Source organism: Bos indicus, chromosome 9 (assembly GCF_029378745.1).
Source record: "Bos indicus isolate NIAB-ARS_2022 breed Sahiwal x Tharparkar chromosome 9, NIAB-ARS_B.indTharparkar_mat_pri_1.0, whole genome shotgun sequence".
NCBI lineage: Eukaryota > Metazoa > Chordata > Mammalia > Artiodactyla > Bovidae > Bos > Bos indicus.
This window is the reverse complement of record NC_091768.1, coordinates 87,933-148,880: the sequence shown is the minus strand read 5'-3', so window position 1 is coordinate 148,880 and position 60,948 is coordinate 87,933. Positions and strand designations below refer to the sequence as shown.

The following is a 60,948-nucleotide window of genomic DNA, read 5'->3' as shown; positions in this document are numbered from 1 at the left end:
TGGATAGCCACAAGAAAGACCAAAAACTAAGAAACAGAAACTTATTATATCACACTAGGCAAAAATGAACTAAAACTTGATCATGGCTTCAAATGTAAGAAACAACCTTTAAAATTTCTCAGAGAAACATAGGAGAAAATCATGATCTCTTAGCTATAACATCAAAAGTATGAGTTATATAAGAAAAAATTAGTAAATTAGACTTGATTAAATTAAACATTTTTGCTCTTCAAAAGCCACTGTTAAAAGACAAGCCACAGCCTTGGAGAAAATATGGCAAATCACATATTTGAAAAAGAATGAAATCTTACCATTTGTGCCAACATGCATGGACCTAGAGAACATTATGTGCTCTGTTCTGTGCTAAGTCACTTCGGTCATGTCTGACTCTTTGCAGTCTGTGGACTGTAGCCCTCCAGTCTCCTCTGTCCATGAAATTCTCCAGGCAGGAATACTGGAGTGGGTTGCCATGCCCTCCTCCAAGGAATCTTTTCCCAACCCAGAGATTGAACTTTTGTTTCTTAAGTCTCCTGCATAGAAAGGCGGGTTCTTTACCACTAGCGCCACCTGGGAAGCCCAGAGAGTATTATGCTAAAGTGAAATAAGTCAGACAAAGACAAGCATTGTATGATGACACTTATATGTGAAATCTAAAAAATAAATGAACAAACATAGAACATAAGCAGAGTTATAGACACAGAGAACAAACAAGTCGTTACCAGAAGAAAGAGGATTGAGGGGGAAGAAAGCAAAAGCTGAGGGAGATTGAAGTTCCAGCTGTAAGAGTTCCATGGTGCTCCAGTGATTAAGAATCTGCCTGCCAATGCAGGGGACATGTGTTCAATTCCTAGTCTAGGAAGATAACACATGCTGTGGGGCAACTAAGCCCGTGTTCCTCAATTGCTAAAGCCTCCATACCCTAGAAAAAGTGCTCCACAAGAGAAGCCACCATATGAGAAGCACCACACCACAACAAAGAGTACCCCCTGCTCTCCACAACTAGACAAATCCCTTGTGGAGCAACAGAGACCCAGCGCAGTCAAAAAGAATAAATAAATAAATGGTATTTATATAGTTGAAAATAAATGAGTATGAAATGGGTAAGAAATGTACAGTGTGGGGAATATAGTCAATAACTATGTAATGTCTTTGTATGTAATGTATCGTAACTAACTTATCATTTTGAAATGTGTACAAATATCACAATCACTATGTTGTGCAACAGGAACTAACATAACATTGTAGGTCAAGTATACTTCAAAAACACATGCATAGAAAGAGATAGATTAAACTAGTGGTTACACGAGGCCAGGAAGTAGGAATTGGATAGCTACAGTCAAAGACATACATTCCCAGTTACAAGGTAAATAAGTACTAGGAAAATAAAATTCCCAGTTTTAAGATACATAAGTACTAGGAATGTAATATACAGCATGATAAATATAATTAATACAGCTCTATGTTATACATGAAAGTTGATAGAGTAAATCCTGGGTTCTAATCACTGGGAAATACATTGTTTTCCCAATTTCTTTCATTTTGTACCTATGTGGTTTCATTAAATTTATTGTGATGACCATTTCATGATGCATGTAAGGCAAATCACTACACTATGCACCTCAAACTTAAACTGAAGGAAAAAAAAAAAGAATGGACTAAGGTTAACATCAATGTATCAGTATTGGCTCACTAGTTATGATAAATGTACTGTAGTAATACAAGATCTCAACATTAGGGGAAACGGGGTGAGGGGGATATTGGAAGTCTGTATTATCTTTGCAGCATTTTCATAAACCTAAAATTATTCTAAAGTAAAAGGTTTATGTAAATATAAATATATATATATATATTTTAATTTCCTGAAAATCACTGAACTGTCTTTTGTAATAAGTGAACATCATGGTATACACATTTTATTGAAGTAGAGTTGTTTAAAAAGTTACTAAGAGGATGAGAGTGGGATTGGAGTTAGTCTGGGGCGGGGCCAGAGCAGGGTGAGCTCAGACTGGGGTCAGTAACCCTGGCAACGGACAGAGAGGCGGGGATCCCCCAAGGTCTAGGCCAGCCCGCAGCTGGCTGCTGCTGCTGACCGTGGCCACCCTGGAGCTGCGAGGTTCCCCAGCCGGACTGCAGGCGATCGGGGAGCGTTGAGGGGCGGAGCTCCGACTTGGCGACCACGGCGGTTGGCTCCTGGAGCTATAGGTTCGTTGGGGCCTCCATTCGGGCCAAGATCCCCTAGCCTACAGGGCCTGAGGGCAGGCGGCTGTGACCAGGGCCTGTGTGTCCTGAGCCACTAAGCCTCATCTTTTCTCTGCCCTTCCCTCCTACCAGACAGCCCAGAGATACCCCCCACACAGGTGGGTCAGGCCCTCCACTGTGAGGCTTCTGGGTGGGAAAAGACCCAATCCCTTTGTGGGGCTGTGGGAGTGGGGACTAGCAGGGTCTGGCCCAGAGGTTGGAGGCTGGGTGAAGGAAAGTTCTAGGACTACTGAGTAAATAGGCCTGAGTCCAGGGACCAGGGGTCTCATTCTCCTCACTGAGGCCCTGGTAGCCCCGGCCTTAGACCAGGATGCCCGGGCTCAGGGGGCCTGGGCACACTCCTGCCCTCCCAGGTGTGAGTCCCAGAACTAGGGCAATCCTCATTAGCCCCCTCCTTCTTCTTTTAGAAACGGAGACTCCTGCAGAGTCTGAGAGGGGAGTGAATTGCCCCAGATCACACACCACCACAACTTCTGCCTGCAAGTCTTCCTCCCTAAGACATGGGGTAAAGTGGAGGTGCACAGGCCCTTAGAAGCCATGGTCTTGAGAAAGTAATGTTGGCAACTTCTGAGACCTTTGGTTCTTTGATCTACAAGACAAGGCATTGAGGTGTGCTAGGTGAGGGAAATGAGGTCTGTGTCATGCCCAGCACTTGGCAACCTTGCTCAAGGACGTCCATCTGCCTGGAGATGTTCCTGTGAGCTGGTCCCCCCAGACCCCTGGGTCCTTATCCTCACAGGGCTTGATGTGTTGTGCTCTGCTGTCCAGTCCTCAGTGGCAGCCAGCGAAGGCAGAGTCCAAGTAGCCCTGTCATTTTGGCTAGGCTGCTGGAGGCCTGGCCTTGATTTTCCCATATGTGAAACAGGGAGGCTTTCCTGGTTGCAACATTTGGAGTACCACCAGTGTCTCTATTATAGGCGGCAGGGGAGTCTCCATAGTGTGCGGGAAATCCAAGGAGATGGGAAGGATCTATGGTGGCCGGGACATGGAGGCTGTGGTCCCAGGGCTTGCATGTCTGTGGAGCTATCCTCATTAACTCCAGCTGGCTCCTTTCCACCACCTATTGCTTTCTCAAGTAAGTCTCCTTCCTAGGCTGCCAGCACAGGTGCTTGCAGGGGAGGAGGATGCGGGGGAAGACGAAAAAAGTGGGATGGTGTCCCACGTTAGCTCCTCTGGGCTTTCCTCTGGGCAGTCTGTGGCCTTCCAAGGTGTGTTGTTCCTGCCTTTGGCCTGTGTACCCTCCACCTGGACTGTCCTCCCTGCTCACCTGCCCAGATCCTCCTCATGCTCTGCCCTCGGCCCCTGTGTCCGTCCCCCAACACAGGCGTGCCTCAGGAGAGTGGCAGTGTCAGTCCTCGCTGCCATTTGGTGTGAACCCATCTCAGATCACACCTTCTTCTCAGTGCCCCCTTATTGCCAGGTGTCAGACTCTAGATGGAGGCCTGGGACCGCATGTGTGGCCGGCAGCTGAATGATTCTTCTTATTACTCCTGCAAAACTGTGTGCCCAGGAGGAGTCATGGTCACTGGTGTGCATGCAGGAAGCCATGGTGCCAGGCTGCATAAGGGGGAGGTGGGCTCCTTGGGAGAGTGACAGGGCTGCCCAGGAGTCTGATTCACCTAGCCAGGTGGGGCTGGCTCAGTGACTGGCTTCTTAACGGATGAGGAGGGCTCACCAAGGAGTTCAGGCATCACAGCCCAGGTCTGGGCCCTGGAGCCCTGAGGGCTCAGAGTCCATTGGCACCCACTCTGTGCCATGCTCTGTGCAAGGCCTTCAGTGGCATCAGGGGTGGTGAATCCTTCCTCACCATGTCTCCATCCGGTCAGGAGAGAAAGCCCAGCATGGGTGAAAAGGGCAGAGCACATGGGGTGGGGGGTCAGGAGAAGATGTGTGGAGAGGGAGGGCTTGCTGGAGGGGAAGGGTTGGGTGAGGGAACTTGAGAGAGGGCCTCCACGTAGATGAGCTGTGAAGACCGTGAGGGAGGGGGGAAGTCTCAGCACCTGTGTTGGGGGAACAGGGCAAGGTTCTGTTTCGTGCCTTCATTTGCTCATTTATTTACCGAATCTTTTTCAAGTCCTTGTAACTCAGTGGAGAAGCAAGCTTTCGGCAGGTAGATGTTGAAAAGAGGGGATGGTCAGGAAGAGTGTGGGGCCAGAAGGTGGGTTGTATGGAGTCTCGGGAAGGGTAAAGTTAGAGCTGGGACTGAGTCAGAATGCCTGCCATGGACAATCAAAAGGCCTTCATTTGATGACCCCACAGAGTTTTCCAGAACAAGGATTCAGTGCTTCTCCAATTCTAGTATGTGATGGAGAAGCCAGCCATATGTTTGAAACTATAAGTAGGATATCAATTAGCCTCAAGAAAGAAGGCCTCCTGAGCAATAGAAATGGGGAGACAGAAGCTGTCTGGCATCCCATGGAGTGGAGGGGCCCAGAGGGGTGTGGGCAGTTAGATGAGGATGCAGGGAAAGAGCTAGTTCCCACTTGGAGATGATGGTGACAGTGTGCCTTTCCTCCTCCAGGAATTCCAAAGCCCCAGGGAACTACAGGGTTCTGTTAGGAAGCACCCAGCTGTACCAGCATGCCCAGGAGGTGTCTGTGATCCAGATTATCACACACCCAGACTTTGAGAGGTTACATCCCTTTGGGAGTGACATCGCCATGTTGCAGCTGCTCTTTCCTGTGAACTTCACCTCCTACATCATCCCTGCCTGCCTCCCAGTCCCTGGCATGAAGCTTCCCAGTGACTCATCCTGCTGCAAAACTGGCTGGGGGATGCTCAACGAGGAAAGTGAGGGGGTGTGGGTTAGTTGGGGGGGATGAGAATGGGGAGGAGGAGGAAGGGGAGAAGGACAGAGGAGCAAAGAAGGGAGGTATGTCTCCACTTGACGTGTTGCCAGGCAAAGGTCCCCTTGGCCCACTATGCTTCATTTCCAGAGGACAGGCCCATTCTAGTTCTAGTTCTGAAAGTGTGTGATTCTAAGGCTTTGGTGTTCCCTAAGTGTAAAGCTCTGAAGTCTGGGAATCTTTGACTTTGCAATCAAGAATCTGAGTTCTCGAAGTCTTTCTGGTTCTTGATTCCAAGGTTTAAATCAACCATAGATCTGAATGACTTGATCCAACTCAAAGATCATGGTTGAGACCTGACTCCTTCCAAGTCATTGACAAACTCTCTGATTTCCCAGTACCATAGGAGGCACTTGGGAAAAATGGGAAAAAAAAAAAAAACTCAAGTATGACCTCTGACCTCTGAGGCTGCCTGATCAATTCCAAACCTCGCTTTGCTCTTCTCCCAAACCAGTTCAGTCATCTACTTTGTAGGCTCATTAGGTGAACTGAATGACACAGGAAAAAAACTGTGTTTCTTAAGTTTGAAAGTGGACACATGTAGGCAAAAACTTATGAGCAAAAGTTTTATTAAAGAAAAACTTTAATGATTGGGTGAAATGCTTATGATGCAAAATTAGGGAGGGAAAGAGTACTTATTTGTAATTATTAAGTTGGGTCATAATTTGATATGGTGTTTCTCTACAGAGGTACTACAGGCATTTTGAACTGATGCTGTTTTCATTGGGTGGTATGTTCCAGCATCTCTGGTCCCTGCCTATTAGTATGTCACTAACACGTCCTAATCATAGGACAAACAACCAGGTCTGCAGCACTCTCATACCACACACACACACTTCACACACACACACACAATACACAGACACACACACAAACAACACATGTATACCACGCTTCACACATACACACAGGCACAATACAGAGACACACAACACATGCATTTCACACACATACAGACACACATACAGAACATGTATACACACTTTACACACACACACGCACACACGCACAGACTGGTTCCTCCTTGAGGACAGGGACCCTGTCTTTCTTGTTTCGATATCCCAGTCCATGCCTCAGGCAGGGCCTGGCACCTGGTAGGTATCCCACTGCTGCCCCCGGGTCCTTCTTCCCTGGACCTCCAGACTGATCTCAGGTCCCATCCTGTGTGCTTTATGTTACTCTCCTGATAGCTATCTGAGTATTTGCTTTAGAGCAGGAGTCATGCCAGTTCCCTGCTCATGACCCCCAGTGCCTTCTCATTTCTACTTAAAATAAGGTCACAACTCCCTGCCTTGAATCTCAGGCCCCATTCCTCTCTTTCATCTCCTACTGTGTCCCTCACCCACACCACCCCAGCCAGCAGGCCTCCTTCCTGCCTTGACTATGTCAAGGCCATTCCCACATCATATCTCCACCTTGACTATCTCCCTGGACTCGTTTGCTGTCCTGACTGACCTTGCCATGAGTCGTTTCTTTACCTATGCAATTCAGCTGTTCCTCTGAAGAGTTTCACTTGATCACGTGAGCTAAAACAGGCCAACCCTAATAGCACATCTTCCTGTTTTGTTTCCTTTACACCACTTATCATGTCTAAAATAATGCTCCTTATTTATTCCATTTACGCTGTCTGTCCCAACTAAAAACTGTCCCCTGTATCATTAGTTAAAAGATACTTAACATGAGGACAGACGAATAAATGAGTAAACTGAATGGAGAATAAATGAGTGTCATGATGAGAGGATGGATGGGGGAAGCTGCAGGACGAGTGGGTGGCAGGGAAGATGGGTGGAAGGGAAGGATGGTGTGCAGAGAGATGGAGTGAGTGGGTCCATTGATGGAGGGGAGAATGGAGAGATGGATGAAAAGATGAGTGGGCAAATGGGACATGAGGAAAAGTAGGTAGGTGAATGGAGGAACAGGTGGATGGAAAGCAATGTTAGTGATAGACAAAAGGTGAGTGGATGGGATGGTTTGTTAAAGGATAGATAGGTTGGTGAATGGTTGCTAAGCACCAGTGAGTGGCAGATGTTGGTAGGATTTGCCTTTTTCCTTTGTGGAATAGGAGTATGGCCTATTGCTATGAAAGAGGTTGAGGGAATAGGATGAATTAGGAAAAGTTTGAGAAACAGGGGAGGGCATATTAGGCATAGATAGAAGACTGAAACAAGGATGAAAGCTGTGCTGTGCAGAGAAAACCCCATGTTGGGGGCACTGCTGACTGGTGAGACAGAGCTCTGTAGCTAGGCTACAGCATCCTTCCCTGATTTCCTCCTTATCCTCACAGCACCTCTGCTCGAATCCTTCCATCTCCAGTAGGGTAAGGTGAGCTTCATTAAGAACAAGTTCTATAAACTGTTATATGGAGATAGAAAAGGCAAGACTGCTCTGTCCATGTGAACATGCTGTGTGCTGGGGACTTCTCGACAGGAATGTCCATCTGCCAAGTGAATAATCTGCCTTTCTGTTTTTCCCTCACCTGTTCTCAGGGCTTCAGTTTCTCTCGGGGAGGGACTGTGTTGCCTCTGCTCTCTTTGTGGAGCCCCTGGGACTTCCCATTTCTTCCCTCTATGAGTCTTCCTGGACTCCATCCCTTGGCAGTGTCCCCCAGGCCAACTCCCCTTCCTAAGTTCCTTGCACATGAAAGCATCTACAGCATCTATTCTTGAGGCATATATTAAAGTTTTTACTGAAGCATAACATACATACAAAAGAATATATCCATGCTCTTTTCATAAGCTGGATGAATTTTCACATAGTGAGGCCACATGTGATCAATACCCCAGAGGCCCAACTCACACTTCCTTCCTGTCACCAACACCCAACAGAAACCACCATCTTCACCTTTAATACTTTGGATTAGATTCTGAATGTTCTGTAAGTAGAATTTATTTCCAGTTGGCAGTCTTAACATTAGATTTGTGAAATTCATACATGCTGTTACCTGTTCAGTCTCCTTACTCTACAGGACTCTACTGTGTGCATTGAATTTGATGATCAATTACACTCTTAATGGATATTTTACTACTTTCCAAGTTTTTCATTTTATTTCACTTCCAAATGTTTTACCTTCTATTTCACAGAAACCCTTGAGTAGAATTGTTGGAGTAAAAGGTATGCGTATATTCAGCTTTGGCAAATATTACTGAACATCTCCAAAGTGGTTCACCATTTCCACTCATTCAAGCAGTAGATTAGAGTTTATATTCTCACCAATACTTAGCATTTTCCATCTTTTCTCATTTTAATAGACTGTTGTGGTTTGCATTTTCCCAATGACCAATTAAATATACTTTCACATATTTATTATTATTGGATATCTGTTTTATGTAACGTTTCCTTTCAAGATTTTTCCCCCCTCTTATTTTTCTGTTGGGTTCTCTGTCTCTTCTTTTAGGGGCTCTTTATATATTTTATATATTCCAGATATATGTCCATTGTTGGCTATTTGCGTTTTCATGTATGTTTTTGCTTTTGTGTTTTTTCTGTTTGTTTGTTTTACTTTGCCTGTGTTGGATCTTAGCTGTGGCACACAGGCTCTTCATTGCAGAGTGTGGGCCTCTCTCAGTTGTCACATGCGATCTCCAGAGCGCATGGGCTCAGTAGTTGCAGCATGTAGACTTGGTTGTCCCGTGGCATGTGGAATATTAGTTCCCTGACCAGGGATGGAACCCATGTCCTCTGCAAGGAGGGAAGATTTTTAACCACTGGACCACCAAGGAAGATTCCTTGTTGGATATTTTAATTGTGAACCTTTACACTCTGTGTAGTGCCTTGTTTTATAGATGAGAAAACAGGCCTGAAGAGGACAAGTGGCTACCCTAAAATAAGGCAGCACAGCATGGGCCCCTGTGTTTTCACTCGAAGCCTAATGTGACCTCCACCGCATCGCCCTCAGGGCTGAGCCTCCCAAGCTGGCTTCATGTGCCAAGCTCTTCCATGGCCCTTTGTCTGCTTGCCTGCTGGATATCCATAGTGCCAACTCTTCATCTCATTTCTCCTCAGGATGAGGACACCACTGAGATGGACCCTGAAGAGCCAAGGCAGCATATAACCCCCACCCCACTCCTGCCTCTTTTAGCCTTTCAGTCCCCACAACCTTCCTGAGAGACTCCATCTAGATTCATTTCTGCCATATTACCTGCTCTGGCTCCCATCCTCCAACCCAGGCCCCTCTTCTCTCCCTGAAAGTGCCTTCCCCCTGGCACAGGGCATCCAGAAACAGGTCTGAGTAGAGACAGACCACAGGGGCCCTCAGCGCTTAGACTGTGGGGCAGAAAAGACATGGTTCCTGTATTCAGTCTGTCATTTCCTGGGATTGTGACCTTAGCTGAGTTTCCTCACCCATGAAATAGATTTGCTAAAGCTTCCTCTTAATAAGGTCCCTGTAGGAAATTTAGTACTGTACTGGCATTCAGGAGGTACTTAGCAAGTCTTGGCTTTCAATCTTCTGGCCTGGCCTGTCTCCATCTACCCGGATTGTACCTACTCTTCTGGACCTGTCTTAGACCTATCCTCTCACCCAATGTGGAATTCACTGCCCTGGCTCCACTCAGCACACACAACACCCACACACCCACACACCCACACACCCACACACCCACACACCCACACTCAGTTTACTCTGTCTTTTCAGTAGTGCTAAGCACAGCTCACTTTCCATGGGATATACTAGTGGTGGGGCTTCCTCTGCCTTCTGAGAACTCCTGTGGGGTCAGGAGGCTACTGGAGCCCTTCCCATCTTCCTCATACTAGTCCAGAATCCACCATAATATCAGCAACCACAAGGCTCATCTGCATGAATCCCTGAGGCCTGGAGTGTACAGGGGCCTGGCCTTCCCCGGCCTTAAAAGAGTGCAGTATGGGTGCACTGTGGGGAGGGCCGAGGGCACCCCAGATAGAGACCCCAGGGGAGAAGAGCTGAGGTGATGATGGCACATTCTCAATGTCCAAGAAGCCCTGGTGTGACTTTCTTGGTGCTTTGGTGACATCACCTTAAATTGGTGGCTCAGACAACAGAATGTATTCTCTTACATTTCTAGACATCCGAGTCTAAAGGCAAGGTGTTGGCCTGGCTGCTCCCTTCTGGAGGCTCTAGGAGAAAATGTTTTCTTGCTTTTTCTTTTTTTTTCACTATAAATTTATTTATTTTATTTTTTTGTTTCAAACCAAAGAACAATTTTATTTTATTTTATTTCTTATATGATATTATACATGTTTTAATGCCATTTTCCCAAATCATTACCCCCTCCCTGTCCCACAGAGTCCAAAAGACTGTTCTGTACATCTGTGTCTCTTTTGCTGTCTTGAATACAGGGTTGTCATTACCATCTTTCTAAATTCCATGTATATGCATTAATATACTGTATTGGTGTTTTTCTTTCTGACTTCACTCTGTATAATAGGCTCCAGTTTCATCCACCTCATTAGAACTGATTCAAATGTATTCTTTTTAATGGCTGAGTAATACTCCATTGTGTATATGTACCACCGCTTTCTTATCCATTCATCTGCTGATGGACATCTAGGTTGCTTCCATGCCCTGGCTATTATAAACAGTGCTGCAGTGAACGTTACAATATTGTATTGGTTTTGCCATACATCAACATGAATCCACCACGGGTGTACACATGTTCCTCATCCTGAACCCCCTCCCACCTCCCTCCCCATACCACCCCTCTTGGCCATCCCACTGCACCAGCCCCAAGCACCCTGTATCTTGCGTCGAACCTGGACTGGTGATTCGTTTCATATATGATATTATACATGTTTAAATGCCATTCTTCCAGATCATCCCACCTTCTCCCTCTCCCACAGAGTCCAACAGACCGTTCTATACATCTGTGTCTCTTTTGCTGTCTCACATTCAGGGTTATCATTACCATCTTTCTAAATTCCATATATATGTGTTAGTATACTGGTGTTTTTCTTTCTGGCTTACTTCACTCTGTATAATAGGCTCCGGTTTCATCCACCTCATTAGAACTGATTTAAATGTATTCTTTTTAATGGCTGATTAATACTCCATTGTGTATATGTACCACCGCTTTCTTATCCATTCATCTGCTGATGGACATCTAGGTTGCTTCCATGTCCTGGCTATTATAAACAGTGCTGTGATGAACATTAGGCTACACGTGTCTCTTTCCCTTCTGGTTTCCTTGGTGTGTATGCCCAGCAGTGGGATTTCTGGGTAATACGGCAGTTCTATTTCCAGTTTTTTAAGGAATCTCCACACTGTTCTCCATAGTGGCTCTACTAGTTTGCATTCCCACCAGCAATGTAAGAGGGTTCCCTTTTCTCCACACCTTCCCCAGCATTTATTGCTTATAGACTTTTGGATCATAGCCATTCTTACTGGCGTGAAATGGTACCTACCTCATTGTGGTTTTGATTTGCATAATGAGTGATGTTGAGCATCTTTTCATGTGTTTGTTAGCCATCTCTATGTCTTTTTAGAGGTCCCCAGCATTCCTTGGCTCATGGCCCCTTCCTCTGTCTCCAAAGCACATCACTCCTCCTTCTGCTCCTGTCTTCACATCTCCTCCTCAGACTCTGACCCCCTACCTCCCTCTTTCCCCATGAGGACCTTTGTGATTATGTTGGGTCCAACCAGATAATCCAGGATAATCTTCCTATTCCCTGATCCTCTGCTCCATCACAGCTGCAGAGTCCCTTTTGCCATGTAAGGTAACTTAACCACAGTTCTGATGATGAGAATGGCCATTTTTGGGGGTGATTTTTGGCCAGCCACACCATGTACCCTTCTCTTTCCTTCAAGTTGCCACTTCCCCACCCCTCCCTTTCAGCTGGAGAGCTTCCTTCCTGTTTCACTGAGAATATCAAAGCACTCAGACTAGACCCCGTTCATCTTCCCAGCCCACTTCTTCTCACCCCAAGAAAGCATCTTCTATCTCTCTTGAGCCTCCTGGCCCATCCTAGTCAGTCCCTCCTGGAGCTCTGGGTACCCAGAGTCTCCCTTGCTCCATGTCTTCCGTGAGCCCTTTCATGGCTCCTGTGTGAATGTTCAGGGCAATCTCCCTCCTGCTACTGCCCAGTTTCTCTGCCTCCTTTTCCCCAAAGACTCCTCATAACAGCCCTGAATCTAACCCACTCTGGACATGAGTGTCCCCAGTGCCACCAGAGCCACATGGCCAGTGTCTCCAAGAGCCTGTCTTGCCAGAGCTACCCTTGGACCTGAGTCCTTCTCTCATTCAGCACTTGAGCAAGTCTCACTGCCATTTCCTGGGCACCAGGACCAGCCAGCCACTCCACTCTGCACTGGTCCCCTCCCTTCCCACATCTAAATGCTGGAGACCCCAGGGCTCTGTGCTCAGCCTGCTCCTCCCCCTCTGTGCTTCTTCCTTGTTTGGTGAAATAGGCTCAACTTTGACTGGTCCTGTTGCCTCTTTCAACATATTGTCCCAAATTTGACTGTTTCTTACCGCCCTGACCCCTCCCCACCCATAATCTCTCATTTCTCTCCTGTAGCTGCCTCCAAACCAATTAATTCTCCACACAGCACCAGAGCAATCCAGGTGCTAGACTTGACCTAACAGTTCTCCATGGGCATCAATTCCAACCCCCACCATAAAGGCCCTGGGAACCTGATTCCCGTCTACCCGCCTTGCTTCCCACTTGTCATTGCTCTTCCTCCCACCCACCTGGCCATCCTTCCTCTCTTCGTCTGCACTCACTGCTCCCTCTGCTCCAGCATCAGAAAGTTGGGTTGTCCTATTTGGAATCTCAGCTCGTGAAAGCTGCATGCTTCCACCCTATGAAACGTCCTTCCCTTCCTGTCCTGTCCCTTCCATGGTTTGCTTCCACATGTCAAGTCTGACAATGGCAGTCTAGTTAGATTCTTTGCAAAAGCTTCATGAGAAAGGAACTTTGTCATTTCACCCCTGTGCTCAAGGGCATAAGCTGCTCTGAATGCTGTATGTGTGTTTTGGACTGGTGCTTGAAGAGGACCAAGCACAGCCATGGCCCATGCTCCTCTACATACCTCCAATGATGAAACCTTCCATTTGGCTAATAAAGTGAGGGAGTTTCCACCCAGATGGTCCTGTCCTGACAGCATTTCAGGACTCCAATAACTCTCAGAGGCTTTCAAGAGATCCTCAGCTGCTCCCTGAGCAATACAGGCTGCCTCCACCAGGCCTGGGTATGAGCAATTTCTGAAGAAACTCAGCCAATAAGTTGAGAGAAAACTAAAGCCCAGACTAAATGAATGAAAAAGGAGGATGACTCAGGTGGGGATGTGCTGCTTCAGCTCAGAGTTTGCAAAAGCCGGGTCTTCAGCAGCTTCAGCTGGCCAGTTTCCACACACAGACCAGCTCTCTTGGGTTCAAATCCTGAAGCTGCCCCTTCTTGGCCTTGGAGAGTGCTTTCTCCTGGACCACCATGCCCTTCCTGGGCACAGCCTCCATATTGATGGATTTACATTTGTGATTATTCTGAAGGTCAATCAGGAACTTCCTGAGGCATGATTCCAGTGCTTACCTGCATGACTTAATCAAGCTGGTCTGAGTGGGTTGCTGCTATCTGGAATTTCACAGTGGTCCACCCAAGTGAGGCTGGAGGGCAGAGGCTCATAAGCCCCACTTTGCTACCTGGTCTTCTCAGACCTGGCTCAGTAACCCATCTGAACTCCCATTTCTTTCCTAGAGTGATTCTGGGGGGGGGGGGGCCTGGTCTGTGACTTCACTAGTTTTGGGTTTTGAAGGGGCTGGCCAGCTGGGGCTTTGCAGCCAACACCCCATCTACCCTAGCATCTTCATCAACGTCACCAACTGGATTGATGAGATCCAGAGGCTCACATCCCTCCCTGAGCCCATGCCTGATCTCCTCCACAGACCCAGTTTCCACAATAGCCTCCTCGCTAGAACCTTCCTCCCTCCCCTCCCTCAGCCTCATCAGCTCTCAGTGGTCCCGTCTTGGCTTTCTTGTCCACCAGCTGTGACCCCCACAAACCAAGCTTGAAAAACCAAATACAAACAAATAAAAGACTCATCCTGACCCTGTCTTTGGGCCCTATTGCTCCTCCTGATCCTCAGTACTCACCCTTCACTTGAGGTTTGTCATCTGACTCCCCGGACAAGGGAACAGCAACTGGCAGGAGCATTAGAGCGGGGGGTTGGGGAGGGTGGCAGGGGTGAGGACACTGGAGTCCAGCGGGGGAGAGAGAAGGGCGTCTCCACTTGCATGCACCACTCCTGCTGTGGAAGTGCACAGACTTCGGAGGAAGTACATCAGTTAGCTCCAGCTGCCATAACAAATATTACAAGCAATGTGGCTTAGACAACAGGAACCTTCCTGGCCCTCAACCCCACATGACAGCTCCCTTCTGGCCAGGGGCCCAGGTCAGCCTCCCAAGGTATCCACACACCTTCAGCAGTAGAAGCCTAGTGTCTCCTTTCTGCTTAGCTGGCTCAGGACTCAGTGACCCTGCCTATAAGCCTTGAAGCAATTCTCTCATCATCCTTCCTGCTAGTCTGCCTGTCAGAGAGTCTTTCTGTAGCCAGTAGGATCCCGGGAAGCCTCACAATGCACTTGCCCCAGCCTTCAGAATCCCTGATAATCTGGTAAAGTTCCCCTTTAGCACATATCCAATATGGACTAGATGCTATTCAAAAGATTCAGGCCAAATTCTTTCCAATCCTGGCATTGCCCACATGTCCTGGATTCTCACTGGCAGATGAGCACAAATGGACTCACATGGACTCTCACACGGGTACCACTTGCTGGAGCCAGGAACTTGCACAGGAACTCTCTCCCCTAGATGAGCTTGGAAGGCCTCAAGAAAGTGTCTTCCCAGCATCCACACATTTCCTCAGTCCCTGCCTCTGGCTGGAGTTCTACCACTGAGGTACCACCATGCTTAGCCGTGTGTCCACCACCAGCATCAGCCCTTAAGAGCCCAGCAGTCTCTGGAAGGGGGAAGACTAGCATTCCCTCTCTTGGTGGTGAACTCAGTTATGGATCCTCAGGCAAGACTGCGCAGGGCCCTGGAGTCAGTGAGCTACTACCACACCATGAGGTCCACACACATTCTCCAGAAGATCAGGGGAGCTCAGGCAGTTCAGCTGCACTAGTAGCCACTCCACTGCTCCTAAGTTCTTATTTTCCTCCCAACCCCAGCAGCCCCAGGCTGTCTGTGCCCTGGGGCCTGGCCATCATACACCTCATTTCTGGAGTTAGGTGGTTCTCTGTCCCTCCTGGTTGTCCTTAGACCTCTAACCGGGGAATCCCAACACATACCTCTTCCTCGTAACAGATGGACCAAATGTCAACTCCAGCCCAGCCAGTTCCCATTGCCTGAAACTGACTCAGTGTTCAGCATTATCTTGGTCTACCTGCTTTTTCAAGATAAACGGAAGCCTAGCAGGGTTAAGTAGTTTTTCATACATGACATAGGTAAAAATTAGTGGGAACAGGAATTCAAATCTTGATCTTTCTTACAGAACTTGAATATCATTGTTCTTTGTACTCCTGCAGACTGTACCCAGATGCCTGTTACCCTGTGTTCATTTTCCTGGAGTAAATAGCCAGAAATGCAATTGCTGGACTACATGGTAAGTATATATTTAGTTTTTTTTTTTTTTTTTTTAAGAAACAGACAAGCTGCTTTCCAGAGTGACTTTATGATTTTACAGTTCCTTTAGTAACACTATGAGAAATCCAATCTCATGGCATACTCAACTAACAAGTTAATTTTCATTTTAGCTGTTCTAAATCAACATGTGATTATTCTCATTGTGTTCCTAATTTGAGTTTCTTTAATGACCAGGAGTTTTGAACATCTATTCATGATTTACTTGCCAAACACATGTCCTCTTTGGTGAAATGTCTCTTCATATCTTTCCCCATTTTCTAATTGAATTGTTCCTCTTTTTACTGAGTTTTAATCGTTTTTTATACACTCTAGACAAAAAACTTTTCTCAGATGTGTGACTTGCAAATAATTTCTCCAAACTTATAGCTTCTTCTCGTCCTTAACAGAGTTTTTCATGTAGGAAAATACCGAATTTTAGTAAAATCCAAATTTCTCTTTTTTTATGAGTAATGTTTTTGCTCTCATGTGTAAAAACTCTTCACCAAGCCCTAGGACCCAAAGATTTTCCCCTCCTTTTCTTATAAAAGTTTCAAAATTTAAAATTTTGTATTTAAATCATATTGAAAAAGAAAGAGAATTGGGAATCCAGAGCTCAGGTTTCTTTCCTCTTCTTTGTTACAACTGTGTAGGAAATTTGTCCTTAACTCCTGCCTAATATTCTCACAATTTCTAACGTTTTTCCCAACTTTAAATCTGAAAGATTTCAATGATATATATATTGGATAGTTTCAGAGTTTTACCAGTCACTTGAAGGGAATGATGTGTCCATCTAGATATTTCCCAGGCCTCTAGTACTCTTCAGTACAAAAATATCTTCTTATATGCATGTAACTTTTATTTTTTATTCTCTGGTTAACTACTCTGTGCCCTCTCCCTTGACCTTAGTTGAGAAGATGAGGTGAGATCAATTTAAAGAAAATCACAGTAAACTTAATTAAAAAAAAAATTAAGGGTTGAAGAAATTAACAACTTGGAGACATTTCTCACTATTTGAGCTTTTCTCATGGGAAAATATGATATTATTTTTAACCAGTAACTTCAAACTAGAGGAATGGGGATGTAAAATATTGTACCCTGGCACTCCAGAAAGGCAGGCTTTCTTGCTGATTCTTCCCCTTGTCCTGTCAATCAGTTGTTAAAAGAGTCTCATTCATGCCTCTGAGTAGAGTTTGAATGAGCCCTTCCCAGGGCCACTGACATACAAATGGAATTGTGAAAAAAATTAACCCACCTCATGTCTACAATCATTTTGTACTCTGTGAAAATCTTAGACCACAGAGGCAGATATAATTAAATCAGTCCAAAAGTAATTTGGGGAGACAGGCAACAGAAGGGAGTAACTAGAAATCATTTTACCATGATCTCCGACTATTCATGCAGAAAGGTGGGGGCAGGTAAAGTTTGCTGAGGAAAAAAAAAAAAATCTCTGGGTATGGATCACAGACTTCAGATGACCGATCATATTCTACTGAAGCATGGAACATTAGAAGTACAGTGGGATCCCATGCTTATGTCTTGTAGAGTTTTCAATCTGTGTGCTAGGAGGCTCTCAGTATTGTTAAATACCAGGGGTTTTAAGAGATATCCTGTGAAGTAAAAATGTTACTTATCTTACAACTGATCACTAAGAGAATATGATGCTTGAATCTTCTTTCAAAAGTATTACCAATCCAAGTCAATAAGTTGATTCTGCTACTATTTGTTTTTTTTAGGTTTGACAGCTAAAATTCTCAAATAAAAATGACAGGGAGCATAAAATTATTCCCATGCTACTCAACTGAAACTGACCCACATTTTCAAGTCCTGATCAAAGTTATTGGTAACAAAAACCTGCAAGGAAACATCTGAGAATCAACATTTATTGAAGCACCTCCATGTAGTAAATAAATACAGTAAGAAAAAATATTCTAGTAAACTGAATGCATTTGGATAGTCTAGGAATGGAGTCAGCAGACAGTATCTCAAAGTGTTCCCAGGTCTGAAATTCTTTGTTAAGATTGTTCTTTAGTGAAAACTTTTGGCCTAGTAGGGAAAAGAACCTACTGTTTTTTGACAGACATAAATAAGAACCAAGGAACTGCAGTCCAAGTGCATGAAAAGGCATGAAAACACTTTTCCAAGTTAAGGATATTGTGCTTAGGGTGGAGTTCTCCAAAACTCTTGTACCTAAATGCATGGATTTCACGTGTGCAATGTAAAAGTCACCAGTATGCATCTCACAAGAGCTAGTTTTAAGAAAATAATGCTACGAAGATTCCCGGTGAGAATCCATGGATAGAGAACCTCCCCAGCGTGCCCAGACCCTCCACTTCTCTCCTCTCCCGCAGCAACCTTATGGGACAGTTGCCTGTGTGCCGCGTGTCTGCACGCATGTGCACGCCCACTGTGGGCAGGCTGATGGCCGTTATCCAACAGCTGCTCCCAGCGTCTGTTCAGGTTGTCCCCTCAGGAAGACAGGAGCTCTCGCTGCAATAAGAGGGCGGAGCCCCAACAGCTATCCTGGCTTGGGCGGAGGCGGGCCGTCATGGCAGCCTCTAGAATCAATTACAGGAACTTTGAGGTATTTGAGGTAAGGGAGACACACATTCTTCAACGCTCAGGTGTTCCCTTTCACCCTGGGGGTTACTTGTGCCCTTGTCGGTGTAGGGAGACTCCCCTAAAGAGTCTCCTTTTGAATATGAAAAGAAGGAACGTGAAAAAGAGGTAGCACAAGTCATTGGAAAATCAGTGAAAGTGAGTGAAGATCTAAAGTACATTCTCATAGTTTCACAGGTGACTTCCTTTTTCCGGTGAAAACATCAGTCAACACGTATGTTCAAACTGTACTCTTGTACCTGATGAGAGGAACTTTGCCAAATGTAGTAAAAGACATTGATTTGTAGTCTGATATCAAATCATGATTGACTGGCAAGCTTTGATGGGGTTTGTACGTATTTCATTGGTTGGTATGATAGATAGTCCAATGTGTGGGTTGGTTTTGTCTGTGGCTATTTGTGTTTGAGTTCATGCCTCTATTTTTGTGACAGGGTGTGAGGTTGGGTGTTGTATTTGGAGGGTGTTGAGATTGTAACACAGGCATCAAGGAGTTAGTGATTAGGTGTTTGTAGTTTGGTATTTGAGAACTATTTTTCATGTGCTTTTTTCACCCATGAATTTGGGGATTTGTATGTGTTGAATGGTAGATTTTTCATATGTGCAAGGGCAATGTTAGGAAAAGTACTGTTGTGTATTAGTTTGGGTGTACAGTCTATTTTATGTATTTGAGGAATGTCGAATGATCATTTGTGTACTGAGGGTATCATTTGTGTCTAGTGCTTGTTGTATGGGTCTGTGGTTTCTGTGTGTGTGGATTTCCAGAAGCTATGTATATTTTGCTATATAGGGGGAAAGTCTGTGGCTATTTTATAGGGCTGGTAGAGGTTGTTTATAGTAGTGTTTAGATGATTCTATATTCTGCAAGATGGAAAAAATAATTCTATGTGAGAATTTGGGAATGTGGGTAAGCATATACAGGTAGTGTGGGTAGTGTGTTTGAAACAAAGAGTATATATAATTATATGTTTGCATATTTGTAGTGTAATGGGTAATTGTGGTTATATTTGGGGCTTATGGAGAGTTGTGTGTATAGTGAATTTATGTGTGTATTCAAGAAGCACGGCCATTTGGAGAACTATTTGCTAGTGCTATGGATTTCTGTTTTTCAGTAGGGGCCTCCTAGGCTTATATAGTTTGAGAAGTAAGTATGTGTGTATCTGATGAGAAGGTGAGGTTCCAGGTTTACACAGGGGATTTAGTAAATTTCATTTAAGTGTATTAGAAATATGTGATACGCTCATTTGTTAGTATATGCAGATGTATGAGCCAGCTCCTACTAGCCAGGGATCATTTGGTATATGGAAGTTAATTCATAAATGGTTTCCTGGAGATATTTCTATGTGTCTTACTTGTGTGTACTGGTTTGTATGTGTCTATCATCAGATGCATGAATTATGAAAGTATTCATAATGTGTGGAGTGTTAGGAGTATCCAAGTGTATTTCTTTGGAGACTGCTAAGGTGTTTATACATGTGTGTTGTAGTAGGTAATAGGTAATATATTTGTATATTCATTGAAGATATATATACATGTATAGTGTCTTTCTATTTATATGTTGGTAGAGAGGTGAGGAGTTTGTGTTCTGGAGAGATAGTATAGTGTATCTACAGCATTCTTGCCTGGAGTATCCCTATGGACAGAGGAGCCTGCCAGGCTATAGTCCATGGGGTCACAAAGAGTCTGACATGACTGAGCAACTAAGCACAACACAGCACGGCACAGCCTTTTATTCTTTATATTGACTAAGAATAGTGTTTCTTTCTTAATATCTTTTTTTTGGGGTTGTTCATTGCTTTTATATAATGACTTCTATATGCTGATTTTATATCCTGCAACTTTGCTAAATTCATTGATGAGTTCTAATGGTTTCTGTTGCTGTTGTCACTATTGTTTTGGAAACTTTAGGATTTTCTACATATATGATCATGTCATCTGCAAACGAAGGTAATGTTACTTCTTCCTTTCTGATTTTAATGCTTTTAATTTCTTCATCTTGCCTAAGTCCTCTGGCTAGGACTTTCAGTGCTATGTTGAATAAAAGTGGTGGGTGTGGGCATTTTTGCCTTCTTTCTGATGTTAGAGTGAAAGCTTTCAGTTTTTCACTGTTGAGTAATATGTTTGCTATGGTTTTTTCATATATGCCTTTCTTGTGTTGAGGTATAATCCTTCTATACCTAATTAACTGAGAGTTTTTATCATGAAAGAATATTGAATTTTGTCAGATCATTTTCCACGTCTATTGACATGACCATATGAGTTTTTCTTTTTTTCTCTTTTTTTTTAATTTTTATTTTATTTTTAAACTTTACAAATTGTATTAGTTTTGCCAAATATCAAAATGAATCCGCCACAGGTATTACATGTGTTCCCCTTCATTTTGTTAATGTAGGGTATTATGTTGATTGATTTGTGTATTTTGAACCATCCTTGCATCCCATGAATAAATCACACTTAATCATGGGGTATGACCCTTCTAATTTATTCTTGAATTAGCTTTGCTAATATTTTGTGGGGGATTGTTGAGTCTGTGCTCATTCCAGATATTGACCTATAATCTTCTTGTAATGTCTTCATCTGCTTTTGGTATCAAGGTAATGTTGGCCTTGTAAACTTAATTTGAAAGTGTTCCCTTCTCTCCAGTTTATTTGGTTGAGATTGAAAAGGATTGGTATTAATTATTTAAATTCTTGGTAAGATTCACCAGTGAAGCCATATGGTCCTGGATTTTCTATATTTTTATATGATTGATTCAATCTCCTTTGTTATTGGTCTGTTCAAGCTTTCTGTTTTGTCTTGGTTCAGTGTTGATAGGTTGTATGTTTATAGGAATTTATCTGTTTCTTCTAGGTTATCTACTTTGTTGACATAATTGTTTATAATAGACTCTAATGATTCTTTTATTTCTGAGACATCATTTGTATTGCCTCCTCTTTCATTTCTGACTTCATTGATTTGTCTTCACTCTTTTATTTTAGTTAATCTGGCTAACAGTTGGTCAAATTTATGATTAAAAAAAACACCACTTTTTAAAATTTCTATTATTTTTCTATTCTCTAATTCCTTCTGCTAAATGTGAGATTAGTGTTTTAATTTTCTATAGTTCCTTGAAGCCTAAAATTAAATTGTTTGAAGTTTTTCTTACCTTTTAATGTATGTATTTACCACTAGGAACATCTCCTGTAGTATTGCTTTTGTTTCATCCTATAAGTCTTGGTGTTGTGTTCCATTTTAGTTTGTCTCAATGTACTTTCTAATTTTCCCTTGGTTTTTGTCTTTGACTCAATATTTTTTTTAAAAAGTGTCATACAGTATTATAAATATAATTGAAATTGGTGTGTTTTATATATGATAGTTAAGAAAATAAATCCTAAGAGTTTTCATCACAACAGAAACACTTCTTTTTTTTTTTTTTTTTTATCCGTATGAGATGATGTTCACTAACTCTCTTGTGGTAATCATTTCATGATGTATGTAAGCCAAATAATCACACTATATGTCTTAAAATTATGCAGTGGTCAATGTCAATTTACCTCAATAAAACCAGAATGGGGGAAAAGAATGTACTGTTTACTTTCCACATATTTGTCAATTTTCCTATTTTCTTACTCTTATGGGATTTCTTGTTTCATCCTACTGTGGTCAGAAAAGATAACCTGAAATTATTGCAGTCTTTTAAAATTTTTGCTGTATGACCAGAAGTGGTATTCCTGGATCACATGGTATTCTAATTTTATTTTTTTGAAGAATGTCCATACTATTTTAATATTGGTTGTACCAATTTACATTCCAAACAGCAGTGCACATGCTTTGTTAAGTGATATCAGATGTACACTCTGATTCTAAAGAACGTCTGTGAGGTCTATGTGGGGGTCTCTGTATGATGATCTGAAAGAACTCTGGGTGAGATTGCTCCATGTGGGTTTGTGAGGGGGTCCTGTGTGTCATTAGGGTGGGTAAATGTGTGTCTGTCAGAGGGCTTTGTGTGGGGTCAGTGTGGATTTGTGGGAGATTCCCGAATAAGGTTAGTGGAGTCCCTGTATGGGGTTAGTGTGGGTCTGTCAGAGGTCTCTGTATGGGCTCAGTGTGGGTCTGTGCAAGGGTTCCTGTGCAGGGTCGCTGTGGGTCTGTGGGAGATCCCTATGCAGAGTCAGTGTGGGTCAGTGGGAGGTCCCTCTCTGGAGTGAGTGTGGGTCTCTGGGAGGGCCCTGTGCAAGGTCAGTGTGGGTGTGTGGGAGGTTTCTGTTTGGGGACACTGTGGGTCTGTCAAGGGTCACTCTCTGGGATCAGTGTGGATCTGTCTAGGTCTCTGTGTGGGGTTTCTGGGGGCCCTGTGCTGGATCAGTGCGGGTATATGATTGATCCCTATCTGGGGTCAGTGTGGGTCTGACCCACTCTTTGAGGGGGACCCTCCATTGCTGTCCTTTCTGTACCTCACGGCAGGAGAAGGGCAAGGGCCTCTCCACATCTGGTTCCTTGCTGTTCTCTCAGTGTCCCTTCTGTGTCGTTGCTCCAGACAGGCACCTTAGTTCCAGCTCCCCCGACTCAGCACTCACCTCTTGGCGCCTCTGAGAGGACCTGGCATGAGGTGGGCTCAGGATCCATTCTCTGTGCTCCCCTCTCCTGAACTCTGGGGGGCACTCGATGCCTAGGATGCAACCCCTTCCCTCAGATCCTGGCTGAGCCGCCATGCTGACCATGGAGGATGCGGTGCAGAGGCAGGACTAGTCTCCAGGGAGAAAACACAACACAAGCAGGCCCTTGTCCTCTGTCCCCACAGCCCCAGGCCTGGTCCCACATGTGGGGGTCCTGACAGGCATGGAGGCAGGGCCATTCCCGCTGGCTCCTGGATCAGGGACCCCCTCCAGGAGCAGGTCTCTCCACCATGGGAGTGACTGTGACATAGAGCCCCCAGTTGTTCTAGGGGATTGCTCTTGTCTCCCTACTTTCCTGTGTGGGTGGGCCCTGGGAGGAAAGCTGACAGCACCCTTTTCCTCCACAGGTGACTTCCTGCTCGGTGACACATCCTGTCTGCTGGTCTCTTCCCTCTCCAGGTTCTGGGTTGAGTGAGGCTGAGAGCAGGTGAGACTTGCTATGACCCCTGCACATCCCTGGGCCTGTTGAGCCCCTCACCTGTCCCTTGGGAGCCTCCTTGGGCCACACGTGCAGATAGAAATCACATACCACGAGTCTGTCCTGGGCTCCCCGTCCTGTGAAATCTGATTATTTACATTGTGGAGAAGTGCAGCTTCCCTTCTTGGAGGCTCCATTGCCTCTGGCAGCCTGGCCCTCTGTGGAGGAGCTCTAGGAGTTCTCCCTCTGTCTGAGCTCTGGGAGCAGCGTAGAGGGGAGGCCTGTTTGAGGTGGGGCCACCAGGAGCCACCGGGCCCCTAACTTCTTTCCTCTGGCCTGTAGATGGTGGTTGGACACCACGGGCTTTTGGTCACTGCACCGTCTATGGACACCTCTGCCCCCTGCCTCCTTCCCTGCATCCCACCCTAGGGGCACAGCGTCCTGCCCTCAGACCATGACGTGATGCCACACACAGCCAAGAACCCGGCTCATTTACCCAGGGGAGGTGGGTGCTCTGAGCAGGGCTGTCCTCTCCTCTAGGACAGGGATGGAATGGCCCTTGGGGGCCTTCATGATCGCCACCACCCAGTCTCAGACTGGGAGTGTGTGGTCCTCAACCTTGCCTCTGCTCAAGAGCACGAGAAACACAGAGGTAGGGTGACAGGCCTGGTGCATCTCATTCCAGCTCCTTCTGGAAGAGGAGGGGCTTCCAGGGCAGTTTCATCTATCCCACCATGACATGAGGACAAGGTTTCTCCTACCTCAAGGGGCCAGCACTCCCTGCAAATGTCCCTCCTTATTCTGACATGTGAGTTTGTCTCTGACACTTTCTGAGCCTGAGGGGTATTTCATCCTCTGAATACCATTCCCCTACAGCCCCACAATTTCCAGGTAGAGAGAGAGCAGAAGACAGAGCCAAATCCTGAAAAGGGGGAGATCTTTAGATTTAGTTCACCTTGATATGTTTTAAATGCTATTGATTGTTTCTGTAATGCTGAGATGATGGAAACAGAAGTTGCAGCGAAGGAATTGGGGTGAAGGTAAGTCTCCACTCTGGGGTCGACCTCCCTCCATGGCCTCATCCCACCTGGAAGCCAAAGCAGGCACCTGGAAAGAGTGGACCATTATCCATTGCCTTTCCCCCAGCAGGGCACAGACAGAGGCCACCAGATCTCATAAGAAAAAACATTTCAGGAACCAAAAAAAAGAAAAAGTGTGGTAACAGGAAGCTATTAGCACACACAGTATGCACTGATATGAGGGGGAAAAAAGGGTCTCTGCAAGATAAGCATTTTTTCCTTGGAGAAGTTTTGCTACCAGGGATACTGTGAAAAACATGTTCTGATTGAACAAAAGAGGCATATTTCTGAAGAAGACAATGCCTTGGAGAGTGGAGGGGACAGCCTGGGACACTTGTTACTCGAGCCATGCTGGCAGGCTCTGCCTGGAAGGGGACCTGGCTCCCTGGGTGGGAGGCCTACTTGCTATCCCTGGAACTGGCCCACTTATTATCTTTTGGAGAGCTATGGCCCATGGGGGTAACTGGGTAATCACAGGCTATATCTCTTCTCACTCTTGTGTGTTCTTGGGTGGAGAGAAAACTTTGGTTGCAGTAATGGGGACCCAATGGGTCCCAGAGTTCTGTTTTGTACCAATTTAACTCCAAGGCATGAGGTCCATAGTGAAGCACCATCTTCTCCTTTAGGATCTGTCCAACAGCTGTCATGAGAGTTGGAGCTCAATAGCCCTGCTGTCCATGGTCGATGTGTTTTTGACTGCCTCTTGGCTCTGGGCTGTGGCTGTTTCAGGTTTGCCTTTTTGCTGTGGCTCTTCTAGTCCTTTGCATTTACTGGGGGAAATCCACTGCAGAAGGAGATCAATCCTTTTTTTTGAAACAGCTTTCTGAAAGAACCTGTCCCTTCTTCAGCATTAAATGTCGAAACTTGCTTCTTAGGGACTCTGCTGATTCCTTTTTCTGGCCAGAGCGACTAATCCCTCTGACCTGGTAGCCATTCATTCTGCCAATCTTTTTTGTTGCTGCCCTACTTTGGGACTTCTATATGTCTCTCACCCTTCAGTGGGGACACACTTCTGGCTCTTATATTTGGGCTTCCATCTCAGGGCCAGCTGCTGCCCCTGGCTGCTCCCTCCACACGATGTAACATCATAGAGCATCTGAGAATTGGACGTGGATGTGTCTTCTCTGGACAAGGTTTGGGAACAAGACAGAGATTCCTGAGAAGCCAAGATGTTTGCAGCAAGGAACATATCTGAGTGACAGTCTTCAAGAAGTGTATCCATGGTACTGTCTTGAAGGAGCAGCCTGGTGGCCCAGATTCAATTCTGATTCTGCTGGTCTGTGAACCTTGAAACTCAAGCTTATGAAAATGTGCTTCAAATTTTAGATGTTCTGAACTTGAGGCAAGAGACTTTGTATTCAGTGAAGGGTTTCTACTGGACCTTGGAGATCGTGGACTCTTCAAATTCATATTAATGAGTAGGGATTTGACCCACACACTAGGTTCCAAAGTACCTTTTCCAGCAGGGTCTCCTTCCACAGACTCTTATTCCCTGGAAGATGTGGAACATTCATCAAGGTCCACTAATGTCATGATAGAGTAAGATTCTGGGGAGGCTCGTCCCCCAACTTCCTACTGTGGTTCATTGCTGGCCATTGCTGAACTACAGCTGGGCTCCAAGTTGCCTTTGTCAGCCCCCATGACAGCACTGTGCCAAATTCTGATCCCTAAACTGTATGCTGCGGCATGAGAAGTTGGTTTGCTTTCCTGTGCATTCAGAGGGATCTCTGAGGGCTTACGAATGTCACCAGCTGTGGGTCCTCCCAGAGCCCCTGGGCTTCCTCACTCACCTGTGAAGGAGTGGGGAGCAGCCTCTCCAGGGAGGGATTGGCCCCTCTCATTACTACTTTCTTTCTTTCATGGGGCTAAGGAGCTTTTCCCAACCCTTTGGTTAATAGGGCTATTGAGGGGTCCCCAGATTCACAGGTGGCCTTCAAGGTGGACCCTTGAGCCTTTTTCACCTTCAAGCTAACTATGAGTTTGAGGACCTTGAAGCGTAGGTCCCACCTGTGTCTCACCCTCAACTTTACTACATGTGTTTCCAGCTTCTGTTGCATATCAGGACTGACCACAATAGACTCAAGGGAGGTGTTCATGGAGGCTTCCCCATCCTGAAAGCAGTGTGGATTTTCTATCTCCGTGGGAGCATGCATCTCTCTCAGAGTGTCTAAAAGAAGGTTGTCAGCAAATCTTGAAATATAGACATTCAACAGGGATCTCACTCTCGTGGATCTCCTGTGCCTTCCTCCTTATAAAGACTCCTGAGACTTCTGGATGCTTCCTGCCTACTCTCAACTCTCTTACTCAGGTTTCACTCTTGGATTGTTCACTGGAGGGTTGGCTGAGATCAGGTACAGATCTTTGAGGATCCTCCTCATACTCTGCCCTACATCATAGTGTCCCTCTCTCCCTGGCGGGATTTGTGCTGGGCACTCGGACCTCATCTTCTCTGTGTCCCAGCTGATTTTGCCTAACCTGTGGAGGGCCTTGATGGCCCCTCCCTGCACCTGACAAGGCCTTGTGGATTGATCCTGAGGCTGCATCAGTTTCTCAGATGCTTGCATTCTGCAGGGCAGGCCAGTCTCTTGGTGCACCAACCTTTAAGAAAACTGATGTCACAGTACCTCCAAAATATCAGGTCTGATCCTTTCCCTAGGAAGGATGGAGGCAGAGCTGTGTGCCTGGCAATACCTATTTTCCTGGGAAAGGTTGAGAGTGACCTGGATAAAGACTTGCTGAGATTTCTTAACTAAAGAGGGGGAAGTTCAGCCACTTTTTCCAAAAGTGACATTCCAGGTTTTCAATTGCATTTGAGATGAAAGATGTGCCTCATTTGGGACTGTAGGGAAGATGTTTCATAGGACCCAATCTGGTATTGAGAAGATGGTCAGACTTGGAGAGAGGGTGATTGATGGACAGTGTTCTCTAACTATGCCTGAGGTCATGCTTGACACATTCAGAGTAAAGGGTTTGGGTTGGGCCTGAATCTCCATGTGAGCCTAAGGAGGTGGCTGACAGTGAGGTAAGGTTGGAGTCAAATGTTGGGGTTGGGCCTGGGTCTCCATGTGAGCCTGAGATGCTAGTGGTTGACATGGGGACATGGTTAGAGTCAAGGGTAGGAGATGGCTGGGGTCCGTATGAGAGGCCGAGGTGGTTGTGGTTGATATTGGGCCATGGTTGTTTTCAAGTGTACAGGTCGTACGTGCATATTCATGTGAGCCCAAGGTGGTGGTTGAAACTGGGGCATGGTTGTAGAAAAGAGTAGGGATTTGGCCTGGGATTCTATGGAAGCTTCAAGTGGTGATTGACATTGAAGCAAGGTTTCAGACCAGGGTAAGGGTTGGACCTGTATCTCTATGCAAGCCCAAGGTTCTGGTTGAAACTGGGCCATGGCTGTAGTCCAAATTTGGGGTCAGTATTGGGTCTCCGTATGAGTCTGAGGTGGTGGTTGAAACTACTGCATGACTGGAGTCAAGGCTTGGGGTCGAGCCTGGGTCTCCAAGTGAGCCCGATGTGGTGGCTCAAAGTGAGGCATGGTTGGAGCCAAGAGTTGGAGGCGGGTGTGAGTCTCCATGTGATCCTAGAGGTGACCTAGAGATGACGGTTGCACCTGGGGCATGGATGGAATCTTGTTTTGAGGTTTAACCTGGGCTACAGGTAAGTCAAGGGCTGGAACAATGACAGTTGTGAAGTTAATTTATCTTGAATTTGGAATAGTTCGGCCTTAGAATGTTCACTGAATAAAACAGGGCATAACTCAAGAGGGGGCCCAGGTACTGTGACAGTGGCCACCAGGCTCTCACTGTGCAGAAAGAGGAGACCCCAAAGGAGCTGGCTGCATGTCTTCTGTAGATGATCCCTCAAAGTGTCAGGATATCAGGGCTTCTTGGGACCATGTATCTGTTCTCGTTTGCTTTTTATGCTCCATAAGTTTTGGTGACCCAAGGTATCCTGCTTGTCACCGAGTGACTTGATCCTCTTTCCAAGTGAAGTTACCTGGTAGCCTGCCTCGTCCTCTTTTTCTTTATTCTTCCAAATCTTCAGTTCTACTCTATTGGTGATTAGTATCTCCAGCATCTTCTCGACATCCACACTGACAAAAGAGAGGCTACCTGCCTGCTTGTGGGGTCTCCCAAAATGAGGCCTCAGGTGGATAGAGGGGAAGGAGTTCTTGCTGGAACTCTAAGTGTGTCAAGGTGGAGAAGTCCATGGTTTTGTTGTCTCCTGCCACCAGGCCAGGTTGATACAGAATTGCTTGAATGGACAAGGCCGTGATGGCTTGTCTCCAAGGGGAGTGTGGAGATGACCTGTGTCACATGGTGCCCAGTGTGAGTGCCGTGGAGTCACCCTGACTGAGACTCACCTTGGAGCCTGATGGAGGTGGGGCAAAGGAGGGTGTCGGATGTGGAGGGCAGGCTCTCACATAAGGGGGGCTTGGTGGGGAAGGGGAAAGTATAAGTGGCCAGGTTGAAAGGCTTTCCAGGGGGAAAAAAGGCTCTGGTGTTGGAGAGGTACTCAGGGATGAGCATGAGGGAATGGAAACTGAGGTCATTGAACCTGGAGAAATGGTAGAAGCCCAAGGTAGGGGCTGCTTGGTCAGAGGAGCTGGATAGATGGTGGGAGCTGCCTCTTCCCTGCATGGTTGATGGGCTCTAGCAGGTGCTGATTTGCAAACCTCACCAGGTGAATCTTGACATTAGACCTGATGATAGCCACCCTTGTCAGGGAACCTCCCCAGGTGTCTTCAGGGGACATGAGGAACAAGCTGTAGCCAGGAGCTGCCAGGCCTGGAAGGCTGGGTGGGCCAGGCTGGGGTGGGCACCTGCACCCCACAGCCTGCACGGTTCCAGTGCTGACTTCACAGTGCTCCTGGTTTTGCTCACCTCAGGACGTTGGCCTTAACCCGCCCCAGGGAAGACTCCTCTCAGCTCAGCCCCAGGCTGCCAGTATCCCTGGGGTCACACCAAAGGCTCTAGAAGGAAGAACCACCTAGAAAAGAAGGGGAAGATTCTCTACCTTTCCATAAGTGAAGTCAGGTCTGGAACCACTTCCAGTGTTTCCAGGCAATCTCTTCAAGCTGGAAATCAGCAGATGGGTCATGATGGTGAACATGGGAGCCTAGGGGTCTTACAGGAAGTTGAGTGCACTGTCTCTTTAAGGGGACACCATTGAGAGATTGGAGCCCAAGCATGAGTGTCCAAGGCCACATGACCCCTGACAGTGATGGTGAAGCTCTGAAAACGTTTATCATTTACAAAGTGTTTCCATATCCATTACCCCTTGCTGCCCTCACAACCTGCCTGTGGAGAGAATGGGCAGGCATCACTTTGCAGTTGAATCTGAGCAAAGTAAAACCATGTGTCCTACGTGTACTGGGGGGCTCACCTCCCAATCCAGGCCCTATTGGTCCAATGCAGCCCACATGCCATTTTGGATAGCTTCATTCTACACATGGAATCTGGGAAGAATCTGGATTCTGGTCTCATTCCCAGAAGCCTCTCTTGGAGTTCATTTCACAAGGGAGAAGTCATGCCACAGACCCCCTCAGAGTCTGTGGAACTGGGTTCTCATGGCCAGAGAGGTGGGGACTAACACTTGGGCCACTCATGGATGGATGTCAGAGCTCACTTTCAAATTTCAAAGTTACATTTCTCCTGATGCTCCTGCTTCTTCCCCTTCTTTTTGTTGGATGCTGAGAGAGAGAAAATGAGGACTAAAGACCCAAATCTCAGTCTTCCCTCTCGAGACAAGCATCAGACACTAGTGTCCATACATAATATGACTTTCTACATTTCACTAACAGAGTTCTGTGATTTTTCTTTCCTTTCACTCATTTTTAAAAGGGATAAAATATTTTGTTTTCCTTCTTTGAAGAACATAATGAAATATTTTCAATGTGAGATTCACTCTGGACTTCTTTCATCACTGTTCCTCTGCTCAAGAAACACACATATACTCAGATCTATGGGTGCATCTGAGCTCCATAAGGTAGGTCTCTGCTTTTTGATACCAGGCCCCCAGCCCTCCAACCCCTGCTCTGAGGCTCTTAGGGCTTCAGCACTGCCAGAAGATCAGTCCTGTCTGAGACACTGTTCACGGCTGCTGAACTGATGCTCAGGAGTCTGTCCTCTGGCTGAGATTCAACTCAGGATCCAGTCATTGGCCTCTGGTCACTGTGTTTGGGACTTGCCTTGGAGCCATCTACCGACCTGGATACATGGGTTGAGATCTTTAAATAGAAATCCTAGTGTTCACTGTATCCCTCCTCAGCCTGATTTGTCCCTAGAGAGATATTCATCTATTCTTCCTTGAGTATAGATGTCCTGTTCTTTTCTATCTCAAGGGTCTTATTAGTTGACTCAGAACAGTAAAAATAATAATACAAAAGAACAGAGAAATATGTGCCTGTGACTCTGGGCCAAGAGTTCCTTACATTCCTGATGTTTCCATGTTTCTTAGTGAAAGGTTGTTGCTGAATGAAAACCTGGCTGGGGTTCTTGGCCTCAGGAGGAGAAGAATTCAATCCGGGGCCAGAGATGAGGCTTGATCGCTCAGAGCTTTGTGTAATAAAGTTTTATTAAAGTATAAAGGAGATAGAGAAAGCTTCTGACATAGGCATCAGAAGGGGGCAGAAAGAGTGCCCCCTGCTAGTCTTCAGCTGGATGTTATATAGTCACCAGCAGTCTGTTAATGAAAGAAAGGAATGTCTTAAAACTCAGAATGGCACCAGGCCCCTCACCCATAAGATGCATTTTGGGATAATCTTGGCACCAAATGGTTCATCCTGGGCCATAAAATGATTAACTTGAATCTTGTAGAAAGACAGATTACCATACAAATAGTTTCATTTACATAGATTAGGGGAACAATATCTGAGTATAAAATGCTGGTTTGTCAAGTAGGTTCTGAGCCAAGAGGTGGAACTGACTTGAAGACAGAGTTTAGGGTAAATGTACAGTACATTAGCATAGCTTAAGACAAACATTTCCATAAGGGAAATGCATTGGTTATCTCAAGGTTTGAGAATAGCTAACTTCAGGTGAAACCAAATGTCATTATGGCAACACAGTGTTTTAAGAGAAACCTCCTTTTAAATTTGTATAGAGAAGGAAAAATTTATCGCTAGTTTGTTTCCTCTTGCTGCTTAAGAGAGATAAAAATGTCTGACACTTGCAGGCTATTTCTTCCGTTTGGAGACTCCTGGCCTTCCTACTTGTTACCCTCTCATTAGGAGGTGGAAAGGATGACTTATTCTTGAGGTAGGGAATGATCAGGAAAAAGAGCCCCAGTCCTCACAGAAAGGTGATTCGGGTAATGACTACCCAGGCAGTGAAACTGGAGTTCAGCCAAATATCAAAAGTGCTTTTCAGAGAAAAGAGCAGATTCTCCATCATCTGAATCATACTGCTGCCCTCAGGCAACTGAGCACAGGATGTGGACTTGGGGACTAAAGTATTCGGCCCACCTCATAGAGCTGTGGTCTGGTCACAAAGGGCTCTTGGGGGTAAGAGGGAGTAGCAGAGGAGGAGGCTGGACTATAGCCCCTCCTTAACCATCCAACTCCTCAGCTTCATGCATCTCCCTTCCTCTGAGCCTTCCCATCTGACCTTCAGTTCAGTTCAGTTGAGTTCAGTTGCTCAGTCATGTCCGACTCTTTGCGACCCCATGAATTGCAGCACGGCAGACCTCCCTGTCCGTCACCAACCCCTGGAGTTTACTCAAACTCACGTCCATCGAATCAGTGATTCCACCAGCCATCTCATCCTCTGTCGTCCCCTTCTCCTCCTGCCCCCAATCCCTCCCAGCATCAGAGTCTTTTCCAATGAGTCAACTCTTCGTATGACATGGCCAAAATACTGGAGTTTCAGCTTTAGAACCATTCCTTCCAAAGAAATGCCAGGGCTGATCTCCTTCAGAATGGACTGGTTGCATCTCCTTGCAGTCCAAGGGACTCTCAAGAGTCTTCTCCAACACCACATTTCAAAAGCATCAATTCTTCAGCACTCAGCTTTCTTCACACTCCAACTCTCACATCCATACATGACTACTGGAAAAACCATAGCCTTGACTAGACAGACTTTTGTTGGCAAAGTAATGTCTCTGTTTTTAAATATGCTATCTAGGTTGGTCATAACTTTCCTTCCAAGGAGTAAGTGTCTTTTAATATCATGGCTGCAATCACCATCTGCAGTGATTTTGGAGCCCCCCAAAATAAAGTCTGACATTGTTTCCATGGTTTCCCTATCTATTTACCATGAAGTGATGAGACCAGATGCCATGGTCTTAAGTTTCTGAATGTTGAGCTTTAAGCCAACTTTTTCACTCTCCTCTTTCAATCATTCTACCTTATCATCTGTTATATAGAGACATTAGTCAAGTGTCGATTCATTCCACCTAGAACTCAAGAGAATTCCTGATTACTTTAATATAACTGCTTGAGCTTCATCAATACTTTTAAAAATCTGGAGTTCTAACTTTGGTTAATCGTATGTATTTTTACTCTTATGATACTAAATTAAAAAAAATCAGTTAATCTTTACTATATTCAAATACAGGGAATTAAAAATTAGATTAAAAATGATTTGAAATTTACAAGGCCACAAAATATAAAGCAAATTGAAATAGTTAAGCCTTCAGGGTAAATTTTTCATAAGTTGCCAGCATCTTTCATAAGTTGCAGCAAAGTGTTAAGTCAATGAGCTTGAGGTCCCTCAAGCCCTTCACATTCCAGAGTGACCATTGACCTTTCGATCCTTGAAGATAACTTTTGAGTCCTGGGAATAGCCTGCTTGATAAGATCATATTTGTGTAAATGAGACCTTGGTCTTGCCAAATAGTTTATGGAAATGATGTGACTTACAGGGTACACTTGTTTTAAGTTGACATGGAGGCCTGGCAAGGCTGTATCAGTCTGATCTCAGGGAGGAGTACTAATGACTAAGTAACTAAGGTCAAGTATATGGGCTCTTCATCCCTATGTGACCTCAGTTTAGTTCAGTTCAGTCACTTAGTCATGTCCGACTCTTTGTGACCCCAAGAATCGCAGCACGCCAGGCCTCCCTGTCCATCACCAACTCCTGGAGTTCACTCAAACTAACATCCATCGAGTTGGTGATGCCATCCAGCCATCTCATCCTCTGCTGTCCCCTTCTCCTCCTGCCTCCAATCCCTCCCAGCATCAGGGTCTTTTCCAGTGAGTCAACTCTTCGCATGAGATGGCCAAAGTATTGGAGTTTCAGCGTTAGCATCAGTCCTTCCAATGAACACCCAGGGCTGATCTCCTTCAGAATGGACTGGTTGGATCTTCTTGAAGTCCAAGGGACTCTCAAGAGTCTTCTCCAACACCACAGTTCAAAAGCATCAATTCTTTGGCGCTCAGCTTTCTTCACAGTCCAACTTTCACATCCATACATGTGGAAAAACCACTGGAAAAACCATAGCCTTGACTAGATGGACCTTTGTTGACAAAGTAATGTCTCTGCTTTTGAATATGCTGTCTAGGTTGGTCATAACTTTCCTTCCAAGGTGTAAGCATCTTTTAATTTCATGGCTGCAATCACGATCTGCAGTGATTTTGGAGCCCCAAAAAATAAGTCAGCCACTGTTTCCACCCCCCAATAAAAACCCTGGACATTCAAGGCTTGATGATGGTTGACACTACTCTGCACATGCTGTCACACTGTTTGCTGAGAGAACTAAGCACTGTCTGTAGAGCCCCACTAGGCCAGACAACTGGAAGATTGCATATGGCTCCCTGTATCTTTTTTTTTTTTTTTTGGCTAGCTCTGATCTATATTCTTTTGCTGGTTTTAATCTGTATCCTGCTGATATAAACCATAGTAAGTGCAAGAATTGTGAGTTCCAGGTGGAATGAACTGAAACTTGACTAATGTCTCTGCCTAACAGGATGAGTGCAGAAGGCGATGGCACCCCACTCCAGTACTCTTGCCTGGAAAATCCTATGGACAGAGGAGCCTGATAGGCTGAAGAGTTGGACATGACTGAGCGACTTCACTTTCACTTTTCACTTTCATGCATTGGAGAAGGAAATGGCAACCCACTCCAGTGTTCTTGCCTGGAGAATCCCAGGGATGGGGGAGCCTGATGGGCTGCCACCTATGGGGTCGCACAGAGTTGGACATGACTAAAGTGACTTAGAAGCAGTAGCAGCAGCAGCAACAGGATGAGAGGGCAGGATGGGAGGTCAGAGAAGGGAGATGAATGGAACTGCAGGGCTGAATGGCTGAGGAGGGGCCATGTTTCAGCCTCCTCTTCTACTACTCCCTCCTCACCCTCAGGAGTCAAATGTGACCAGACCACAGCTCTAAGATGTTGGTCTAGTACTTTAGTTCCCAAGTACATATGCTGTTTGCAGTTGCCTAAGGGCAGCAGTCTGATGCAGGCAATGGAGAATCCTCTCTTTTATCTGAGAAGCACTTTTGATATTTGGCTGAACTCCAGTTCCATTTCCTGGGCGATTGATACCATTCTCGCCTTTCTGTGTGGACTAGAGTTCATTTTCCTGGTTCTTCCCTACCTCGAGAATAACCCATCCTTTCCTCCTCCTAGGAAATGTGGAAGCATCAGGAAGGGAAGGAAACCTTGGCAGAGATCCACAAGTATGAGATCCTCATTTCTTTTCTATTATTATTTCTACTTTTCTGAATCATCTAGAGAGATCCCTGAGAAGGGAAAGAATAGGACATCTATTCTCATGAAAGAATAAAATGTCACCCTCAGGGGACAACCAGGCTGGGCAGAGTGACCATTTCTCTCCAAAGATCTCAGGTATCAGTTGTCCACATCTGTTTGAGGGCTCCAGGGTATGTCCCAAACACAGTGACCAGGGCCCGAGGACTGGATACTGAGTTCAATCTCAAATACAGCACAGGCGTGCGAGCACTGCTTCACCAGCCATGAAAAGGTATCTTGGACGAGGACTGATCTGAGGACAGTGCTGAGGTCTTGAGCGTCTTGGAGTGGGGCCCTGGACTTGGGAAACAGAGACCCACCTGACAGAAGGCACTGTTCTGCCGCTGTTCTGACAATGTGTGCATTTTTGAGCAGAGGAACAATGGCAAAATATCCAGGTGAATCTCACTTCAGAATCCTTATGTTCTTCAAAAAATGAAAACAGAAAATCTTTTTATCCACCTTAAAAATGCGTGAAAAGAAAGAAAAACCACAGAGCTCTGTTAGTGAAATGCAGACAATCATATTATGTATGGACACTGAGTGTCTGATGCTAGTTCTTGAGAGGGGAGCCTGAAACTTGGGTCTCAAGCCCTCATATGTTTGGGTGGGTCTCAGCATCAAGTGGAGCCAAAGGGGGAGGCGGGAGTAGGGATGGAAATGGAGCTTTGAAAGGCACGTTTTGAAAGGCCATTCAGCAACGTGTGTCCCTGGTGTTAGCCCCATCTCTCCAGCCCTGAGGGCCCAGGACCACCGGCTCAGAAGAGGCAGTGGCAGGGCCCGTCCCTTGGGAAACAGAAACCTCAGGGAAGCTCCTGGAAGAAGAGCAGAACCCAGATACTACCCAGATTCCAAAGGTGTGGCCCAGCAGGTGCCTGTGGGCTGCACTGAGCCAATAGCACCTGGATTGGGAGGTGGGACTCCAGGTCCAACTGTGGACACATTTTTTGTTTTAATTAATTTATTTTAACAGGAGGATAATTAGTTTTGCACATCATTTAACTTCTCTCATATTCGTCTATGTGGTGACTGCTGTCTATTCTTCCCCACAGAGGGGTTGGTGAGGGCATCAAGGGGTAATGGATATGAAAGCACTTTGTTAATGTAAACCCTATCATAAGCTTCACCATCACTGAAGGGATCATGTGGCCTTGGACCCTGATACTTGGATTCCAATCTCCCAGTTGTGTCCCCTTAAAGGGACACAGCAATCAGCCTCCTATAGTACCCCTATGCCCTGGCTTCTTCACCATGACCTAGTCTGCTGATTTCCAGCTTGCAGAGGTTGCCTGGAAGCACTGGAAGAGGTCTGGGACCTATCACTTCTGCAAAGGCAGAGACTCTTCCTCTTCTCTCCTTGGTGGTTCTTCTTCCCAGAGCCTATGGTGTGACCCTAGGGCTGTAGGTAGGCTGGGGTTGAGCTGGGAAAGGGAGTCCTGGGGGTGGGTTATGGCTAAAATCCTGGGGTGAGGAACAGCAGGAGCATTGTAAAGTCAGTATGGGGGGGGGGGCGTGCAGGGCTGTGGGCTGTAGATGCCCACCCTGGCCAACCTGCCCATCTCTCCTGGCCCAGTAGCTCCTGGCTGCAGCTTGCTCCTCAAGTCTCCTGCAGACACCTGGGAAGGTTCCCTGACAAGGGTGACTTTCATCAGGTCTTCTCTCAAGATACTCCTGGGAGGCATGCAAAGCAACACCTACTGGAGCCCAACAGCAGGCTCCAGGGAAGAGCTTGCTCCCACCATGTCTCCTTGGCCCAAACAACCTCTGCCTTGAGCCTCCACCTTTTCTCCAGGCTCAGTTCCCTCCTTCATTTCCACTCACTCAAATTCATCCTTGAGTGCCTCTCAACATCAGAGCCTTTCCTTCCCCTGGACAGTCTTTCACCAAGGCCACTTGCTGTTTCCCCTTCCCCACCATGTCATCTTGATGAAGGGACCTGCCCTCCACCTCTGACACCCTCCTCCACCTCACCACCATCAGGATCCATGCTGAGTCTCACTTAGGCTAACTCCATGGCACTCCCACTAGGCACCATCCCACAAAGGTCATCTCCATGCTCCCCTTGGAGCTTGTCCATTCAAGCTTGTCTCAGGGCTTGTCCATTCAAGCTGTCCTCTTTAAAACTTGTCTTGTTGGTAGGGGACTGCCAGAGCATGGAGCTTCTACACCTTGACACATTTGGAGTCCCAGCAAGAACACCTTCACTGCCACCCACCAGAAACAGACACCCCAGAAACAGACAGGTAGAGGCTGGTAGCTTCTCTTGTCAACCTGTATGTCCAGAAGCTGCTAGAGATATGAATTACCAAGAGAGTGGAACTGAAGATTTGGAAGGAGAAATAAAAAGAGGAGGAGGCAGGCTACCATCTGACTTCACTGGGGATGAGAATTAAGTCACTGAGTTACAAGCAGGACACCTTGGGTCACCAAAACTTCTGGAACATAAAAGACAAACCAGAACAGCTGCTTGGTCCCCAAAAGACCTGATATCCTGACACTTTGGGGAACCATCTACAGAAGACATGCAGGCACCTCTTCTGGGGTCTCCCCTTTCTGCAAATGAGTCTCTGGTGGCTACTGACACAGTACCTGGGTCCCCTCTAGAGTAACACCCTATCTTATTCAATAAATGCTCTAAGGCTGAACAATTCCAAATTCAAGCTAAATTAACTTCACAGCTGTCATTGGTCCAGCCGTTACCCACGCTGTAGCCCAGGCTCAGCCTCAGTCCTTGACTCCAACTATGTCCCAGTTGCAACTATCACCTCTGGGTCACATGGAGACCCAGGCCAGACCCCTACCCTTAACTCTAACCATGCCCCAGATTCAATCACCACATTTGGGCTGACATGAAGACTCAGGCTAGACGACAACTCTTGACTCCAACCATGCCTCAGTGTCAACCACCACCTCAGGTTCAAGTGGAGACTCAGATCCAATCAAAACACTTGACTCCAACCATGACTCACTTTCAACAACCACCTCCAGCTTATGTGGACACATATGCTCAACCACAACCTTTGACACCAACCACAGCTCACTTTCACTGACCACTACCTCAGGCTCACATGGGGACCCAGACTGACCCAGTCGCTGACTCCAATAAAACCTTAGTCTCAACCACAACCTCGAGCTCACATGGGAACCCAGGTCCAACCCCAACCCTTGACTCCAACCATATCTCACTCACGGCCACAAACTCGGGCTGACATAAAGACTCAGGCCAACTCCTATCCTTGACTCCACTCAAGCCTCACTCACAACAACAACTTCAGGCTCACATAGAGAACCCAGCCCAACTGCAACTTTTGACTCTAACCAAGCCTCACTCTCAACCACAATTTGGGGCTCATATGACAATCCAGGCCTGATTCCAACTCTTGACTCTAACCATGCCCCAAGATCAAGGACCACTTTGGGCTCAGTTAGAGACCACTGCCCATCTCACACTGTATTTCCCAATCCAACCATCTCCCTATCAACTGTAGACTAGGTACTATGAAGTCTTGCCCTATAATCCAAAATAAGCCACAATCTTTGATCCCCAATGCAATTCAAATCCTGGAATATCATTTTTTAAAAAAAGCAACTAAAAAGTGGGAGAACTTTATCCTCTTTGGTTAAAAAATCTCAGCAAGTCTTTAGCCAGGTCACCCCCAATCTTCCCCAGGGGGAACAGGTCTTCTCAGGCCCAAACCTCTGTTTCCATCACTCCTAGGTATTTGATCAGCCCTGAGGTTTGGGAGAAACTGGAGTATCATCTTTCTGAAAGGTTCATGCAACAAGAGAGAGCCCTGCCCTGCAAAATCCAAGAGTCTCAGAAAGTGATGCAGATTCAGGGCGATTCCCTAAGGCCTTGTCAGGCACTGGAAAAGAAGGGGCCCTCAAGTCCCTCTGGAGGTCTAAGCAAAAGCAATCCAGATGCACAAAAGATGAGGTCCTGGTACCCAGCAAGGATCCCACAAGGGAAGCACCTGTGCCAGGATGTAAAGCAGAGCATGGGGAGGATCCTAAAAGATCTGTACATGATCTCAGCCAACCCTCCAGTGAAGGTTTCAAGTGCAAAACCTAAGTTAGAAAGAGTTGAGCCCAGGCAGGAAGCATCCAGAAGTCCTGGTGGTCCTTATAAGCAGGAAGGGACAGCAGATGTATGAGTGACGGATACCTGTCAGTGTCTGTTATTCAAGGCTTACTGCCAACCACTTCTTAGACCTTCCTGGAGAGTCAAATGCTCCTTCGGGTACAGAAAATGCAGGTTCCTCTCAGGATAGGAAAGCCTCCATGATACTTCCCATGAAGTCTCTTGTCCTCAGTCCTTATATTCAATAGGAGCTGGAAGTGCATATGACAAGGTTTTGCATCAGGCACAGATGGGTCCTACTACCCAAGGTCCTCAAGATCACATTTAGCTTGAATTTGAAAAGTACTCACTGTATATTCCTTCCAAGGTCCACCTTGAAGGCCACTCTGGGGACCACCCAAAAGCCCAGTTACCAGAGGGCTTGTGAAAACATTCTCATCCTCATCCAGGAGAGAAATTGATAACAATGTAGGCAGTGCCCACCCTGGACAGTCCCCTCCCTGCCCCCTAATGTGTGACTGAGGAAACCCCGGGGGGCTCTGGAAGGAACCTCAACTGGCAAGCATCCGGAGGCCCTCAGAGGCCCCTCTGACTGGACAGGAAGACAAGCCACCTTCTTAGGCCCCCACATAGAACAGAATTTGGCACAATGAGTCTGTTGTGGAGGCTGACAAAGGCAGCCTGGAGCCCAGTCCAAATCCAGCATTGTTCATGAATGAGCCACAGGAGGAATCTGGAGGACGGGCCTCCCCAGAAACTTGCTCTAGTGAGAGAGTCATGGACCTCGATGAATATTCCCAATCTTCCGGAGAACAAGAGGCAATGGGCAGAGACACTACTTGGAAAGGTACTTTTGAACCTGGTCTCTTAATCAAACACCAAATAATTAATGTAGATATGAGGAAATCATGGTATCCAAGGCCCCATAAAAATCCCTCCTCAAACACAAAATCTGTTGCCACAAATCCAGAAGATGTATCCTTTGATGAACAGTTTCAAAAGCTTAAGTTCCAAGGGTTCACAGACTGGCAGAAACAGGCTCAGGGCAGGCCACTTGCCTGCTCCTTCAAGACTATGCCACTGAGAGGCTTCTCAAAGACTGCCATTTGGATATAATCATTGCCATAAACACCTTGGCTTCTCAGGGGTCTCTGTGCTGTTTTGAGACCTTGTCCAGTGGAGACACGTCCGATTCCCTCACATGTGATGTTACATCGAGTGGGGGGAGCAGCCAGGGACAGCAGGAGGCCCTGATAAGGCAGCCTCAACATCAGAGTCAGCACAGGAAGTTCATTTCCACTGATGTGAGAGAGACTAATAGGAATCCGAAACTGCGACAGCATAGAAAGTGATTGGCAGTACGGAAGTCCTACCAGGCCTGCAGGATGAGCCACCCTGGCCAGAAAAAGGAATCAGCAGAGTACCTACAAAGCAAGTCTCACAAGATAATCCTGAAGAAGGGACACATTTCTTCAGAAAACCACTTCAGAGAAAGGATTAAGCACTTTCTGCAGTGGATTTTCTCCAATAAATCAAAAGACCAGAATAGCCCCTGCAAAAAGTCAAGCCTGCACCAGACACTGCCCAGAGCCAGGGAACAGTCCAAAGAAGTCTGATTATGGACATTAAGACTGTTGAGGATCAGGCTGTCATGACAGCTGTTGGACAGATCTTAGAGGAGAAGATGGAGCTTCACCATGGACCTCAGCTTCAGAGTTTCATTGATACAAAGGAGAACTCCAGGACCCATAGGTCCATACTTACTGCTACCATAAGTTTCTCTCCAACAAAGAGCAAAAGAGAGTGATGGAAAAACAGGGGGGACAAATTGGGGACAAACAGTGTGCTACCCCCATGGGCCACAGCTGCCCTACAAAGAGTAAGTGGACTAGTCCCAGGGACTGTATGTGGACCTTCCCTCCCAGGGAGTCAGGTCCCCTTCCAGGCAGAGCCTGTCAGCATGGATCAAGAGTGACAAGTGTCCCAGGCCATCCCCTCCACTGTCCAAGACACTGTCTTCTTCAGAAATACACCTCTTGTGGTCAATCAAAACATGCTTGTCACAGCTTTCCTGAAAGGAAAACTCTTCTCCAAAAAAAAATGCATACCATGCATATGAAAACATTGTTCTCTCATGTTAGAACATCCTCTGTGTTCTAAAAGCTTCTTCCTACCACACAGTTAGTTTCCTGAAATATTTTTTTTTTTCTGCCCTGCTGGCTGGAAGAAAATGGATCAGGGTCCACTCTTCCCAGGTACCTGCTTTGACTTCCATATGGGACAAGGTCATGGAAGGAAAGTGAACCCCAGCATGGATACTCATCCATACCCTAATTCCCTCCCTGCACCTCAGTGTCCGCAATACCAGCATTACAGAAACAAGCAACAGCATTCAGGATATGTCACATGAACTAAACCTAAAGATCTCCTTCTTCTCAGGATTTAGCTCTGTCATCTCCACTTCTCTCTCTACCTTGAAATTGTGAGGCTGTAGGGGAGGAGTTTGCAGAAGCTGAAATTCCGCTCAGGCTCAGAAAGTGTCAGAGACAATTCACATGTCAGAACAAGGAGGGGACTTTGGGGCAGTGCTGGCCCGGAGTCCAGGGTGAGAGAACGTCCCCGTGTAATGGTGGGATTAGATGGCTCTGTCCTGGAATGGCTCTGTCCTCTTCTGGATGGAGCTGTAGTGAGATGGACCAGGCCTGTCACCCTTCCTCTGTGTTTCTCATGTGCTGGAGCAGTGGCGAGGATGAGGACCACACACTCTCAGCTCTAAGGGTGTGTGGTGTGGAGCATGGAGGCCTCCAAAGGCCAGTCCACCTCCACCCTGGAGAAGAGGACAGCCTGCTCATAGTACCCGCCTCTGCCAGGGTACGGACATGGACACGGACCCTGGGCACGGACATGTCTTTGTGTGCAGTCCCCTCACTGTCTGGGAGTGGGACACTGTGCCCCTAATTTCGGATGCAGGGAAAGGTGGCAGGGGGCAGAGTCACTTCATCCCATCAGTGAAACATGAAACTGAGTTGAGCTTCCGACTGCTAGAAGAATCCTAAGTCTTCACAAAAGAGCAGAGAGCACGTCTAAAGGCTTTGGGAACATCAGAGCCATATCTCCTCATAGTGGGACTCCTCAGTCTCTCCAGTTCTCTGACCTTAACTCCCTCTCAGGGACACAACTTCCCCACTGTTAGGGAAATTAAATAAATAGTCTTTTCCAGGCTTCAGAGACAGGGCAGAGCAGACCTCTGACCTAGCTTCTAACTTGACTGCTTCTAACTGGACACTGCTCTAACACTGAGCACCCTGATTGCCTATTGTGAGTGCAAGGCTGGTGGCACCATATGTAAGATAGGGGACGAGTCTTGAAATTGCTGAGCCCTGGGGGGAACACTTTTTGCATTTCTTTTTCTTGGGGATGGTCTTGAGGATGACAGAATGGCTTCTGTGGAGGCCTTACAAACAGCTGAGAAAAGAAGGGAAGGGAAGGCTCAGAGAGAAGGAACGACACACCCATCTGAATGCAGAGTTCCAGAGAAGAGCAAGGAGAGAGAAGAAAGCCTTCCTCAGCGATCAGTGCAAAGAGATAGAGGAAAATAATAGAATGGGAAAGACTAGAGATCTCTTCAAGAAAACTAGAGATACCAAGGGAACATTTCCTGCAAAGACAGGCACAACAAAGGACAGAAATGGTATGGACCTAACAGAAGCAGAAGATATTAAGAAGAGATGGCAAGAATACATGGAAGAACTATACAAAAAAGATCTTCATGACCCAGATAATCACAATGGTGTGATCACTCACTAGAGCCACACATCCTGGAGCGTGAAGTCAAGTAGGCCTTAGGAAGCATCACTATGAACAAAGCTAGTGGAGGTGATGAGATTTAGCTGCACTATTTCAAGTCCTAAAAGATGATGCTGGGAAAGTGCTGCACTCAATAGGCCAGCAAATTTAGAAAACAGCAGTGGCCACAGGACTGGAAAAGGTCAGTTTTCATTCCAATCGCAAATAAGGCAAGGCCAAAGAGTGTTCAAACTACTGCACAAATGCACTCATGTCACATGCTAACAAAGTAATGCTCAAAATTCTCCATGTGTGTTTTCAATAGTTTGTGAACTGTGAACTTCCATATGTACAAGCTGGATTTAGAAAAGGCAGAGGAACCAGAGATCAAATTGCCAACATCCTTTGGATCATGGAAAAAGTGAGAGAGTTCCAGAGAAACACCTACTTCTGCTTCATTGACTGACTATGCTAAGGCCCTTGACTATGTGGACCACAACAAACTCTGGAAAATTTTGAAAGAGATGGGAATGCCAGACCACCTTACCTGCCTCCTGAGAAATCTGTATGCAGGTCAAGAAGCAACAGTTAGAACTGAACATGGATCAACGGACCTGTTCCAAATTGGAAAAGGAGTAGGTGAAGGCTGTATATTGTCATCGTGCTTATTTAACTTACATGCAGAGAACATCATGTGACATGCTGGGCTGGACAAAGCACAAGCTGGAATCAAGATTGCTGGGAGAAATATCAATGACCTTATATATGCAGATGACACCACCCTTATGGCAGAAAGTAAAGAGGAGCTGAAGAGCCTCTTGATGAAAGTGAAAGAGGAGAATGAAAAAGCTAGCTTAAAACTCAACATTCAAAAAATTAAGATTATGGCCTTAGAACCCATCACTTCATGGCGAATAGAAGGGGAAACAATGGCAACAATGGCTGACTTTATTTCTTAGGCTCCAAAATCTCTGCAGCTGGTGACTGCAGTCATGATACTGAGATGCTTGCTCCTTGGAAGAAAAGCTATGACAAACCTAGACATCATATTAAAAAGCTGAGACATTACTTTGCCAACAAAGGGCCATCTAGTCAAAGCTATGGTTTTTCCAGTAGTCATGTATGGACGTGAGAGTTGGACCATAAAGAAAGCTGAGTGACATAGAATTGATGCTTTTGGTAGCTTGATAGGGATTGCATTGAATCTATAAATTGCTTTGGGTAGTATACTCATTTTCACTATATTGATTCTTCCAATCCATGAACATGGTATATTTCTCCATCTATTAGTGTCCTCTTTGATTTCTTTCACCAGTGTTTTATAGTTTTCTATATACAGGTCTTTAGTTTCTTTAGGTAGATATATTCCTAAATATTTTATTCTTTCCATTGCAATGGTGAATGGAATTGTTTCCTTAATTTCTCTTTCTGTTTTCTCATTATTAGTGTATAGGAATGCAAGGGATTTCTGTGTGTTGATTTTATATCTTGCAACTTTACTATAGTCATTGATTAGTTCTAGTAATTTTCTGGTGGCGTCTTTAGGGTTTTCTATGTAGAGGATCATGTCATCTGCAAATAGTGAGAGTTTTACTTCTTCTTTTCCAATTTGGATTCCTTTTATTTCTTTTTCTGCTCTGATTGCTGTGGCCAAAACTTCCAAAACTATGTTGAATAGTAATGGTGAAAGTGGGCACCCTTGTTTTGTTCCTGACTTTAGAGGAAATGCTTTCAATTTTTCACCACTGAGGATAATGTTTGCTGTGGGTTTGTCATATATAGCTTTTATTATGTTGAGGTATGTTCCTTCTATTCCTGCTTTCTGGAGAGTTTTTATCATAAATGGGTGTTGAATTTTGTCAAAGGCTTTCTCTGCATCTATTGAGATAATCATATGGTTTTTATTTTTCAATTTGTTAATGTGGTGTATTACATTGATTGATTTGCGGATATTGAAGAATCCTTTCAAGCTACCAACAGTATTCTTCACAGAGCTAGAACAAATAATTTCACAATTTGTATGGAAATACAAAAAACCTCGAATAGCCAAAGCGATCCTGAGAAAGAAGAATGGAACTGGAGGAATCAACCTACCTGACTTCAGGCTCTACTACAAAGCCACAGTTATCAAGACAGTATGGTACTGGCACAAAGAGAGAAATATAGATCAATGGAACAAAATAGAAAGCCCAGAGATAAATCCACGCACATATGGACACCTTATCTTTGACAAAGGAGGCAAGAATATACAATGGATTAAAGACAATCTCTTTAACAAGTGGTGCTGGGAAAACTGGTCAACCACTTGTAAAAGAATGAAACTAGAACACTTTCTAACACCATACACCAAAATAAACTCAAAATGGATTAAAGATCTAAACATAAGACCAGAAACTATAAAACTCCTAGAGGAGAACATAGGCAAAACACTCTCCGACATACATCACAGCAGGATCCTCTGTGACCCACCTCCCAGAATATTGGAAATAAAAGCAAAAATAAACAAATGGGACCTAATTAAACTTAAAAGCTTCTGCACATCAAAGGAAACTATTAGCAAGGTGAAAAGACAGCCTTCAGAATGGGAGAAAATAATAGCAAATGAAGCAACTGACAAATAACTAATCTCAAAAATATACAAGCAACTCCTACAGCTCAACTCCAGAAAAATAAATGACCCAATCAAAAAATGGGCCAAAGAACTAAATAGACATTTCTCCAAAGAAGACATACAGATGGCTAACAAACACATGAAAAGATGCTCAGCGTCACTCATTATCAGAGAAATGCAAATCAAAACCACTATGAGGTACCATTTTCACACCAGTCAGAATGGCTGCGATCCAAAAGTCTACAAATAATAAATGCTGGAGAGGGTGTGGAGAAAAGGGAACCCTCTTACACTGTTGGTGGGAATGCAAACTAGTACAGCCACTATGGAGAACAGTGTGGAGATTCCTTAAAAAACTGGAAATAGAACTGCCTTATGATCCAGCAATCCCACTGCTGGGCATTCACACTGAGGAAACCAGAAGGGAAAGAGACATGTGTACCCCAATGTTCATCGCAGCACTGTTTATAATAGCCAGGACATGGAAGCAACCTAGATGTCCATCAGCAGATGAATGGATAAGAAAGCTGTGGTACATATACACAATGGAGTATTATTCAGCCATTAAAAAGAATACATTTGAATCAGTTCTAATGAGGTGGATGAAACTGGAGCCTATTATACAGAGTGAAGTAAGCCAGAAGGAAAAACACCAATATAGTATACTAACACATATATATGGAATTTAGAAAGAGGGTAACAATAACCCTGTGTACGAGACAGCAAAAGAGACACTGATGTATAGAACAGTCTTATGGACTCTGTGGGAGAGGGAGAGGGTGGGAAGATTTGGGAGAATGGCATTGAAACATGTAAAATATCATGTATGAAACGAGATGCCAGTCCAGGTTCGATGCACGACACTGGATGCTTGGGGCTAGTGCACTGGGACGACCGAAAGGGATGGTATGGGGAGGGAGGAGGGAGGAGGGTTCAGGATGGGGAACACATGTATACCTGTGGTGGATTCATTTTGATATTGGCAAAACTAATACAATTATGTAAAGTTTAAGAATAAAACAAAATTAAAAATTAAAAAAAAAAAAAAAAAAAAAACAGAATTGATGCTTTTGAACTGCGGTGTTGCAGAAGACTCTTGAGAGTCCCTTGGACTGCAAGAATATCCATCCAGTCCATCCTGAAGGAGATCAGTGCTGAATGTTCATTGGAACGACTGACATTGAAGCTGAAACTCCAATACTTTGGCCACCTGATGTGAGGAACTGACTCATTGGAAAAGACCCTCGTACTGGGAAAGATTAAAGGCAGGAGGAGAAGCAGGCAACAGAGGATGAGGTGGTTGGATAGCATCACCAGCTCTATGGACATGAGTTTGAGTAAGCTATGGGAGTTGGTGATGGACAGGGAACCCTGGAGTGCTGCAGTCCATGGGGTCCCAAAGAGTCAGACAAGACTGAGCAACTGAACTGAACTGGAGGGTCCCTGGCCAACAAAGTCCCAGGTTTAACAACATTCCAGTTTTGCATGTCAAACAAACAGCATTAATATGAAACCAGGGCTGCAGTTTGTTCACAGATTGATGATGGTATCAGTTTGAGTTCTTGGATTATAAACTGGTATCCCAAATTGTAACATTTGAAATCTCACTCATGGAGTGCACGCATTGCCTGGAAACTTCTTCCAACTGGGACTCCAGATATGTGATGTCATGCGACTTCCCAGTACTATTTATGTCTGAGTGTTGGTCAAAACCCATCCAATTTGTTAATAAATTCTTTGAATCTGAGACAAAAGTGAAAACTTTCTGCAAAACACCCACCTTCATCCTTGTCAGTTCACTGATTCCCAGAGGTCCTATGTATCCCTGGGATGTTAGGCTTCCACACATCTAAGCTGGTTGAAGGGCTTCCCTCGTGCCTTACTCGTAAGGAATCCACCTACAATGTGGATTGATCCCTGGGTCCCTGAGTTCGATCCCTTGGTGAGGAAGATACCCAGAAGGAGGAAATGGCAACCCACTCCAGTATTCTTGCCTGGGAAAACCCATGGACAGAGGAGCCTGGCAGGCTATAGTCCATGAGGCCGTAAAGAGTCAGATATGACTGAGCGCACACACACAGGTTAGTTGAGACCTAGTAATACAGATGATACTGTATCACTGTGATACAGATGGCTACTCCATAGTGCCCATGGCATCCTGGGGCAGCTGTGTTTAGGCACACATGACTTTGTAGACTTACACCACCTGGACCCACTATGGAGTTGTCCTTGCCCATCAGCTGTCCCACAGAAGAGCCAGCACCACCTGGCGATGTCCCACCAAACTGCAGGGGCTTTTCCTGAGAGAGCACTTGGTTATTTGACCTCTTACCCAGGAAGCACCATGACTTTTGACTGCTGCCTGTTACACCAACAAGACACCTCTGAGAGTTCTCCTCTGCATGGCCATCTGTCCACCAGACCCACCCCTCTAGGGGCCCAGATGCTAGGACCCACCACACAAATGCTGAAGGAGTGCCCACCAGCCTGAGGTAGAGACATCCCTCTATCCATCTGCATGATTTCTGCTGGGAATCCCCAATATTGATGGGAATCCTTTGACCCACCTGATAGGAACAATGCAATGATTCAGAATGATGAGGGTCCATTTGCCGAGGTCCAGCCCCGGCTGACCCAGGGTATTTGGAGGAGAGACGGTGTTGGCGATTTATTTAAATATTTATTAGAGATATAAAGAGTAATGGAATGAGAATAGCTCAGTAGGAAAATTCAGTGGAGAAAAGAGGCTGAGTAGCTTGGTTTAGGCGGAAAATCAGTATAACCTGTGACACCAGGTTAGCTCTGACCACGGAGGCTGCAGGCGCCCTCTCGAATAGCGGAAGGTGCCCCACCTTAGACACCTTCTCGAGTGGGTCTTAGAAGCCCAGGCAAATAAAGGTCGCAGAGGACCTCCGCGCTCCAGATGGAGACTCAGCCGGAATGTGAAAAGAACGAATGACATGGGGAAACCAAGCTTCAGTGAGCAAGGCCCATAGCTTTATTTTCAACAGGGGCTTTTATACCCTAAGTTACACATAGAGGATAATAGGGGATGTGAAATCATGCAAAGTCAGCAGTCTTTGATCCTTATCAAAAACCAGGGTTTCTTTCCTGCAAATTTATCGGATACAAATGGTTTAAGTGATTTACATCATCTTCTGGCCAGAAGGCCTATTAACATTTTATAACTCTTGACAAAGGTTTGTCAACCGTAAGACTTATTTTCTCTAAGAGTAATTATTTTAAGGTTTGGCGCCATCCTCCGAAGGTGTTAGATAAAGTTGCATTCCTATAGGGCAGAGGTGCAGTGGGTTTACAACAGGAAAGAATTTATTACCTTAAGGGTCTAAAGTTGCTAACACCAAGGCCACTACTTATTTTTTCTACATACCAACTATATTAATTAATACACATTCAAGCATACAATACAGGGGATGTGGAAACTTGGCAGCAAGCATTGGCTCATCAATGAAATCTTTTACTAGTTTTATTCTGACAGTTTCTAACTCTCTGAGAGGCTCTAAGCTATTTGAATATCTTAAGCTTCCTGTGCCTCTGGAGACTGGGAGACGGTAAACAATCATGCATAGCTGTAGGAGTCTGGGTAAACTTGTCAGGCCAGTTAGAGAGCTATCTGAGGGGTTTGGATTTAAACACTCCTAATGCCCAGGAACTTTAATAATTGGAGCTGTAAGTTAACTCTTTGTCAGAGAGAACGAGATGGTGGGGGGGGGGGACAGCCCCCAGTAAAGTCAGAGGTAAGAGCACAAAGCAGTAAAGTAGGCAGACTCTGGTTTTTTGGGGGTAGATCCAGGGGGACTCTTGAGGCTCGATCCCGCCTTTGCGTATGCCGAGCCTCCTTCCTCATGACCTTTGCCATGAGTAGAGTGCCTCTCGCCAGCTCCCAGCATCCATTCACACATACAAGGGCCCAAAACCCCAGAAGCCCGATACACAATCACATAAGAGGGTCCTACAATGTTCCCACTGGTGCCCAAACATTCTTGCTGACACATATATACTTCTAAACACAACATCAATATGTGATGATAAATGCTTAATAAAAAGTTCTTTGAGAAAGGCAGGAGGACTGTATTTGTGATATCTACATAAATGTTCCCACCATGATCAATTTCAAGCTACCTACTTGACATCACTGAACACAGAGCTGGGAGGAGATACGTACCATTGACTATCTGATGCTAGTATGAACCAGTTCCAGAGCATTCCAAATCTTTTCATATGAGCATGTGCATACAATCTACTTACACCCAGAGTAGGACCCTCAACTCCCACCACAGATATATAAGCAGAAGGACACTATATATATATATATACACACACACACACATACATATATGTGTGCATGTTTGTGTTCATATACATCTATTCTGAACACACATATACATTCCTACCCTCATCTTGAATAAATATACACACAGAGCAACTTTTACTACCTAAAATTTTACAGACAAAGCCCTATTCACCCTGAAGATGTCCACGCCATTCTTACAACTATATATATAACACACACAACATGGGCCTAAACACAAATGTGCAACTAATATACCACTGAGATGTACACACTGAATACACACACACACAGGCTCAGCAAGTACACAACTGCCTCATGTATAACTCCAAAAAGACCCACATGCAATCCCACAGCCCTAAAATACATATATTCCAGATTTCTGAACATACACGTAACCTACACAGTCTACTGAATCCTCACATCCACCAGAATACCCACCTAATAACTCCAGGAACTCCAATCACACACAGACACAAACCACCTACACTTATCAAATACAGCTGAACCTCGAACAACTTGGGGTATAGGGTGCCAACCCTCCATTCAGTGCTTCTGTATGCATGGATCATGTATTAGTACTGTCAGTCAGTTCATTCGCTCAGTTGTGTCCAAATCTTTGCAACCCCATGGACTGCAGCATGCCAGGCCTCCCTGTCCATCACCAACTCCCAGAGCTACCTCAAATACATGTCCATCGAGTTGGTGATGCCATCCAACCATCTCATCCTCTGTCATCCCCTTCTCCTCCTGCCTTCAATCTTTCCCAGCATCAGGGTCTTTTTCAATGAGTCAGTTCCTCACATCAGGTGGCCAAAGTATTGGAGTTTCAGCTTCAGCATCAGACCTTCCAATGAATACTCAAGACTGATTTCCTTTAGGATGGACTGGTCTGATCTCCTTGCAGTCCAAGGGGCTCTCAAGAGTCTTCTCCAATACCACAATTCAAAAGCATCAATTCTTTGGGCATCAGCTTTGTTTATGGTCCAACTCTCACATCCATACATGACTACTGGAAAAAAACCATAGCTATGCCTAGACGGACCTTTGTCGGCAAAGAAATGTCTTGCTTTTTAATGTGTTGTTTAGATTGGTCATAGCTTTTCTTCCAAGGAGGACGCGTCTCTTAATCTCATGACTGCAGTCACCATCTGCAGTGATTTTGGAGCCCAATAAGATAAAATCTGTCACTGTTTCCATTGTTTTCCCATCTATTTCCCATGAAGTGATGGGACCGGATGCCATGATCTTAGTTTTTTGAATGTTGAGCTTTAAGCCAGCTTTTTCACTCTCCTCTTTCACTTTCATCAAAAGACTCTTCAGTTCCTCTTCACTTTCTGCCCTAAGGGTGGTGTCCTCTTCATATCTGAGGTTATTGATATTTCTCCTGGCAATCTTGATTCCAGCTTGTGCTTCATCCAGTACTATAGTATTTACTAAAAATAGACAGAAAAAACAAAACCACTAGGAGTGGACTGTGTGGTTCAAACCCATGATGTTACAGAGCCAACTGTACTTATATGTCCAACTCACTAATACTGAGAATACATATACAAGCAACATCACTAAAATGTTTAGGCATTACATTTTGAGACATATACAAAGAGGACTCTAAGCCTTCTGATATATTCACAAATCACCAATACACACATCTACACACCACCCATGTGTATACACCCCAAATGCTCAGACACACACAAAACACAAAAACACCAACAATCTCTGCATCTTACTAATATACATACACAGTTCTCACACATCTATGGACACATATGTGCAAACATTCCCAACCCCTGAATGTAGAGACTGCCCCAAACACTATACATTGTGCTACCTCTCCAGAATACAACCTTCCCACTGATCCCAAAAAATGTCAACAAAAGATACTATATACATATATCTACCCTCAGACTAATATACAAACGGACCACTGCTTACTTCAAACCCATGTATAAACATCCTAGGAGTCTCCAAAGAAATGCACTTAGAATATACCTAACACTTCCATACCTTATGAACAAACTGATAACTCAGGCACATGGTGATGGACATACAAATTACAATACACAAGAAGACACAGAGAAATACCTACAGCAAATCATTTAGGAAATACCTTCCATATGCCAGATTATCCTTCGCTAATAGGAGCCAGGTCCTATGTCTGCAAAGACCAACAAATAATCATATCACATATTCCTAATACATATAAATGCAATTCTGCATCTCCTCTGTAGAAATATAGAACTGCACTTCACCATCAGATACACATATACTCACTTCTCAAAATATGTAAGCCTAAGTGGCCCCTAGTAAAAATACAAATGCATAGCAGCCACAAATATTCCTGCAAATGGCCATGCCCCTTGAATACACACACAAACTATTATACACACAACAATCCACAAGCCCCAAATACAATCACAATTACCCACTACACTACAAATATGCAAACATAGAGCAGTATATAACCTTTGTTCCAAATACACATATAATACCACACTATCGGCATATACATAACCCCACATTCCCAAATTCTCAGACAGATTAATTCTTCCATCATGAAGAATACAGAATCACACAAATAAAACACACCTACACAAGTCCCATGCAATAGCCACAGACTTGCCCCCTACACAGCAAAACACACAGAGACAGCTCTGGAAAATACACACATGCACAAACCTCAAATCCATACAACATACACAATACACAAATGATATCCTGAATACACAAATGATCATCCTACATTCCCCAAATACACAAAAGACTGTATACCCAAAATAATATACCCCAGTAGTTTTCCTAACATTGCCCTTTATGCATACAGAAATTCACCATTACACCCATACAAATTTCCAAATTCATGGGTGAAAAAAACACATGTGAAAATATTCCCCAAACACCAATTTACAATTACCTAACCATCCGCACCTTGAGTATGCCTGTATGAAATCTAAACTTCCTTCAAATACAACATTCGCCTTTACACATCCTCACAAAAACACAACCTGCCCTTAAATACAAATATCCACAAACAAAACCAACCTACACATTGGGCTACATGTCAGATTCCACCAGTCAACTAAATAGGCACAGACCCCATCTGAAGTTGCAAACCAGTCATGATTCGACATCAGACTACTAATTGATGTCTATTACTACATTCAGCAAAGTTTCTCCCATCGTGGACAAGAGCGCAGTTTGAATATATGTGTTGATGTTTTCATGTTAAAAAGGAAGACACTCATGAAGTTATGAGAATGTACAGTTAGATCTTCACTCACTTTCCACTCATTTTCCTATAACCTGTGCTGGTTCTTGGGAACCTGATGAAGGCTTTCAAATCAGAAGAACTCCCCTACAGCTTTGGTATTCCTCAGAACACGTGGACAGAATGGCACCTATTTCATGGCTCTCACCCACTATTTACCCTGAAATGTAAGCCTGCCATCACTGAACTGACTATGCAGCCTGCTCCCCTATGTCACTAAACCTGGTGTAAACAGAGCAAGGGAACTGAGCTCTATGGAGGCCTGAACCCACATTCTGGGGAGTCTCCCTACATGGACAAGGCCACAAATAACCAACAAAGTGAATAGCAGTGCAGACTGTGACACCTGAGGGGTTGAGAGTCCCTGTATCTCTTACTTTGATGTTCCTTTAATTTATTTATTTTTTTTAATTTATGTATTTTAATTGGAGGTTAATTATTTTACAATATTGTATTGGTTTTGCCATACATTGACATGAATCCGCCACGGGGGTACATGTGTTCCCCATCTTGAACCCCCCTCCCATCTCCCTCCGCATATCATCCCCCTGGGTCATCCCAGTGCACCAGCCCCGAGTATCCTGTATCATGCATCGAACCTGGACTGGTGATTCCTTTCACATATGATAATATACGTGTTTCAATGCCATTCTCCCAAATCACCCCACCCTTGTCCTCTCCCACAGAGTCCAAAAGACTGTTCTATACATCTGTGTCTCCTTTGCTGTCTCACATACAGGGTTATCATTACTATCTTTCTAAATTCCATATATATGCGTTAGTATACTGTATTGGTGTTTTTCCTTCTGGCTTACTTCACTCTGTATAATAGGCTCCAGTTTCATCCACCTCATTAGAACTGATTCAAATGTATTCTTTTTAATGGCTGAGTAATACTCCATTGTGTATATGTACCACAGCTTTCTTATCCATTCATCTGTTGATGGACATCTAGGTTGCTTCCATGTCCTGGCTACCATAAACAGTGCTGCGAAGAACATTGGGGTACACGTGTTTCTTTCAGTTCTGGTTTCCTCGGTATGTATGCCCAGCAGTGGGATTGCTGGGTCGTACGGCAGTTCTATTTCCAGTTTTTTAAGGAATCTCCACACTGTTCTCCATAGTGGCTGTACTAGTTTGCATTCCCACCAACAGTGTAAGAAGGTTCCCTTTTCTCCACAATCTCTCCAGCATTCATTGCTTGTAGACTTTTTGATAGCAGCCATTCTGAGTAGTATGAAATGGTACCTCATTGTGGTGGTTTTGATTTGCATTTCTCTGATAAAGAGTGATGTTGAGTATCTTTTCATGTGTTTGTTAGCCATCTGTATGTCTTCTTTGGAGAAATGTCCGTTTAGTTCTTTGGCCCATTTTTTGATTGGGTCGTTTATTTTTCTAGAATTGAGCTGTAGGAGTTGCTTGTATATTTTTGAGATTAGTTGTTTGTCAGTTGCTTCATTTGCTATTATTTTCTCACATTCTGAAGGCTGTCTTTTCACCTTGCTTAGAGTTTCCTTTGTTGTGCAGAAGCTTTTAATTTTAATTAGGTTCCATGTGCTTATTTTTGCTTTTATTTCCAATAGTCAGGGAGGTGGGTCATAGAGGATCCTGCTGTGATTTATGTCGGAGAGTGTTTTGCCTATGTTCTCCTTCAAATACTGGTTACTGAGATAAGCTTTAGAAACAAACTCAGAGTGTCCTTTTTAACAACTTAATTAAGCCTCTTAGCAATGTAACATAATCACAACCAACTATCTAAGGAGTGAGTCTTAGAAATACAGACCTTACTTAACAAAACTGGAGCTTAATATCCAGTGAAACATAATAGATGCCATAGGCCTGACATCAGTTAGGTGGATTTGTCTTTTAGAGCTCCCCAGTATATGTTTAGATTTCTGTATATGTCAGGACACAGTATTTTTATTTACCTGATAAGGCCATTCAGAACCCAAGTGTTTCCAGTTTCTGGAGGGATGAGGCAGAGAGAAAAAAGATATAATTTTACCCATAGGAGTGAGTCACTAGATTGTTTTAAACGATCAGTAACTCAAGGAGAAGTGCTTCTTTATATCTGAAAACACAGATTAAAGCCAATAATATGTCAGACAAAAAGTCATGAAAATTGTGGTCATATTTAGCAGTCTACTCCATCCCATGCAATTGATCCCTTTGTTCTGTTGTCCTTGTCCAATGACCAAGGACATCAGTGAAAGCAGTAGTCTCGAAGAAACTCATGAAGTTTTTGCCAGTGTCTGCACAACCTGTCCAGCAAAATGGGTGCCCCAATCACTGGAGATTGTAGAAAGCACATTTTAACCTTTTTTTTCTTTCTTTCTTTCTTTCTTTCTATTCTGAGATATTAATCCTGAAGCCAGGAAAGGCATTATCAAATAAAAATGAGGTTTGTCAGGGAGCCAGGAAAAGCCAAGCGGCCATCTTGGACGTCTCATAGCCTCAACTGTTTGGTTTATAGCCATTTTTAATCCATTTTAAATTCCCCGATAAGGGTTAATTTTTGCAGGAGCAGAATGAGCTTTATTCATGTGTGCTATAGTCTGTTATCAAAAGCCACTTTCCAAGAGAACTTTCTTCTTTCAATCAGCGAGAGAAAACCAAATTCCAGTTTGGTACTGGCTGTGAAGCAATAGTTATTCACTTAGTCATAGTAACAATAAGACTTCAAATGTAGTTTAATGTGTTAACAAACTTGCACCATGCACAAAAATCTTCTTTCACTTGCCACACACCTTTTTTACACTTTCTGTATTCATCACTTCATTTGTCCATTTAGAGGACAGCCACCTGTACTTTTAGACTTACTTTCCTTTTCCTTAATAGAATGTAATTCCATTCCTTATTACTTTTTATTCAAAACACATATCTTACTTTTCTTCAGCAACCATGAATTGTACTTTACATCATCATTCTATACACTGGTAAGGATACATCACCCAAAGTTATGTCATTTATAGAAGTATATTCACAATGTTTCTGTTAATTAGATCAATAAACAAACATCAATATCATGTATCAATTCAATAATGATTATTTCCCAGTTCACACAAGCATGAAATTCATTTACTTTAATTTTCTTGAATTCAGAATTGTTTGATTTGTAAGCACTTACTTCTCTTTAGGCCAATTAATTAGAGCTCATTGATCCACTTCAGTTCAGTTCAGTTCGGTTGCTCAGTCGTGTCCGACTCTTTGCGACCCCATGAATTGCAGTATGCCAGGCCTCCTTGTCCATCACCACTTCTCGGAGTTCACCCAAACTCATGTCCATTGAGTCGGTGATGCCATTCAGCCATCTCATCCTCTGTCGTCCCCTTCTCCTCCTGCCACTGGATTCATGGATTCTTCTGGGGCCAAAGACAGTCTCAGTCACTCAGAACTTTGTGTATATTTTATTTAAAGTGAAGGTGACCAAAAAAGCTTCTGACACAGACATCAGAAGGGGGTAGGAGTGTAACCACCTCACTAATTTAAGCAGGGCCATATATACTTCTCAACTAGCTTCTGAGAATAGACAACATCTCAAGGATGTGAGCGTTTTGCCCACACCCTTTCCTATAACATACATCCAAAGCTCAAAAAAAGGAATGTCCTTGAACCTGAGATACTGCTCCCTACAATGCCTACTTGTCTTAGGCAAAAGAAAGTTAAAAAGAAAGAAAGTTTGCCTCCTCCTTAAAGGGGCTTTAGGCTTGGACTTCTTATCAACCTGCTGGGACAGGTAAGTATACAGTTAAAATCAGAAAACTTTTTGTAATGGTAGTTTTGTATAACATACCACCAATAACTCATATAAGTATATCACTTATAAATTCAGTATGAAGGTCAAAAGATAAAATATCAAAATAATGATAACAACAAAATGAAATAATGGAACCATGTTTGAAGAATTAGATGAAAGTATGATATTAAGTCAACAAACACAGAAACTCAATGAAAAGCTACAAATTATTTTTTTTTAAAGGAAACTAATATAAATTCTGGATTTGAAAACTAGAATAATTGAAATGAAAAATTGATAGGTTCAATAGCACATTTGAGATGCTAGCAGAAATAATCCATAAACTTGAAGATGAATTCATATAAATCAATGTAAAAATAAAGAGAAAAAAATGTTGAGGGAAAATGATCTAATGCATCCATTCATTACACCATCAAGTATGGAAGGAGAGAGACTCTCAGAAAGCAGGGAGAGAAAGGGGAGGGAGTAAAATTAATTGTAGACAGAATGGCTGACCGGCAGGTCAGAGCGAAAGGGAGGTGCAGCGCAGGGCTCTTAGGGCGCCCGGCGGCAGCTGCCTCCGTCTAAGGCCATACCACCCTGAACGCCCGATCTCGTCTGATCTCGGAAGCTAAGCAGGGTCGGGCCTGGTTAGTACTTGGGTGGGAGACCGCCTGGGAATACCGGGTGCTGTAGGCGCTTTGCCTCCCCTCTCCTTTAGCCCCCGCCCCACGTCCCAACTCTTGGGCTCCTGCAGCCCCAACCCCTCCCGGGGGGTGGGTGGCTGGGGCACCGACTCCCGCTGCAGACCTGGGTTGCCCCCACGCACCCCGCGAGCCCCTCCACATTCGGCTTCCAGGAAACCAGACGACCGTCCCTCGGGTCTCGGTCTGGGGCTCCCTTACCGTGCCTCAGGCAATCCAGGGGGCTGCAACAGCTCCAGCCCCAGCCCTACCCCCAGCCCCAACCCCACCCCCATCCTCGCAGGCGATCGCTGGTGCTCGCGTGCACCCGTGCACACACACAGATATATGTGCACAGAAGGTGTGTGTATCTTGTTCAGTTATACTTTTGGTGGATATATGCCTGGGAGTGGGACTGCTGAATCATATGGTACTTCTAGTTTTAATTTCTTGAGGAACCTCCATATTCTTTTCCACAGTGGCTCTACCAACTCACATTCCTACTAACAGTGGAGGCCAGTTCCCTTTTCTCCACATCCTCTCCAGCTTTTGTTATCTACAGACATTTCCATGAGGACCATTCTGACTAATGTGAAGTTTGGAGTTGAGTCTGTCCAATCATGAGTGATGTTGAGCAAAATGACCTTTTTAAAATGCAGATCCAATTCTATCGCCTCTCTTCTAAAACTGCTCTTGTATTTTCCCATCATATTTAATATATGACCAAATCCCTTCATTGCTTGCTCCCCACGTTCTTCTCTGATGTCTTTTCACTCGAATGCTCTCTGCAGTCTTTTGGTTCCATCCCCTAGGGCATTTTTCATTTCTTGAATGTCCTAAGTTTCCCTTGTCACATAGCCTTCCAAGATGCTATTTTACCTGCCTGAAATTCTTCCTGCATCTCAACCCTGGTTTATGTTGGTTAAACCTATGCATCTCAATTCAATTATTTCTCTGAAAAGGCTTCTCTGACACCCAGTTTTTGGTGAGGGAAGAGGCCGCTATAGAAGTTCTCAAAGTATCTGCCTGTTATTTATCATTAGATTAGTCTCAGTGAAAGAAGGAACTGTGTGTCTTCCTTTCTCAGCATTCTATTTCCAGAAACATATTACATGCCTACTAGTTCATAGTAGGTGCTCAATATTTATTCAGTGTGTGAAAAACAGAAAAGTTCTCTGAAGCCTCAACTTTTCATTTGGCTCAGGACTTTTGATCTCTTTGTATCTTTGTTGATTCAGTTCTTTTCTTTCTTCTGTTGAGGTGCACACTATATTCAAGGCACGATCTAAGGCATGAAGACATATCAATAAATATAGCTTCTTCCTTTCCAGGAACTCGTACATCAGATTTCTATAATTTAGGGTTTTTTAAATGCTCTAGAACAATGTGAACTTTTAGTATTATCCATTTTCATTTCAAAAAAAGATCATTTTACTTACATAGCAAAGGTGGAGACTTTCCAACTTTCAGTTCAATACTTATACCTTTACCATTTCAGGCAACTCTTGTGGTTCCTTCTGTAGGTGTGTGGCTCTTCCAGAAATGTGAAGATCTTCCATAGTCCTCAGACTTTGGTGTGATTTGGAATCAAGAAAGTTTCCAGTTATAGGTTCCAGACCACCACCTCAAACAGTCAGTAGCGAATGGAGTGGATTCCAGGAATATGCATTGTTAATCAGCATCACTGGTGATTCTGTTGCTACAGACTCAATGCAGTGGGCAGGGCCTGGATTGTCCACTGGGTCTCATGTGGAATTGAAAGAAGTGCTTCCCCCCCACTGTTTCTAGCCTTGTGACTAGAAACGGTCCCCAAACAAAAATCAGACAAACAAGATAATCCTAGATCGTAGTCCATGAGATGAAGGAACTAAGCAGCTGGTTGAGATAGAGCCAGGGGAAAGGTTGCTCTTTTTTTCTCCACCTCTACTCCTTTCTTCCTTGATGCCTTAGTGATTCATTGTGGAGATTTGAAGTAAAGTTCAGAAGAGTCATATTTGTTGAATAAAGATTTTACATTGAACCAACTCTAAAAAATGTAGAAAGTTTCACCTGCCACATGTTTCTTTTAAAAAGTCAATTGCCTTTCAACTCTGGGGTTTCTCCATTGCCTTGTTCAAGTAGCCTTAATCGTAAAAATAAAATAAAACTAAATAAAGATTCAAATATACCAACAAAGGAAAGCTTCCGTTTCTTAAATCATCTTTCCACTTAGTAGAACACTAGCTCTTTTCTTTGTATTTTGACTAGGCAATTAGTTGTATCGTGGCTCAGATGGGAAGGCATCCGCCTGCAGGAGACTCGGGTTTGATCCCTGGGTCAGGAAGATCCCCTGGAGAAGGAAATGGCAACCCACTCCAGTATTCTTGCCTGGGAAATGCCACGGACAGAGGAGCCTGATGGGCCACAGTCCATGGGTCGCATAAAAGTTGGGCACAACTGAGCAACTAAGAACAGAAGTATTTCCAAGGACCACATTCAAGAGATTTGGAACTCTTGCTTGACTCCCTCATGTTGACTAGGCAGCAGATAGCAGCTGATTCATCTGTACAATTAAAAAAGAATGTGTCATTCTGTTCTATACTTTTCTGTACTATAGGAAGAGACTGTACAGAGCAGATGTCTGGACTTGTACAGGACTTTTGGTCCTTTAGAGGATTACAGTTATTGCACCATCAATGCTTGCCAGAGGTGGCAGGAAGGCTGCCCTAAAAGTTTGAGTCCAGACATGTCCAGTGTTTTAGGATATATCAGATGAGTAAGAGTGCATTTACCCTTCACTACGTCTCCATAGAAAGTTGCTTTGGGTTTGGAGGTACCCACACACACACAGGCCCCGCCGCCAAGACAGGTCAAGAGCTGGAAACCACAGATAAGGGAGACGGAGAAAGAGGCAGAGAGAGACAGCAAGAGGATCACGCAAGCTTCCCAACCCCCGGCCTCCACACCCTCCCCCCTCCACTCTGGGTATCCACCCGGCCCCAAGTCAACCCGATCCCACCCTCGCCCACCGACACACTCACACACACTCTCACACACTCACCCTCTGGCCTGGGAGCGGGGGCTGGGTCTCGCCTTAGGTAGCCAGGCCGAAGGGGACCTTTGAGACCTAGGCTTTGAGGAAGTCTTGGCGTCCCCACGGGTGACTGCCAGACCCAGGGCACCGTGTCCAGCCGGGGCCGGCCCAAGGCTGACGCCCCCTCCCTTGGGGAAGCTGCTTCTTCCGCGCGCCTCCCTCTGAGGTGCGTCACAGGCTGTGCCAGTGTGTCTGTCTCGGATCCGATGCCATCCTCTCTCCCCTGTCTGTCTCCCGTTTGC

The 60,948-nt window shown here is 44.8% G+C and overlaps 2 long non-coding RNA genes and 1 other non-coding gene across 3 annotated transcripts; all 3 read left to right on the top strand.

Annotated features, from left to right (window-relative positions):
* Positions 1-2,219: 2,219 nt before the first annotated feature.
* Positions 2,220-5,039, top strand: LOC109563091 (uncharacterized). The gene is made up of 3 exons (XR_011568361.1): positions 2,220-2,357; positions 3,177-3,334; positions 4,781-5,039. It is a non-coding gene; the product is annotated as an uncharacterized lncRNA (long non-coding RNA).
* Positions 5,040-15,450: 10,411 nt separating this feature from the next.
* On the top strand, positions 15,451-36,557 carry LOC139184870 (uncharacterized). The gene is made up of 3 exons (XR_011568362.1): positions 15,451-15,676; positions 17,430-18,286; positions 23,312-36,557. It is a non-coding gene; the product is annotated as an uncharacterized lncRNA (long non-coding RNA).
* A 20,975-nt stretch (positions 36,558-57,532) lies between these two features.
* LOC139185018 (5S ribosomal RNA) lies at positions 57,533-57,649 on the top strand. The gene has a single exon (XR_011568610.1). It is a non-coding gene; the product is annotated as a 5S ribosomal RNA (ribosomal RNA).
* Positions 57,650-60,948: the final 3,299 nt, after the last annotated feature.